The sequence below is a fragment of the Periplaneta americana genome, chromosome 11 (genome assembly GCF_040183065.1).
Source record: "Periplaneta americana isolate PAMFEO1 chromosome 11, P.americana_PAMFEO1_priV1, whole genome shotgun sequence".
Lineage (NCBI taxonomy): Eukaryota > Metazoa > Arthropoda > Insecta > Blattodea > Blattidae > Periplaneta > Periplaneta americana.
The window spans coordinates 161,878,721-161,945,855 of record NC_091127.1 but is presented as its reverse complement, the minus strand read 5'-3'; the positions used below and the strand labels follow the sequence as shown (position 1 = coordinate 161,945,855).

The 67,135-nt window shown below is 35.3% G+C and overlaps 1 protein-coding gene across 2 annotated transcripts; it reads left to right on the top strand.

Moving 5' to 3' along the window:
* The first annotated feature begins 11,630 nt into the window (after positions 1 to 11,630).
* LOC138709522 (esterase FE4-like) lies at positions 11,631 to 58,111 on the top strand. 2 transcript variants are annotated; one of them, XM_069840346.1, is made up of 10 exons: positions 11,633 to 11,980; positions 18,872 to 19,015; positions 25,528 to 25,684; positions 31,124 to 31,309; positions 37,440 to 37,636; positions 40,596 to 40,773; positions 41,937 to 42,121; positions 47,327 to 47,471; positions 50,991 to 51,126; positions 57,792 to 58,111. In XM_069840346.1, exons 1-10 carry the CDS (start codon positions 11,792 to 11,794, stop codon positions 57,970 to 57,972), a joined length of 1,698 nt encoding a protein of 565 aa, XP_069696447.1. In that variant the 5' UTR covers positions 11,633 to 11,791; the 3' UTR covers positions 57,973 to 58,111. The 2 variants fall into 2 exon arrangements, with proteins under 2 accessions (XP_069696448.1, XP_069696447.1); XM_069840347.1 differs by lacking the exon at positions 50,991 to 51,126 and having other exon boundaries at positions 11,631 to 11,980; positions 57,792 to 57,968.
* Positions 58,112 to 67,135: the final 9,024 nt, after the last annotated feature.

Sequence of the window (67,135 nt, the reverse complement as noted above, 5' to 3'; positions counted from 1 at the left end):
ATCTGGCTTTTAATGCAAATACCTACAAGTTCATCGGCCTGTGACATGCAGAAACCGCCAAGTATATGGGAGCCAATAGCAGTTCAATATTTGTCTGATGTGACTTTCCGCACCATATTCCCTAACGTTGCTCCACAGGGTCGTCTGAGATGATGGTTGGCTCCCACTGCGCTCCTCATGCACTACAGCGTGTTCATAACGCGTGCGTCCGCTTCATTTGTACTGTTCGATACTACGATCATATCTCACCTTCTTTCGAGAAGTTATCATGGCTTAGGTTACATGAGAGGAGAAATCTGCACTCACTTTCTCTCTTATATCGAATTATGCACCCTTCATTCCCCTATTATTTATTCGCTCGTTTTCATACTCTCTCTCGCTATCATAATATTAATACTCGATCACAACGCGATAACACGCTAGAAATTCCACTTCACACATCACCTCTGTATTCCTCATCTTTCACTGTTGCTACCTCTCGTCACTGGAATTCTCTGCCGCCTGAAGTCAAGGGCTGCCGAACATTGAAATCTTTCAAATCCAAGTTAGAAAATTATCTTATGACGAGTTGCCAAACTAACTTACTATGATGACAAGTGTTGTATTGCATGTTGCCACGTATTCACATTTTTTTATGTTCTAGTGATATTTAACTTATTTTATATTTTTGTTTTCATATTTTCCGATAATGGTATATCTATAATGTGATAAGTTGAGCTATAATTAATCATAATTTTCCTTACTGTGTGTACTTAAAAATATTGAATTCATTGTATGCTTTGTACTGCACTATTTTATTACTATTATTATTATTATTATTATTGTTACTATTCTTATTTTTTATCATTATTATTATTATTATTATCATCATGAATAATTGTCTTATTTTTTTATACTTTGTATGCCTCATTTATTTTGACCTGCTGTTCACATTTTATTATGCTTTTTTCTTTCTTTCTGTATGTTATATATTATGTCTGATTTCTACTTACTTGTTGTTTACATTTTATTATTATTATTAATATTATTATTATTATTATTATTATTATCTTATTCAGTTTTGTGTGTAAAATTGTAGTGTACTTTGTAAATTTGTAGTGTTTATTGTAACGCAGTTTTACTCCTGGTTGAGTGTTAGAGAAGGCCGTATGGCCTTAACTCTGCCAGGTTAAATAAATTATTATTATTATTATTATTATAATTATTATTATTTTGGCGTCCTGCTGAAAATTGTCTACAGCAGCAACGCACCATCTGCTTGTCCATAGACCTGGCACAGCTGACGATCAATTTCAATCGGCGCTATGCCCTGTGCATTCAAAAACTTTATCACTGATTGCACTTCACACTCGGCGGGAGCTGGAGTAGGAACGTCCATCTTCAACCAATGCTTCGAAGCTACTGAGAGCACTCGGGAAGTTCCGCTAGCGCATGCGCCATGCCAGGACATTACTCTATCACGTACACGCAGCGCTTCGCGCAACATATGGTTTGCTAGCTGTGGGACGAGTGGGAAAGTTACTTTATGGACGCGCCTCGTATAACACCACAATCTAGTATATACAGCCACGAAGCTTGAGTTGTTGAGGACACTAGGGACAATAGACTGTGCCGGTACTATTTCGCATTGTCTGTAATGAGGCGATAGTAGCGTTCCTAGTGGTTAGCAACTATCTATGGACGCATATTCCCTACGTATTGAGCTTCGTGACTGTATGTACTAGACTGTGATAATGCGTTAATTACATGTGACGTAATTGTACCTTAATGGCATACGTTAAAATACAGTATTCATTATGTCATTGCAACTATCGATTTCCAACAAAGCATATGCGATATTAATACCGTACGTGCAAGAACCCACAAATCTTGAAAGAGCAATCCAAAATGGCAGTACAAATTACGAGAAGAACATGTATTTAAAATAAAAGAAATTTTGTTCATGTTATTTTTAATATTCTAATAAATTGAGTTAATTTTTTGTGCTTTAATGAATGTTGCTTTGTGGTTAAAGTCTTCAAACCAAAGCCCTGCAAAAAATAATAAATACGGCGTCGAAACAAAAGTACTCCGTGCCTGCCATCTATTGCACTACTCGGGAACACGCTGAAAGTACATTCATGGTCCGTGTGTGCCATCTGTTGTAATAGTCGAAAACACGCTGAAAATACACTTATTGTCACCCTTTCATTACTAGTAAAGTAACAAGGTAAAATATTATTTGTAAAAACTCAAAACTGAGACATTTAATTATGGTAAAACAAAAACAGTCGTCGACCTGGTTGGCGAGTTGGTATAGCGTTGGCCTTCTATTCCCAAGGTTGCGGGTTCGATCCCGGGCCAGGTCGATGGCATTTAAGTGTGCTTAAATGCGACGGGCTCATGTCAGTAGATTCACTGGCGTGTAAAAGAACTTCTGCGGGACAAAATTCCGGCGACGCTGATATAACCTCGGCAGTTGCGAGCGTCGTTAAATAAAACATAACATTTTTAACTTTTAACAAAAACAGTCGTATACATCTTGCCTATAATGGCAATTAGGAAGCTCGCATGAAAATTATGACACTCGCTTACGCTCGTTTCATAAACACACTCGCGTCTTAATTACTATTCTTTTATTGACGATATGTGGTATTGTTTTCATAATTAAAAATAAAGGTCATAATAATAAAATAACAAAAATAACAAGACAGACTGCAAACACCAGAAATTTTGAAAAACAAATCTAAGCATTGTAGTGTATTAAATGGATAACCCCAAAATGTTTTTGAGACGAAATACGATCTTAAATTTGGGAGGCCCTATTGCACAATTGTTTTAGTTTGCTGGGCTATTAAACAATCCATAAAAGCAGAACATAAGTGATGCACTTTTTCAGAATATTATTTTGTTAAAAAGGAAATGGACGCCATCTTCGTAACTTGCACAATTCGAAGGAAAAATGATTATCCTTTAAACTTCTTATTCGAAAGTACATTTTCTATTTTCAAATGTATTTTAGTGTACTATTTTGTATTTTGTATCTGCAAGAATTTTGTATTCATAAGTATTCATGTAAGTATTTTGTATCTTGTACTACGAAAACTCTGTCTGATTGCAGGTACCACTACTCACCAAGTTACAGCTTTATGTATTCCCATTCTGTCTCTTATGTATATATAACTATGACGTAAATAAAGTCCTACAAAACATAGTCGTAAAGTACAAAGCATATCTCAGAATGCACACAAGCAATTCGCAATAAAATAGGATAAAATATATACAGTCTTATAATAGCCAGCACCTCCAATGCTGGAAAAATTTCTTTCCGTATCGTGTCTGATATTATCAAAGTTATGGTGATACTACGTCTCTAATAGTAGGGAACAGTCTTGATCAAAGGAGTCAAGTGTGTAATACAGTACACCCTCGTTAAGACCAACCTCAAGGGACCGAAATGTCACCTGTTCGTATTAAAAATCGATTAGAATTCGGATAAGACGAACTTGTACATAGTACGGAATATAGGGTAAACATTGGTAGTTTCGTGATAATTTCATGAAAATTAATTTAAAATGCAAATATGTAAATATATCATTCAGTTTTTTTTATCTAAAAGACGATAATTTGCTGTACAAATCTGGACACATAAAAGATTGGACACGTTCTTGAACAAGTGCCAAAAACCACTTTTACAACTTAAGCTAAAAGGTTGGTTATTTCGTGATAACCTCGGTAATTTCGTGAGAGGTAGAAGAATTGTGGAAAAATTCATTAAAGTCAAATGAAATTCTCATTTATTGTTACAAGACTTCAAACATAGTAATTCCGTCTAATATTCATAGCAAGAAAACATAGAAATACATATCAACACATAATAAGAACGAAATCAAAGTAAAAATTGAAATTGAAAAGGGATATTCTTTGCCTTGAAAGGGTGAATACTTTTACTACTGACTTTACTATAGCCTATATTACTATAGTAACTCCGAAACTAATGCATATCATTTGTTTAAAAATTATATTTTTATCCTACATTTTTGCTGTTTTCACAGAATGTAGATACATCCTTTAGGAACAAAATGTCACTTTTCCACATAATCCCCATCCCTTTCAACTGCCTTACGTAACCTAGGAACGAGGGCCTGTAGACCAGCACGGTAAAAGTCTGGACCAACACGTCTGAGCCACTCTTTAGCAGCGTGCACAAGGGAGTCATCTTCTAACCTCGTTCCGCGAAGGGATCCTTCAATTTACCAAAAAGATGGTAATCGCACGGTGCCAGTTCAGGACTGTAATGCGGGTGTTTTAGTGTTGTCTATCCGAATTTTCTGATCTGGTCTGTGGTCTTGTGACTGACATATGGCTGTGCGTTGTCGTGCAATAGCAGAAAATCCTGCTTCTCCCGATGTCGTCGAACACGACTCAGTCGAGCTTGAAGTTTCTTGAGAGTTGCCACATACGCATCAGAATTTATGGTGGTTCCGTGTGGCATGATGTCCACAAGCAAGAGTCCTTCTGAATCGAAAAACACAGTAGCCATAACTTTTCCTGTCGAAGGTGCACTTTTGAATTTCTATTTCTTTCGTGAATTCGCATGATGCCATTCCATTGTCTGCCTCTATCTCCGGCCCAAAATGGTGGAGCCATGTTTCATCTTCTGTCATAATTCTTGCAAGTAAGTCATCTAGCACTTATCATTGGCACTTAGCATGATAACAAATCAAACAGAAGCTACACTGAACCCATTGCGTCCCCCTTTTCTTTTTTGATGTTACATCTTATCTTCAGATTTCTAAAATTCGTATTGCAATATAATTTTTAAAATTGTATAAAATGTAACGCTTAATGCTCAACAAAATTTCTCCTAAAACAGCTAAGATTTCTGTCAGTAAAGCTAAGCCTATATGGCGACTACAGCTGTATCTAAAATTCCAAAACCATTTCCTAAAATTTCATTAAGATATAATAAATCATTGTACCAAATATCATATGCTTACCTTTAGTAATAAGCATGTAATGTAATTACAAAAATCTACAAAATTTGTACGCCTGAGAAGTCGACGCTAACTTGGTCTCTCCAAACATAAAAGCTCACTGAAGCAGCTACAATAGTCACACAAAGCTTAGCTGTATGTTTCTGGAATCCGGACAACATATGTAATCCCTTGGCAGAAATTTGAATCTCGTAACACCATTGGTTAATGAATTTAAATACTATTATAGTCACAATCATGCCATGGTATGAAAGAAAAATTTCACAACCTCCAGCGGGAATCGAACCTGTGACTTCCTGTTCTCCGGTCAGGCGCTCTACCACTAAGCTATCGAGATCGTCTCACGCCAAAGGCTTGGAATTATCCTTTCATACTGGCGACTCTGTTATAGAGTACTGTAAAAGTTTCTTTCAACCCGTAAGCAGTGCTGACTACTGGGTGTTCAGTTCAAAATGTGTCATGGCTCGCTGTATGTCGTCATGTGGCTAGCCGATGAGCCTAGAGAATTCAATCTTCCTACACTTCCGCAGGGGCGTATTACCTAAATGCGAGAGAAGTTGCCTAGCAAGTGCGGCGTTCATTCTGAAGATTACTTACCGATACGTACGGTAACGCCAGTAGTGGCAAGAATGTGAACTGTTTGGAAACACGTACTGAAGTGAGTTTTTTTTCTTACTGTCGGGATATGGGGAGGGGGTTGAGATGATTACTTACGTATTTGTTGACATTAACTTGGACGGTCAACATGGACACGGAGCATTTGATTTGTGTTGTGGAATGTTGCCGTACGCAATCGATGATAACAAATACCTTGCGTACGACTTGCCCGAGCAAAACACAGTTCGAAAGAGGTTATGGTAGCACACAGACAGTACAGATCGCCATCTGTTGCTACGACATTCAAGTTATACCGTACACGTTCTCAAGTTCAGATTGAACGTCTTGATTTATAGGCAACTTCTCTGACATAAAAGCTGAAACTCGCTTCAAATCGCTGACTCACAACAGTGACGTCATGACACACTTTGAAATGAACACCCAGTAGATCAGACGCTATGGACAGTACTCTATAACAGAGTCGCCAGTATGAAAGGATAATTCCAAGCCTTTGGTGTGAGACGAACTCGATAGCTTAGTGGTAGAGCGCCTGACCGGAGAACAGGAAGTCGCAGATTCGATTCCCGCTGGAGGTTGTGAAATTTTTCTTTCATACCATGGCATGATTGTGACTATAATAGTATTTAAATTCATTAATATGTCACATCAACGGACGTGTATACGTCACCAAACATCGTAATGATGAAGATTGCATTTGTAAAAGTTTCTTTCAACCATTGGTTAGTTCACGAAAGAGCAAAGAAAAAGTATCATGAAATAACCACTGCCACGAAATTACCAATGTTTACCCTATAAGTTAGTAACAGTTATTACAAGCAAAATGTAGTTAAGGATGGCTTCCTGGGAAACAAATGCAACAGGACTACCATTAACGAATGATTTACAAAATGAAAATAATTTTAATGACGGAAAATACTGCATTAAAAGTTTGCTATTTTACTATACTCTTGTGACAATGCAGAATGTCAGAAATTACGGTTCTTTACATGGTAATATTCATGATATGAGATAAATATCAGCTCTGTATTCAAATAAGTGGATTATATTTCACACGCCAGTAAATTAGTAAATGTTAAAGGAGGGGGAAATATCGTATACTGATTTTTTCCGAAGTTTTACGGACGTTAACATGTCACCAACTACGTCATTTCTGACGTCAACATAGCGTTAACGTTTGACGTATGGGTGAGAAAATCTCGATTGTGTTCTCGAGAACAGCTGAATAATAATAATTCTAATTATCTAAAACAGTCGATCTTCTTTGTTTTGTCTCTCTACTTTACAGAGACATTCCGCAAACAAGGTCTTTAAGTCAGTGAGTTAAACAATTCTAACATAGAGCGTATTTCGAATCTCACCGGTGAGCAATCCGATGGCATCACGGTGTTCCGAATTCCACCGATGACGTCATTGATGCTCCACCGATGTATCATCAACTTGCCATCAACTTGCAGAAGTGGTGGCAGTCTCCATCAGCCGACATCAGTGAATCTGATTGGTTCTTGTATAGGGCGGGAATTAGCAGACGAATGACATCGTGCACTGTTGTGTCATGGCGGTGTGTTCTGCTATAGTTCTGCTGTATGAGCATAACGTAAAAATAATGTGTTAATGGCTTATGACCGAACATGTCAACGGACCAGTTATTACTACTGGTTCAAGAAATAAATTGTTTATGCTATCTTTTCTTTGAACGAGATGGGAGAACGAAAATTTCGCAAAATTTTGCTAGCGTAGCACAGAAAATAGCTTGTACAGTCGCCATGACAGCATCGATCCTTCCAGCAGTTTTGTTTCTTATTTCGCTGCAACGTGACGTCATTGATGCCACCGGACCGGTGACATTCGGAATACGCTGATAGTTCTTTCGTGCACTACATTACTTTGAATAACTTGCAGCCAACACCAAGGATCGTATAAAAATGATGAAAAGGTGTTCCTAGTTACGCGCCACAAAATCGGAAGTTATCTGTTGCCATGGAAACTGTACGAACTTTTCCGAACTGTACCGACGTCGCACGAACAATTGAATTGACTTAACTGTTAACATGTTCTCCATTGCTGCTGGAAAACACGTCAACATTTTAAAAGTATTAAGTTCAACATACTCAGTCAACATGTTAAGTCAATTGAAACGTGAAATGTCCGTATACATGTAAAATTCAACATGTTATCAATATTGAACATGTTGTGGAGATGTTATCACAGTCTACTATATACAGTAACGAAGCTTGAGTTTTGAGGGTGCTAGAAACAATAGACAGTGACGGTACTACTTTGCATTGCCTGTAATGAGGCGATATTAGCGATCCTAGTGGTGAGCAACTATCTAATGTTTGCATATTTACTACGTATTCAGCTTCACGACTGTATATACTATACTGTGATGTTATCATTTCTGGAATATGGACTGTCGTGTCACCTGTAAGCGAATCCGAGAACTAAATCCTTAGGTTGCAACATTCATAAATCATAAGCAACAATTTATACTGCTGTGTTTTAGAAGTTGCCTATGCAGCAAGGAATTCTTATTTGATATTATCACAAACACACTTGTACATCAAACATTAAGGATTTCCTGTACTTAAAATAAAAAACAATTATTTTTGGAGATTTATAATACTACAATTTATAATTCCAGATTCTCAATCGAGAAGGTTATGAAATATTAATAATCATAAAAGTAACAATGATAAGTTTCCGTAGCTGCTTGATCTCGAAACTGATTAAAAGGAATACAATAGACGGTGGTAGGACGGAAATTAAACTCCGATATACAGAGTGTTTCCGTGGTGGTGTTACAAACTTTCAGGGATGATGGCGAAGGGCACATGTATCAATTTGAGATAAGGAACCCGCTAAAATGTACCGTGTTCCATACCATTAAACGCACAAAGAAGCTGTCATTTTATTTTACTTCACTAATACTGAAATCAGAAGTAAACACTGAAATAATGAAACAATTGTCTTTAGAGACAATTAATATTAAGTACGCTCCACAAAACTGGCTTCATTTATACACCGACGGATCCTTGATCTCCAGAGAACAAGGTGCCGGTGCAGGTGTTGCGTGCTGTCTCTTCTCACTTTATAGATCTCTTGGATATGGAACAACACGTTTTGATGGAGAAATCATTGCAATACGTGCTCAGGAATCTTCTATGCCACATCAATAAATTTAAGAATGCAGTTATATTGTCAGACTCCAAAGCAGCTATTCTATCAATAGTCTCTACACACACACCTTCATCTCAAACAGCAGAAATAACTAAAATGCTCTCTCAATTAATATCACTCAATAAAATAATTGTATTCCAATGGATACCATCCCATTGTGGAATCCCGGGAAACGAGAATGCGGATGCATTAGCAAAGAAGGGCAGCATTGCTACTTACAGACCTGTTACTAAATCTACGCATTACTCTGTGAAAAGATTTATTAAATCTACATACTCAGACTTCAACAAACAAAATTTGATAACACAATCTCAAGGGAGAAAATGGAACTCTCTGCATCATAATCCACAGTTAATTCCCGATTTACCACGAAAATCGTCTGTAGCTGCATTTAGATTGGCAACAGGCCATGATTGTTTGGCCAAACACCTGCATAGAATTGGTATATATCAGTCCCCTAAATGCCCATTGTGCAACTCAAACCAAGAAATAGATTCGGAACACCTCAAAATCTGTACTTCAGTGGCTGGCCATGATAATATCTTTGAAAAATATTGGAGTGCAAGAGGTCAAATAACTTTATTGTCAAACGCCTGGCATTACAAAACATCAACAACATTATGTTCTCGGTACGGTCCGAAAACTTTAATGTAATCAGAAATGTGTCAGAGGAAGAACACACCTTCCAACAGAAAAAAATATACCTACAGATTTCCAGTTCAGCTTGAAGTTCTGATTAAGAGAAAGAGGATTTAAAAAGACTATCTTCTTTTTGCTACCTATCACTTTTCAATATGACGTCGCGCTTTTTGTCTTAATGCTGCCAAAACCTTAGCATTATCTATATTTCTCCGTTATTCAATTTACCCCTCTTTACCCTAAATCTGGAGAAACAACATCCTTACGATCCTTGTTGTGTATACATCTCACACAATACAACATAGGGAACTGGAAACGATTGGGTTGCTTTTTGGTGCAAGAGGAACAATTATTATTACATGATTTTCTTTTGAAGTTTTCTAGTGTTTCTGCCTACACAGTTACCATTCGAGGACATCGCGCTGCAAATCTTAAGAAGCTCCTTAACTATAGTACATAACCATTTAAATTCTTAAAAATTAAAATTGAATAACTTCTTGAAAGTGATAGCTGCCCACTCAAAGTTACATAAACAAAACAAAAACAGTTATTAGGGGAGAGTCGGGTAGTATCGGACATCGGGTAATATCGGACAGTGAATTTCTTCCATCTACCACACAATGATAGTACCTGATTGACATGGTTACGTTTCTGTGATGTCGCATAGAGAAACGTAACCATGTCATTCAGGTACTACGATATGGCGGTAGATGAAAGAAACGCACTGTCCGATATTACCCGATGTCCGATACTACTCGACTCTCCCCTATACTATTGCATTAAAATTATTACTTACTTACTTGCTTTTAAGGAACCCGGAGGTTCATTGCCGCCCTCACATAAGCCCGCCATTGGTCCCTATCCTGAGCAAGATTAATCCATTCTCTATCACCACATCCCACCTTCCTCAAATCCATTTTAATATTATCTTCCCATCTACTTCTCGGCCTCCCTAAAGGTCTTTTTCCCTCCGGCCTCCCAACTAACACTCTATATGCATTTCTGGATTCGCCCATACGTGCTACATGCCCTGCCCATCTCAAACGTCTGGATTTAATGTTCCTAATTATGTCAGATGAAGAATACAATGCGTGCAGTTCTGTGTTGTGTAACTTTCTCCATTCTCCTGTAACTTCATCCCGCTTAGCCCCAAATATTTTCCTAAGCACCTTATTCTCAAACCCCTTAACCTATGTTCCTCTCTCAGAGTGAGAGTCCAAGTTTCACAACCATAAAGAACAACCGGTAATATAACTGTTTTATAAATTCTAATTTTCAGATTTTTTGACAGCAGACTGGATGATAAAAGCTTCTCAACCGAATAATAACAGGAATTTCCCATATTTATTCCGTGTTTAATTTCCTCCCGAGTATAATTTATATTTGTTACTGTTGCTCCAAAATATTTGAACTTCTCCACCTCTTCAAAAGATAAATTTCCAATTTTTATATTTCCATTTCGAATAATAATCTCGTCACGAGACATAATCATATACTTTGTCTTTTCGGGATTTACTTCCAAACCGATCGCTTTACTTGCTTCCAGTAAAATTCCCGTGTTTTCCCTAATCGTTTGTGGATTTTCTCCTAACATATTCACGTCATCCGCATAGACAAGCAGCTGATGTAACCCGTTCAATTCCAAACCCTCTCTGTTATCCTGAACTTTCCTAATGGCATACTCTAGAGCAAAGTTAAAAAGTAAAGGTGATAGTGCATCTCCTTGCTTTAGCCCACAGTGAATTGGAAACGCGTCTGACAGAGACTGACCTATACGGACTCTGCTGTACGTTTCACTGAGACACATTTTAATTAATCGAACTAGTTTCTTGGGAATACCAAATTCAATAAGAATATCATATAAAACTTATCTCTTAACCGATTCATTTCCCTTAGTTGCCTTATGGCAACTCTTAGAAAGGGCAGCTATAACTTTCTGTTATCTCTCATGAAATGTTTTTATTACCCGTACTTTAAATACTCCTGTCACCATACAAAACGTCACAAATTACAGTTTTTGTGTGACAGTATTCAAGATAATACGAAATAAATACGAATTATGCGTTCAGGAACGTGATACGTTATATTTCAATAAATCAAAAGCTCAAGTGAAAGAAAAAATAGTGTTTTTTTGCATTTCCCTGCAGTATATTCTAAACTATAGAAGCTGTACACTTTAATGGCTACATAAAGCGATTTGTATACACTTTTTACGTGGCAGTTCACATCTCAGGACGGCATATTCTTCTTAAAATGTTCTCCATTAGTTTAGTAATTTATATCATGGATCGTGGCAAATATATTTTCTTGAATATCCTATATAATTGTACTTAAAGTGTTTGCAAGTTAAAGTCATATTCAAAAGTCAGTGTCGAGCCACAATGATAAGAACTTTGTTCTTCCTGTTATTTCTTTCAGAAGTTTATGGAGGAAGAAATAATCCACTGGAAATCACACTAAAACAAGGAACACTCAGAGGTCACACCCTAACGTCGAGAAAGGGAAGAGACATTTTTGCATTTCAATCAATTCCTTACGCCAAACCACCACTGAAGGAACTAAGGTTTCAGGTAAGCAAATCATATACTGTTCAATCGAAAAGTAACTACAAATATCGTACTTGCTGCATGACAATATTTTTCTAAAACAGTTTTTAAACAGACAGTGCCATGTGAAGGAATTAAAATAATCATTATCTACATAAAGTTATATCCAATAAATTATCTACATTCAACAGTACGGGACATAATACACTGATCGCCAGTAGTGTACATTAGTTGGTGATTTCTCTTTTGAATGGAGCGTCACGAAGTCTCGAGTTCCTCAAGGGTAGGTGCCAGGTCCTCTACTATTTATGATATACACTACCTACCAAAAAGTAATTGGGCACTGTTTTTTGCCCCTTTAGAACCTCGTGGAACTACATCTTGTTACTATAACAGCAGCGACCCTGTCAGACATGCTCTCCACTAGTTTGTGTAGGATATACACTGGAATGCGTCGCCATTCCTCTTGCAACATGGCACTCAGTTGGACAATGGAAGTTGGCTCCATGTTTCGGCGGCTACTATGCAGTGGTATGCAGACAATAATGTTCACCTGTTGGACTGGCCTGCACAGAGTCCTGATCTCAATCCCATTGAGCACCTTTGGGACGAATTGGACCGCCGATTGAGGTCTCGGGAGATGCAGCCATTTTGATTCTTGCGAGTCTCTCTTTACAAATATAACTGTCAATTTAATTGAAGGACTACAACGTGTTCATAATGTGTGTCCGCTTCATCTGCAATGCTCATAAATTTGACCACATAACGTCAGTTTTAAAGTTCTTTCATGGGTCCGCCTAAAGGAGCGGAGAACAGCACATTCTTTATCTGTTCTGTTTAGAATATTACACACTTCTACTCCAAACTATTTGTGAACTTGCTTTGAATATCTTACAACGTTACGGAATCAACATCAGGCCTTATTATCCATTCCTCATCACCGCACCTCTTTCTATTCATCCTCTTTCACCGTGTCAGTTTGTAGCCTATGGAACTCCTTACCTCGTCATTTCAGGGATTGCCGAACGGCTTATCAACTTAAATTACATACAGTACTTTTACATGAAATTAATTTGTGAGCGTCAGCCGATTTTTATAGGTTATTCTGTGTGTTTGTATAAATTGTCATTTAGACCTATCATAAAATAGAATTAGGGTATGAATTGTAAATGATTTAATTACGTATCACGTTTAGTGAATATTTCAATATAGCCCATGTAAGCTTGTTAATGTGCATGATAATGTTTTTTTATATTTAAGTATGACTATTAATATTACTATTTTTGTCATTGTTTCATTGTGTATTTCTTTGGTAGTGTGGAAGAGAAGGCCTCATGGTCTTAACTCTTACTTACTTACTTACTGGCTTTTAAGGAACCCGGAGGTTCATTGCCGCCCTAATATAAGCCCGCCATTGGTCCCGATCCTGAGCAAGATTAATCCATTCTCTATCATCATATCCCACCTCCCTCAAGTCCATTTTAATATTATCTTCCCATCTACGTCTCGGCCTCCCTAAAGGCCTTAACTCTATCAGAATAAATCTATACTAATAACAAATCTGTAGCCGAAATTTTTCTGGTAATTCTCGCTTTTCCAAAAATAATTGGTCCTAACATATATAATTAACCACCCTGAAACCGAAAATCGCATTTTTGAAATTTTTGTTTGTATGTCTGTCTGTCTGTCTCTCTGGATGTTTGTTATCTTTTCACGCGATAATGGCTGAACGGATTTCGATGAAAATTGGAACATAAATTAAATTTGTTGTAACTTAGATTTTAGGCTATATGGCATTCAAAATACTCTATTTAACAGGGGGGTTATAAGGGGGCCTGAATTAAATAAACCGAAATATCTCGCTTATTATCGATTTTTGTAAAAAAAAATGTTACATAACAAAAGTTTATTTAAAAATTATTTCCGATAAGTTTTGTTCCAGACAAAATTTTTATGGGACTGATATTTAAGTCTGTCTCTCTGTCTGGATGTTTGTTACCTTTTCACGCGATAATGGCTGAACGGATTTCGATGAAAATTGGAATATAAATTAAGTTCGTTATGACTTAGATTTTAGGCTATATAGCATTCAAAATAGTTTATTTAAAAAGGGGGTTATAAGGGGGCCTGAATTAAATAAACCGAAATATCTCGCTTATTATTGATTTTTGTGAAAAATGTTACATAACAAAAGTTTCTTTAAAAATGATTTCCGATACGTTTTATCCCAAGCAAAAGTTTGATAGGACTGATATTTAAGGATATACAAGAGTTTTAAAATAACAATACAATACATTTCCACCGGCGCCTCAGATTATAGTGTCGTTGTTCCGTTACTTCTGTGTGCAAAATATTAAATTTTTTAGTAGGAAGAAAAACAAATTTATTCATTCTATGGCAGTAGTGAATAGGAGATCGTGAATTCTTACATTTTCGAAAGAAATACGAGTAAATATAATTAAGTTATATATAGTAGGTTGTATTATTTGCTGCATCACTATTTAAGTTATTTAATAGAGCAAAAATCTGAAAATCGATATGTGACATAGGAGTTATTGCAGGAACGACGACGATGGCTACAATGAAATCAAAACAAATGACTTCGTCTATTTAAGGCGGCCTTGACGTTTATCAATATTAATATACAGAGAATATTTTGTGTGTTTGTATGAAGTAATCTCAGAAGCTAATTAACCTTCACTATTTGAAATTTGTAGTTTCTCTAGATGAATGTAATGCTACAAATGAGGACTGAGGTAAGATGAAAAGAAATCTGTACGCACAGAAAACTTGATATTCTGCGAAATATTGTATAACTTGATTATTGCAACTTTATTTGGTCCACATAAAATACTCTAATTTTATACATCATTTTACCATAGAGATCACTGGAGCTGAGGTATTTTAAAAGGTGTCATGAAATGGCGTTCCTGCGCTCATAATTTACCCATATTCGTTTCCCGTGTTTCTTAAAATAATATTTATGTAGGGTATCTCATTTTTTATTTGCATAAACAATGATATACAACCGAGCGAGATGGCTCAGGCGGTAGCATTTGAGACACGCATTCGGGGGTCCCGGGTTCAAACCCCGTGGCCGACCAATCTGAGGTTTTTCATGATTTCCTTTAGTCATAAAGGCAAATGCCGGATTGGAAAGATACATGCCATTATTCATCACCGCCTCAATTACCAATACCAAAAACATTAAACAAAGTCTATACTCAGTTACATGAACACAAGCCATCTACAACACACAATAGAAACAGGAACTCAAAAGGAGTAAAAACGGCCTACTGATATACCCACACATTCTAAACACGCAACATGACCACAGGTGTTAAGGCGTGAATAAAATAAACTTAACAAAAAAAAAAAAAGATGCACAGTAAGGTTAACATAAAAATGATCTTCGTACACAATCAACTCTATTAATTTGGAGTGATTTATTAAATGATGCATTCAAGACTAATTTAGAAAAATGTTAAACGAATTATATTTGCACCAAATGAGTAGTCTCTGGACCAAAATGATAGCATTTTAATTATTTAAATACAATTTAAATTAAGTAGCATATTAAACGATTTATTCTTCTGTCAAACACGAATGTTCCCTCGACCCAATGTTCTATTTTAATTATGTAATTACTTTATATTTATTTCTAATAAGTGCAGCGGAGCGCACGGGTAGCTAGTAAATAAATAAATTAATTAATTAATAATGTTTCTGGAACTCGTACAGATCCTGAAGTTTGCCGAGTTTTCGTGTTTTAAGGGTTTCTATAGAAAAAAACATATTATAGCTTAAACTATATAAATTAATTATAATTAAAAAATGTGAGGATGTGATCAAAAAGTGCAAGTAAAGTGGAATTGCAAACGATCGAGAAGTATAGGGGAGAGAAGAAGTGTATAATCAGATGTGTAGAGATAAAATATAAGTATTTATAGGAAGTGAGAAAAGTGAGAAAGGATTAGGTGTAAGTGGAATAGTGAGAAAGTGAAAGTGAGCGCAAATAAGAAAGAGTGAAAATAGTGAAAAAGGGTTAAGAGAAGTGAACAACTGACTGCATAAACGTTGGAAGAGTAAATGAATATAAGAGAAAGATAGGAGAAAAGGTCAAAGAGCAAATAGGACAAATAATTCAATAAGATAATTTATAGAGAAAAGTGAAATTGAGATTTTAGTGAATAGTAGTTAGAGAGAGGAAAATGGGGTTTGAAAGTAGTATATAATATTAGATATATTAGGATTAATGAACTAATAGAGAATAGCAAATGAAATGTAGGAGAAATAATGAAAGGAAGATTACACCAAGTAATAAAAAAGTACATAGTGTAAGTGGGAGTATTTGTGTAGACGTGTACTGCAAATAATGTGTTACTGTAATAATATGTTAATGGTGACACCGGATACAGAGAAGTGTGAGGTACACCATTACATGTAAAGAAGTGCTGTGACGAAATATATCATATCATATAAATTAATCTTCAATTTCATTAAATTATAAATTAGATATCAACGTTAAAGACATAAATAGTTAGAAACTAAGCTTCGGGTTGTCACAATGTTACAGTGGGTTTTATTTTATTTTCATTGTCAACCATATAATTCGATTTAATGTTCAAATTAACATTATTATAATTTTGAATTTATATTCTCGTTGATTTACTTACATTTTTTAAGTAATACCTTAAGTGTTCAATTGCCACTATATTATTGTAATCGATATGCAATAGGCTATTTGCATCTGACTTACTTCTTGTTGATGATTTCTGTATTGTACAGTTCCCATATTTCAGACCTAGGATGCATTCTGACACTTTACTACGAATGCTCCTGTCTACAGAAATCCTTTATATAGCTCTAAATTTTTACTAGTGAAAGTATTAAATATTCTCATTAAGGATAAATTTCCATTCTTATGACGAGAATCGAACCCGGGAACTCATAATTTGTAGTCACGAATGCTGACCGCTAGATCATGAAGCCGTTATGTTAAGGCTGGTTCACAATAAACCGGGAACGAGAACCAGAATGAAAACGAGAACCAGGGGACGTGAATATGAAAATTTTTATTCACAATAAACCGAGAACGTAGACGACTATGCATATCGATATGTATGTCAATAACGATATGTAAAGTCGATATTACGCATTCTGATGTTATTTGTCTATAATTGACCAATGGCGTTCTCTCATGAGTACAAGGCAGCCAACATAAACACAGGTTAACCAACTTCGAAATTTCAACAGAAACATTTCATTAGGTACGGTACTATAAATATGCCCATGCATCTTTATTATCACAACCTATTTTAAGTCTACCATAACGTAAAATAATTAGAGAAGAAACATTTGTAATAGAACAAAAATGAACACAACAGTAGTTATTGAATTGAAGCATGAATATGTAGTGTGTAATACAACCAATACAGTAATAAAATATGATTCGCTTCCGATCGGTGTTCAAAGATGCAGCTATTGAAAGCCACGTATTCTCCTTCATCTTCTCATCTTTATACAAGGAGCGCCGCTTATCGTAAACGTGAGGATTTTCCTCAACACTCAATATTAGAATCTCATCAAATAAAATTTGCTCCATGATGCACAGCACAGAACAAAATAATGCATAGCTTATGTCACGGTCTTCTTGCTACAAAATATACGACGACAAAATAGCTTTTAGATGGCAATAGAATGAATCTAGTGGGCTGTGATCGGAAACGTAAACGCCAAAGTTGAAACTTGGCCAACTCTCCGTTTCCGATCTCGGGCTCCGGCAAGCTTTTCGTTAATTTGATATTTGATATTTGATATATTTGGTCACAGCACTTCTTTACATGTAATGGTGTACCTCACATTTCTGTATCCGGTGCCACCATTAACACTTACATTAACACATATTTGCAGTACATGTCTACACAACTTCTACCAATTAAACTATGTACTTTTTTATTATTATTATTATTATTACTTGTTCAATCTCCCTTTCAGTATTTCTCCTACATTTCGTTTGGTATTCTCTATTTGATCATTAATCGTAATATATCTAAATTTATATATGCCTTTCAAACCCCCTTTTTCCTCTAACTACTATTCACTAAGATTTCAATTTCACTTATTCTCTACAAATTATCATATTGAATTATTTGCCTTACTTGTTCTTTGACCTTTTCTCCTATCTGTCTCTTATATTCATTTACTGTTCCAACGGTCAAATGTCAGTACTAATTTTAAGCTGTCACTTGTTCATTTCTTTTAACCCTTTTTCACTTTTCACTCATTCATATTTGCGCTCACTTTCAACTTTCTCACTATTCCACTTACACCTAAACCTTTCACAATACTCTCACTTCCTATAAATCTTTATTTCTCTCTACACATCAGCTTATACACTTTCTCGCTCCCCTATACTTCTCTATCATTTACAATTACAATTACCCTTTACTAGCACTTTTTGATCATCTCCCCACATTTTTTAATCGTATCTACTAACATTGATATATCCTCAGCTGTCGCAGGTTCTGACCTTTCTTTACTGCTTGTCTCTGCTTTATTTCTATCTCTGTCTTTCTTTCTATTTCCTTCTTCTTCTTCTTCTTCTTCTTTTTTCGTTAATTGTGAATGCTCACATTTAAATGTATACATTTTAAAAATTTTACCGTTTTCGTTTTCGTTCCGATTCTCGTTTCCGGTTTATTGTGAACCAGCCTTTACAGCATCCGCTTATTATACTGTGATTTTTAATAGCACTGACAGATAACATCGCCTGTTACTTATGCAACTAGCAGAGGCTTGATGTATGTAAGGCTGCATTATATTCTACGAATGCTACCAGGAAAACTATCGTATTGTACACTGCCTTCTTCGTATTCTATGCAGCTTTTAAACTCTACTTCTCGTATGCTGCAGCCACCTCAACCACCCGATCCGTGGAAAGGAGTGCTCGACGCCACGGTTCACAGCCCAATCTGCATCCAGTTCTGGAGTCTATTGAACCCCATAAACCTAACGGGAACGGAAGATTGCCTCTATCTGGATGTTTTCACGCCACGGGTGAGGTGTTCTGCTCTTTAATTAGACTTTACACATTCTATGAGAACATGATGTTTATTATAATTAATTTTAATTAAGTGCAGTTGCAAAAGATAGTCAATAATAGACTTTTCTTTCCGTGCGGGTTCTTCCCGTTTATAGGTCTACTTATGTATTGCTTTGTGAGAAAACTTCGTATTAAATAGTCTATAAGTAACGAAAATAAGTCAACAGGAGAAAAAAAAAACTATATTTGGTCGCCTCGAACCAAACAGCACTTTCTCCAAATTATGAAATATGGGATTAATTGATGTTTCGGTGCAGAACTTTGCAGGGAAAGTAATAAACTGCTCGTCTGAAGTCAGCTGCCTTAACTTTAGTAGTAAAATTAACGTTTATAGTCTAACTACATTAGTTTTTCGTCTTTTCTGACAAATCAGATTTTTGGATGAATTGCAGTCTGATTGTAGGTGACTCATTTCGTATAAGACAACATATTGTAACAATATCTTGATTCATGAACACTGCTTGTATGGCGTATGAGAGTCATTCCATGTCAAATCGAACATCTAGGAAACATGACAACTTAGTATTTGCTCCAATTTTTTATATATATTCCATTGATTAAATTAAATAACCCATGTGTAATTTTTTTGGGCTGACACAATTATTTAGTCATTTTTTAAATGTTACTTTTTCCGTAAATTAGGATGCAACGTATTATGAAAATGGATATATTGAAGATTCTATAAACCGTAGAAATTTCGTATTTATATCATTTTAAAATGCAATAATTGCAGTATTATATACTAATTTTTAGTGTTCAATCAAAATATAAAATGGGTCCCTTTTAGGGGGTTATATTTTTAAAATACGTTTTTATATATCAGGGACTTACTTCTAAAAAGGGAAAAAATATCATTATATTCTTTGAAATGTTGTACGTAGAACTGCGTTGGTTTTAGAATGCTATTCGAATAAGACGTCGCTGTGCAAACAATTTACTGACGATGTGTTCGGGTCGGATTGAGTGAGACCGCGCGCCGGAGCATACACCTGCGATAGCCGCAGCGAGAGTGAGTAATACATTATCAGTGGTGCGGTGTTACTTTACGTAAATAAACAGATAACCTCTATAAAAGCACGTAATGTCCCTTCAACACTTAGCAGTTTCTCTTTAATTTATCTAACAATAATTCCTAAGTCTTTCAGAGTAGGTATCGTGTTGTGTTATGTGCATGTGAAATCAAACACCTGTATACAAAACGTGACCATTTAGTATTTGGTTAAATCTTCTAAAATATGTTCTGCAGATCAAAATAAGAGGTCTGTAATTTTTTCTGGGATCATACTTTAATATTTTACTATTTATACTTTTTTAATTATATGACAAATTCATGCACGACGCAGTATGAAAATGCTCATTGTTAAGATTCTATGCATCATAGACGTTGAGTGTTGGTGACATTTGAAATGGAACAAATGGAATATTATATTAATTGATTTGTTGATGGGGTTATTTAGAGGGTCACTTTTTAAACAATTATTTTTATAACAGCTTATCGTTACTTTAAAAATGCAAAAAGAAAGTATAATCTATTATATTTTACATAGAACTACGCTGATTTCAGGTTGCTGTCGAGTAAGAAATAACTTTAAAAATAATATATTGAAGATGTGTCAGAGCTTAGTGATGATTAAGAATCTCCAAATAAAGAAGACAAAATTATCTAACAAAATATCCAAAACAAAAAATGCTGAAAGTTACAGATACACTTAAACATGAAATATTTCATATCACAGAAGACACAACTTCAGTTGAAAATTCAAATAATTCCGATATAATACAGAAATTGATAAACTTCTTTCACGAAACAGACGACAGAAATCTCAAAATACATATATTTACAATTTTTGAAAGTTGGTCCTACAGTAAAATTCAACGACATTTTAATATCACCACTCACATGATATGAATTTCTAAACAAGTAGGAGCAGAAAAGAGGATTTTGGCTACTCCTAATCCTAAATCGGGAAAAAGTTTGGGAACATTTATAGTAGAGAAGGTTGTTCAATTTTATAATTCTGATGATGTGAGGAAGGTTATGGCTGGCAAAAAGAACTGTGTTTCAGTTAAAGAAGATGGAAAGAGAGTTCACAAACACAAAAGATTAATATTATGTAATCTTAAGAAAACTTACCATTCTTTGAAAGAGCAATATCCGTATATATCAAAATAGGATTTTCAAAAATTTTCAAACTCAGACCAAAGGAATGTGTACTCCCTGGAACAAGTGGCACGCACTCAGTTTGTGTCTATGTTCATCATGAAAATGTTAAATTAATGCTTGATGGAATTAATAATATTATTTATAGGCCTAATATTCCTTTTAATTTTTTTTACCATTAGTGAATACAAATAACATAGCCATATTTTCTACTCAAGGTACCAACAAGCAAAAGTGGTACGAGGTATCTTACAACTTCATTCTTTTGTTCCACTGACACAATCTCAGGCCATAATAAAGAACTATTCACTTCAAAGTGAGAGTAAAGTGGTGGACATTAAATAGAATTGGTTGTAGGTGATTAGTTTTAATAGTGCTGTGTGTGTAAACTGTAGTTATCATTCTTACAAGTGTATATTTTACAAAAACAATATTTAAATACAGTACTATATTACATAAATTACGTGAACAGTGTAAAGTGGTCACACGATTCTCATTCAGAGCTGCACCTGCACTATATCTTGCAACAGTACTTACGCAACCCGCGCAGCTTGGTGTATCATTTAATTATTCTTCAACGGCTCAGAATAGCATTCTGATTTTTTTAAGGGTGGCTAAAATAATTTCAAGGTTTTTAAGGATTTTTTTTCTGTAATTTTAAAATAAGTCGCTGCCATTAAAACATATTTTTATGTGTTTAAATGTTTTTTAAAACAAAGTTAACAAACTTATATTTTTATATTATTATGCGAAGAAGAAAGTATGTACTGTCACCTTCAAATTGAGACAAAGAGCAAATCTCTGTGGTGATTATTAGTGGAGATAATCACGTTTAACATAATGATGCGCGACCTATTTCAGAATCTTTGAGAACACATATCTACTACAATAATCGATATAGACAACAATAATAAAACACGTATTTATTTTTTCAATCCATAGAATGTGCAAAATTTGTTTTATCTAAATCAGAGACATGAAAGTCAATTCGAGGTTAAATTTGTGCGATTTGACGTGGAATGACTCATGATTGTGCTAAGCATGTTGATTCTCATTGTTTACCAATTTTTTATCTTAACATAAAAATAAGCATATTCATGCTGTTAAGCCTAGGCATTGTAATACGTCCTCTTATTGTTGTTACTGAGTAATGTATTTAATTCGTAAATTTTAAGTCATCTCTTAGTATAGCTATTTATTGCTTCTAAAATAATGTGTTTAATATCTATTTTATATATATATATATATATATATATATATATATTTCTTCCTATAATCATTACAAATTGTCATTGACAAAGAGTACCATGATACAATAAATATAGAGAAATGCCTTGAGACTTTATGAAACATATTTTTGTAGTTACAGTGAAAAATAACAAATTTAAATACATTGAAACACAAAATAATATACGAAGTAACGTCAAGAAGATGTCAATTAAAGTCATGGTCCATGTATAAAATGCCTGAAAATAGCTATTGATCCTTTGCGCGTTTGTTTTTAAAATAATGCGTTTAATCTGTAACTACAGCCAGTGTATTGTTATTAGTATCTCTTTGTTGTTACCTATTGCTTTAAAAAGAATGTGTTTAACTTGTAATTTTAAGTCAATTTTTCTACTATTCCTCTACTGTTTACATTTGTTTTTAAACCTTTTGTATTGCCCCCACTACTATATATTGCCCTTCAAGAATTTCGCTATTCGTTACTTGTAAGTCATTACTTGTCTTATTATTTTAATTATTGTACTTGTTCCTGAATCACGTATGTAACTTGTAACCGTAAATCATTGCTTGTAATATCCCTTTATTACTCTTAACTGTTCCATTGTTCATGAATTAAGTATTAATTTGAAAGTGAAAGTCACACTTTGTTATATTAATCTACTATTGATTATATTTTTAAGGTCGCGTATTTACTCTGAAACGGTTAGACATTCTTGTATATCTTTTGCATTGATTACTCCTCAAACATTTCATTAATCTTTAACAGGATCCATTTTTTATTAAGGTGCATTCTTCTACATAATTCATGTGAATTGTAACTGTGACCACTATTTTATCCTACTATTACTTTACTATTGTTTATTGGTTATAAAATATGTATTTTGATGCCAACTATAATCCTAATACACCTCAGGGTGAAATAGGGTTTATTAAATTGGATAATAAAAGAAAGCCTAGAAATTTAGAATTATGTTTCAGCTGATACTACAATGCTCATCTATTTCACCTTGTGCAAAATTAAGCACCTAAAATTCAGTTTCTAGAATTTACTTTGATATTAAAATTCAGTGAAGGTAATTGTATTTAAAAAGTATAAAATGTAAAAGGCTATAGTATGACGAATATGACGGGATGGCCATCGGCGTGGCTCAGTCGGTTAAGGCGCTTGCCTGCCGGTCTGAAGTTGCGTTCGGGCGCGGGTTCGATTCCCGCTTGGGCTGATTACCTGGTTGGGTTTTTTCCGAGGATTTCCTCAACCGTAATGTGAATGCAACGTAATCTATGGCGGATCCTCGGCCTCATTTCGCCAAATATCATTTCGCTATCACCAATCTCATCGACGCTAAATAACGTAGTAGTTGATACAGCGTCGTTAAATAACCAACTAAAAAAATGATGGAATGTAATTAGAAATAAATTTATGTTAGCAAGAATAGAAAGCAGGAAGGAACGTCAGTAAACTTTGATCTGGGAGGTGAACTAACAGATGGTGGACATTTAAGATTAGTAAGGAGAAACGGACTGTTTGGACTTAAGTTAATAGCGGAATTAGCGAAGTTCTAATTAAGGGGAGGCAGAGGTGAAATTTTGAACAAAACTGAAGAAAATTTGTTTTTTTTTTCCATTTTCATTATCTTTATACAATATATTTTCATATTCCGATGTTAGTTTTTGATTTTGTGCCCTTAAAGGTATGAAATTAAAACCAAGATAACTGTATTACTATATTATTTCCATAATAAACTAATACTTATCATTATTTATATACCTTCTCTGAACATATAAATAAAAAGAAATATTGAAGATTTCTTACAATATGATGCATGGAGCATCTTATATCAAACGATATAAAGTTTTATAAAATTATTAATATTTACAGAACTATTGTACTTAGAAAGTTGAAACTTGGTATGTCCATTACTAATAACATACTTAGTATCCATGATCAATTTCAAACAAACCGGATAAATTTGGTGGATTTTGAAATATTCACCTCTGCCTCCCCTTAAACACATTGTCGAGATTGCATATTAATTGTAGGAAAATGTAATAGAAAGTATGGTGAAAACCGTGTACAGAAATGTGGTAGCACACCATAACTGACATACCGGGTGGAAGTTAAATAACCTTGCAGATTGAAAGGGACGATAGGGTAAACGTAAATGAATAGAAAACCTATAGGTATTATGTTTTGTGATTAAATGCACGGTTAATTAGGAAATTAAGTTTAAAGTTTCAGCAGTCTGGCAACATCGCCGCTAACACACGCTACTCGCGATACAGATGTAAGAGGTCAACGAACTCGGTGTGTCTCGGTAGGTGAGCTGCTCTCTGCCAAGACGTTGCCAATTGCTCGAATCGTGCAATGGCTTGAATTTAGAGAATTTAAAATTAAATTTACACGAAAACGGTTCACGCTATTGAAATAAGCCAGAAAGATAAATAATTCTTTATTAGATTTCCTATCGATATGGACAAAAATCACGATCCTACTCGCAATAGTTAGCGATTAAGAGATTGTTAAACATTTGTTTTCTCTGAACACACTATGAACTTTCGACCAATATTATATTCTAGTTTCTTGTTATACACAACTGAGCTATTCGCTCTGGAAATCTGCAAGGCTATTTCACTTCCACCCTGTATATGTTGATGAGCATAAAAATAAAGAGATAAAATAAATAAAGGTAATTATTGGTTTATAACTTATTTAACTTTTTACATTTTACTTTTTACTCTTTACATTTTATTGTGTATTGCTTATCATTTTAACTGTGTATTGTTAATATTGTATATACCACTGCCACCGGGTGCTTGCCCACTTGCAGTGTAAATAAATACATACATACAACTCGTCCATTAGTCAAATATAGACTTACAGGAAATGTGGAGAAATGTTATTATAGAAAGATAATGACATGAGAAGAAAAATATTATGAAGAAATGTACCATAAATTGCTTTGTCCACCAAAGATCTCGCAAGACATACCTGAAATCTTACTCCTGTTCCTACAGCAAAACCCGAAATACAGCTTTTCTTGATTGTTATCGATATGTGAATATGTTACTATTCATTAGCTTCCAGATAACAGCGAGGAATTTAAATCACTAGACGTGATATTCTGCGTACCTGGGGGAGCATATGAATTCGGAAATTCTTTCCTGTTTGGATCTGAATATCTTCTGGACAAGGATGTTATTCTTGTCACGATCAATTATCGGCTTGGACCCCTTGGTAAGTACTTAGGTATATAAACAGCATGCGTTCTTCTTTTATAGAGACGACAGAGAGTTGTAAACGCACTTTTCTTAAATGTAGCACTAAGCTTATATAACTTCTTATACAAAGAATGCAATTATATAAATCTTGAGAAATAAATCATTACCTTCAATAGAAACAAAAATTCTAATAGCTGACTTGTAAGTTAACGATCCCATCGAAAAAAAACAACTATTGATTTTATTCAAACTGAATTGTAAACTGACAAAGGCAGAATACGGTGAAACCTGTAAAATTATAGCATATTATGCAATGAGCCTATAATGGTAGTAATTAAAACGCGAGTATGTTTATGAAACGAGCGCAAGCGACTTTCATAATTTTCATACAAGCGTCTTAATTACCATTATAGTCAAGTTTCATACGACTTTTTATGCTCGACCATATTTCTAACTTGAAATTATTCATAAGCAGGGAAAGGATTTATATGTAAATACATATTTACTTATAAAGCTAATATAATTTATATTTTGCATTATCTTTATGTTTCACAATGTGTAGGGTTGAAAAATCCTACTTTTATTTTCCATATTTTTCCATATTTTAGAGTTTAGTACATATTTTCGTTAATTTCCATATATTTTCCATATTTCATATAAAACAGTCCATATTATATTAGGTTTAACAATAAAACAAAACAAAATTCCATTAACTTTTAAAAATACATTTCAACAATAGAGATTTAAACACATGTTCAGTAATCCCTTTAACATCAGAGTTATTTGAAAATTAGCAGTCCTATCAACAATGGGAAAGTAAGTTACAAAACTGTATTAATTTAATTTAAAATTTTTAACAGACTTCAGTTGTGCAGCTCAACAGTTAAATGCCAGTCAGAGTACACATAGGTTCAGTTTTGTAAATCATACTATAAAGACGGTAAATATGCCAAAAGTACGTCATTCAGTCAATTTAAAATCAAAACTAACAAGTTACATTTCAGAATTTAAAGAAGATGGTTTATCAACTGACAATAAAATATTATTTTGTAATTTGTGTCAGTGTGCAGTATCATCTACACAAAAGTTCCTGGTGCAACAACACATTACAACTAGTAAACATCAGGCCAACAAACAACTAAATTCCAAGCAGAGACAATTGTTTTTAACACAACCAACAACATCGAATGTAAGATCTGAGTTTAACATCGACCTGTGCCGTTCTCTCATCTCTGCTGATATTCCTCTCTACAAACTAAAGAATAAGGTCTTCAGGGAATTCCTTGAAAAATATACTCAACATACAATCCCGGATGAGTCAACACTTAGGAAGACGTATGCTCCATCCATCTACGATGAGACAATACAGAAGATAAGAGATGAAATTAAAGATAGTTCAATTTGGGTTTCCATTGATGAGACTCCCGACAAAGAAGGTAGACTTGTTGGTAATGTAGTTATCGGTTTGTTAAGTGAACAATATTCTGAACGAATTCTTTTACATTGTGATGTTCTAGAAAAGTGCAATAACAAAACTATAGTTAAACTGTTCAACGAAGCTATGGGTATCCTGTGGCCAAAGGGTATTATGTACGATAATGTGTTATTCTTTATTAGCGATGCTGCCCCTTATATGGTCAAAGCTGGACAAGCATTATCTGTTGTATATCCTAAATTGACTCATTTTACTTGTGTGGCGCATGCATTTCATCGTGTGGCAGAAGTGGTCAGAGACAATTTCCCTAAAGTAGATTTGTTGATTTCATCAGTGAAAAAAGTATTTCTCAAAGCTCCCAGTAGAGTTAACGTGTTGAAAGAAATGTACCCTGAAATTCCATTGCCACCAAAGCCAATTTTAACTAGATGGGGTACATGGCTAGAAGCAGTTGAATATTATGCCGAACATATAGACTCTATTAACAATGTTCTCCTTGCATTGGACTCTGAAGATGCAGTCTCAATTGATACTGCGAAAACAGTTACCTGTGACATAAGTGTGAAGAATGACTTAGCTCACATTCAGCATACATTTTCATGCATCATAAAAACGCTCAAAAGTCTCCAAAATAGGCACCTTTCACTATCTGAAAGTTTTGAAATTATAAATAGTACTGTGGAACAACTGAATCGTGGTAGAGGTAAAGTTGCAGATGCAGTAAGAGCTAAGGTGGACACTGTACTTTCAAAAAACCCTGGATATGAAGAACTACAAAAGGTTGTTGCTGTGATGAGTGGTGAATCAACAGTGAAGATTAACTTGGACTTATCCCCAGCAGACATTGTGAAATTGAATTATGTACCAGTTACTTCTTGTGACGTCGAACGCTCTTTTAGTCAGTATAAATCTATCCTCAGAGACAATAGAAGAAGATTCACTTTTCAGCACTTGAAAGAAATGTTTGTAACCTATTGTTATGGTAACAGACAATAAAAATTGTGTTTTGTTGAAACTACATTGGAAGATAAGGTACGTCCATTATATTTTTTGTTTAGTTTGATTAAAATGTACCAATATTTAACGTACATAGTCATTTTTTTATAATTTTAAGTCCATATTTAATTCCATATTTTGGTAAAAATCCATATTTAATTCCATATTTTGGTAAAAATAACTACATATATATTTACATATTTCATATATTTTTAGTCCATATAAATCCGTTCCCTGTTCATAAGTATTCATGTTATTCTTATCTGACTGAGGAGCGAAACTGACCTTGTGCAATACATCGTAAATTGTGAGAAGTGCGCAGACGCGAAAGTATTGATTTTTTCCGAGAAACAGATGTCGACATTGATCTTGACATTGAAAAACGAGATGACAAATTGAATTTATTTGAATATTATTTACAATTAACGATAATTATTATAGTAACAGAACTGACTTTATTTCAAATATAGGTGAATTATTGATTTATTGTTGTCTTTCGATTGCATATCCGAGAATAATCGATACTTGCGCTTTCATATTGCTACAATGGTATTTTCTGATTGGTGGAACACCTGAACTTTAATGAATAGGTGTACTTTAATGAAGTCCATTAAAGGGCTGCTACCAGATGTATAACTACTACATTTCGGCATGGTCGAGCATAAAAAAATTTACGAGACTAATTTACGAAGATATCATAAATTTATGTATAATTTTTAAGGCGCTTTGTGTAAAAAAGTTGACATGAATGAGGGAACGGTTTACACATACATACATACATACATACATACATACATACATACATACATACATACATACATACAGGGTGATTCAGGACCTCTGCAACAAACTCTGGGGATAGATAGATCTCGCAATGAGGATCATTTTGCGTAAAACAACCCATGTTCTCCGATGCCTCATTTAGGAGCTAAGCGATCAACTCCAATCAACTGAAAACTGTGTTAAATCTTGGTTGCTAAAAGGCCGTCATGCTACAACAGACGCCACAAGGAAAAAATCATAACAGGATGGAAGAAAATACTGAAGAAATAGCTACAATAAGACTAGAAAAGTCTTCCAATACTTTGAGTACCGCTATGTAGTGTAGTAGCCCCAAAATAATGCCTTTGCTGCATTCAATTTATCATCTTGTTAACCCAAACTGAGTTAGTTTATACAACATGGATTTCATTTGTATTTCTTCTTAAAGATTCGAAAATAAATGTGAGTTAAATACGTTTTAACATGAATTTTTCTAATCTCCGTTTAGGCCTTAAATTCCTGGTGTACTGGACAGTAAAGGCTGGTTCACAATAAACCGGGAACTGAAACGACAAAGAGAACGAGAACGGAAATATTGTTAAAAAGAATGTATTTAAATGTGAGCATTCAGAATTAAGTATTGTGAATGCTCACATTTAAATACATTTATTTTAACATTATTTCCGTTCTCGTTCTTGTTGTCGTTTCCGTTCCCGGTTTATTGTGAACCAGCCTTAATCATCTCCCTGTCCGCTCCAATAATTTTCACACACAGTTACAAAAACTTTATTTCTAAAAAAAAAAAAGCACTGCATGTGCTAAAATACGGCAGTTTCATTGAATGTTATTTTCCTTAGCCTATAGCGAGCACTTCTCCATATATTGTGGGTCCTTATCACCATGCCATGGCGCGTCCTCAGGTTGCGGATTGAGGAGACGGCCTCCAGATATGGAGGGTAGCTGTGAATATATTGAATAAGCAGTCGCGGACAGCCGATGAGGGGTGGTCCTCCAGCTTGGGGGTTGGGCGAAGGGCTAACAACCCTAAATATACATAGGCCAAATAGAAATGATCGGGACGAAATTGAAATACAAACTGCTGAGCCATTTATACCCGAACCCACACTTTCTGAAGTCGAAATTGCGATAGAAAATCTGAAAAATTATGTCTCCAGGTCTCGATCAAATTCCAGCAGAATTAATACTAGAGGGTGGAAGCGCATTATCTAATGAAATTTATAAGCTTGTACTTGCTATTTGGGAAAAGGAAATTGTACCAGAACAATGCATCGTAGTCTTCACCTGACATAATTAGGAACATTAAATCCAGACGTTTGAGATGGGCAGGACATGTAGCACGTATGGGCGAATCCAGAAATGCATATAGAGTGTTAGTTGGGAGGCCGGAGGGAAAAAGACCTTTAGGGAGGCCGAGACGTAGATGGGAAGATAATATTAAAATGGATTTGAGGGAGGTGGGATGTGATGATAGAGAATGGATTCATTTTGCTCAGGATAGGGACCAATGGCGGGCTTATGTGAGGGCGGCAATGAACCTCCGGGTTCCTTAAAAGCCAGTAAGTAAGTAAGTAAGCGGGCATTTCTCAATATCGGACATTTTAATTTCCGGAAGGTGTTCGCGATTGGAAATTTTCACTCTACAATACAATTTCAGTATTCAAATTCCGCTTATGCTGTCGTTCTTAATTTAAATGCGACAGTGTTTGATTTCAAGTTGTTATTATGAAGATGTGTTATCAGAATGGGCTGTCAAATTCATTAGACTTCGGCCATACAATGCTAAAACGCACATCTATAGTCCCGTCGCTCTAATTTCCGGCAGCCAATCACGTTGCAGGTCGGCTACATTTAAACGTGTGCGTCTTGTGATTCGCTGATGAAGATGTTAAGCATTTTCTAAGGCTGGCTAAATACTTAATATATAATCGTACGCCATTTTGGCTCTTTCGTTGGCGTTCGCAGAAAGCACACGAGGACGTTATTTGCCGCTCAATTATTTTCTGAATTACAGTGCGTTTGATTTATTATTATACCAACTAGGAAATGATAATGTTTAACGGTGTGGCAAATAGATCCCTCGTCTGGTAGCTCGGCAACGAAAGAATAAAAATGGCGAACGATACTACCTATCTAGCCTTTAGAGAGCCTTGACTTCCTAAGACGTAAGCAAAGAGGAGGAGTCACGCCGGGAATAACAGCGCCGCGACTTTAGTAGTGAATTGAATCAAATATTTGTAACAGGTTTCCTGAGCACCAATGATGCAGTTTGTCCCGGTAACAACGGTCTCAAAGACCAAGTAGCAGCACTGAAGTGGGTACGAGAAAACATCGCAGAGTTCGGAGGGAATCCGGACCATGTCACAATCATTGGCCATAGTTCAGGTGCAGCAATTGCTCACAATCACATGTTATCTCCAGCTAGCAAAGGTAAGAGAAACGTCAATGCTAAGATCATCATCAGTTAATCGTGACATCCTTCTTTCAAAATAAGAAAACATTGGTATTAGAGGAGTTGTACTCAAACTTTTTGTTCATATTTAGAAAATAGGTATCAAAAAGTCAAAATTGACAATTATAATAGCAATTATAAATTGATCGATAGCGGAATTCCACAAGGTACAATATTAGGACCATTCTTATTTATAACTAGCCGTACCCGTGCGCTCCGCTGCACCAGTTAGAAATAAATATAAAGTAATTCCATAATGAAAATAGGACATTTGATCCAGGGAACATTCGTATTTGATAGAAGGATAAATCGTTTATTATGTTACTTAATTTAAATTGTATTTAAAAAATTAAAATGCGATCATTTTGATCCAGAGACCACTCATTTGGTCATAAAAATTATTTTCGGAAATACAGGAAACGAATACCTATCAAGTTTTCTGTGCATAAGAAGCTATTTTAATCTTACCTGTTCTCGATTCACTCAGAAGTTACTGTAATAACATTATAGCATTATGTCCATCTAGAGAAACTAAATTTTCTAATGGTGAATTAATAATTAATTATACAAATCGGTTAATTCAGATTCCGATAGTACTTCACACAAACACAGAAACATTATCTGTAGGCTATGTTTCATAGCCTTCGATTGTTGTTGTCCAAGGCCCCTTATAGACGAAGTCATTTGTTTTTTATTTCATTACACCGCCTTAGATGGCGTTGTTATTGTAATTTTTAAACTCATTTATCTCATTAAATATCAGTCCTATCAAAATTTTGCATGGAATAAAACTTATCGGAAATTATTTTTAAAGAAACTTTTGTTATGCAATATTTTTCATGAAAATTAATAATAAGGGAGATATTTCGATTTATTTAATTCAAGCACCCTTATAACCCCCCTTTTAAATAAAATATTTTGAATGCCATATAGCCTAAATTCTAAGTTACAACCAACTTAATTTATATTCCAATTTTCATATAAATCGGTTCAGCCATTATCACGTGAAAAGGTAACAAACATCCAGACAGACAGACAGACAGACATACAAACAAAAATTAAAAAAAAGCGATTTTCGGTTTCAGGGCGGTTAATTATATATATTAGGATCAATTATTTTTGGAAAATCGAAAATTACCAGAAAAATTTCGGCTACAGATTTATTATTAGTATATATATATATATATATATATATATATATATATATATATATAATAATTAGTTGAAAATTGATCTAAAAAAATATGGTGGTAATATATTTTCTTTTGCAGACGATACTGCACTAACATTTAATGGGGAAAATTGAGATAACACTTATTTAAATGCTAGCAATGGAATTAAAGTAGTGAAAAATTGGATTGACTCTAATCTCCTGTCCTAAAATACTAACAAAACTACCTATATTCCATTTTCTTTAACAACGAAAGGTTTACCTCCATCTAACAATAATTATCACTTAGTAATATATAAAATTTCATGTAATGAATTAACAAATAATTATTGTAATTGTCCACATCTAACACCTTCCACACAAGTCAAATATTTAGCAATTACTATAGACCAGCATTTACGTTGGGATAAACAAATTGATTTCATGTGTACAAGTATAAGAAATACAATTTACAAATTCATAATACTTCGAAATGTTATCACTAAGGAGGCATTGAGAATTATATTTTTAGCTTTGGTACAATCATTAATACAATATGGTATAATAAATTGGGGTGGAGTAGCATCATCTGTACTTAATCCATTAATTTTATTACACAGAAGATTAATAAAAATTTGTCTGACCAAAAATATGGATTACCGAACAAATTTAAATTTAATTTATGTATTGCCTATTGAAGAAATTTATAAATATAGTTTACTAACTTACTACCACAGAAATCAAATAAAACATAAATCTAATCGACATGAATATCGTACTCGAAGACAGAAGTCTACTTTCCCATTAATTGAGCGTAAATGTCATATAAGTGCAGTTCTTAAACATGGTGCTAGTTTTGGCCCAAGACTTTATAATAAACTTACGAACCATTTTCCAAATTTGAAATATTTTAAAATTGAAGCTTTTAAAAAAGATATCTGTAAAATTATCCATGATATACAGTATTAACAAATATATTTTTTTACCTTTTATTTCTGTCGACTATATTCATGTCTTTATTGAATATCACTGGCTTCTGTCGGATTGTCAATTTATACTAAATGTGTATTTTTCTCTCTTTTTCTCTTTCTTCTTTATTCTCGCTCTTGTGTTATATTTATTGGTTTGAATTAAGTTACTTACTGTATTTAGTAAACTGTCCTTGTAAATTTTATGTTATATTATTGACTAAGACCACACCGTACACGAGCCTGGCTCTTACGGTAGTGGCTAGAAACATTTTTGTTTTATAAATGTAATTTGTACTCAATAGCTAGCTAGTTAAATAAATATAAATAAATAAAGAATAATAAAAAATAAAAAAGATGATGTAACATCTGATCTGTGTCACTGGTCCTGCAACTTTTACATCGTTGTTTACAACAATGTAAAACTACTCCAGGAACATGGGCGTTTATGTTGTTTTGTAAGTTCTTCGTGTAAAATAGCTTTTGAACACAAATAAGTAATACGCACTGAATAAGAAAATAGTTTCACTTCATTCATAATCAAAAATAAAATATTTCAAATTACATTCTATACGTTTGCATATTATTCCACATTAGGGACCGGATTTTTATGTACGCTAATTACATATTATATTCCCTTCAATCTAACCGTATATAAATAACAAATCTTTGCGAATCTTGTAATTACCATTAATATATTAAAATTTTATACTACATATTTTTACATATTTACCCCACATTACATATTATGGCTTGGTATTACATAAATCTATGTATTTAGGGGTTTTATTCATTTTTACTTCTCTGAAAGGGAAAACAAAATAATTCTGCTGGGGAAGTTTATAATTTGAAATACACAGATTTAAAAAGTCGTTTTAGCTACCCACGAAATTATATATTTCGGGATGCAACATAACGTCCTTAGTTCCAGGAAGTAATAGAGGCACTCACCCCATACCACCCACTGTAAATGAATGAACAAAAGGCAACCTTTCTCATACAACTACCTTGTATAGTAAAAATCACTCAGAAATTAGCGTTGCCTTCATGCGGTGGATGGGACGAGGACGACATGATTTGTCTCGAACTGTAATTGTTCTGCACACGTCTTAACAAGCCGTTCCCATGCAATTTGTAACCCACCCTCTTCCTAATCCTTCCAGGGCAAACCCGTGTCAAGTCTGACATGAGACTTTCAGGTTATTGCTTGACCTCTTTATTTTAAATTTAGTAGACCTATACGGAAATGGAATTTTCCGAGCAATTAGAAAGTATGGTTCTCGGCTGGAATAATCCTATCCTTCTGAATGAGACAGGAATGTCACTTTTCGAACAACAGTTTGTAAATGCCCATAGTTTGAGGTTTTAGTAGATACTTGTTTCTTACAGGAAGCAGCTAAAATGCATGTGTCCCACATCTCCTCTTATTTTCTCCTAATCCAGTAAGGCGAAACAGTGCTTGCAGTACTGTTGTGTCATTCATTTCACTCAGTTCTCTAGTTTTAGTACTTACAATACCTATAAAGTGCAAGTGAGTTTTATCTACTGCTTTTAACTAACTAAAATGGCCTCTGTGTCTTCAACCCTAACGACAAAAATAAAATCATGGATTGCGATGGACGAAGCTTTCACTATAGATGGAAAAATACTGTGTCAAGTGTGCGGTAAAAACGTCGGGTGCTCTATGAAATCACAACTGGAGAGTCTTACCTATCCTATACCTGCCAGGTATTGATATTAAATATTTTGATGATTTTTACATATTTTGGTACATATTCAGCTTATTTTTCTTACATAAATATGTACATATTTCACACCTTGACATTACATAAAAATCCGGTCTCTAATTACCATCAATCAAATCTCTCATACCATTACATTTAAATAACAGTTTATTTTTCTTCTAACATAGTTTAAATTCAGTCAGGATAGGAGAAGAAATGTCAGAAGGAAGTGAAATAGGGAGAGGATTACGACAAGCATGCTCTTTGTCACCTACCCTGTTCAACATCTATTTGGAGGATTTAGTGAAGAACGGTTTTCAGAACATGGGAGGAGTGATAGTAGGAGGAAGAAGAATAAAATGTGTAAGATTTGCTGATGATATGGCGTTGTTAGCAGAAGAGGAGATGATACTAAGGGATATGCTACTGGGGCTAAATGACAGCTGTGAGCAGTATGGAATTAAGATAAATGCAAACAAGACGAAGACCATGGTCAAAGGAAGAAAAGTAAAGAAGGTAAACTTGAGAATTCTTAATGACGCAGTAGAGAAAGTTCACAGGTTCAAATACTTGGGTGTACTATATGCATTAACATGAGCTGCTGCCAGGAAGTCAAAAGGAGAATAGCAATGGCAAAGGAGCATCTCCTGTGGATCTCTAGAAAAAGAACTAAAGAAGAGCCTAGTGAAGTGCTTTGTGTGGAGTGTAGAATTGTATAGGGCAGAAATTTTGACATTACGACGAAGTGAAGAGAAACGAATAGAAGCATTTGAAATGTGGATATGGAGAAGAATGGAGCATGTGAAATGGACAGACAGAGTAAGAAACGAAGCTGTGTTGAAATGAGTAAAGAAATTATTATAAATTTACAAAATGTAATGTTATGACTAGACCTCAGATTTTAAGGCTCGAATAGGATAGACTGAAAAACTGTTATGTAAAATCCCTAAATGTATGCAACACGATAAACTCTCGAGCGATGTTATTGCCTAAAACCAGAAGCATTAAAGAACGTATGTTTCAGCCTATGCTAAATAAGCCTAAAAATCCGTGGTCTAGTTATGACGTAATAGAGACATAGTACTGTATATGTCGTAATATATGTTGCTAAGTAACCGTTTCTAATAAAATGTTATTTTGTAGTTGTTTTGATGCTTTTTCTTACAGGTACGTTGTATAAAATTGTGTTCTAAAGGCGGTGACGTTGTCATGGAATACTAGTTGCTATATAACCTTTTCAGGCACCAGTGCCAGAATTAGACCAATTGTGCACGATTTATAGCGTCATAACAAGCGTATTTTAATGCTAATAAACTTGAAGTACGTACGTAGAAATAGATGTAGAAATAAGTTGATACAATTAATAACCTCGGTTATAATGGCTAGCATTAAAAAGAATTCCACTTTCAAAGACAATTTGTAGTATGAGTTACGTATTATTCATGAAATTCGGAAACTTGTTATTTTTTCTTTAATATGTCTAAACTACGTAACTAATAATTGTATTCAATTAGTATCAGAGTCTGGCTGGGTGGAAGAGAAGGCCTACTGGCTTAGCTCTGTCAGATTAAATCAATAAATTATTATTATTATTATTATTATTATTATTATTATTATTATTATTATCATTATTATTATTATTATTATTATTATTATTACTTACTTACAAATGGCTTTTAAGGAACCCGAAGGTTCATTGCCGCCCTCACATAAGCCCGCCAATAGTCCCTATCCTGAGCAAGATTAATCCCGTCTCTATCATCATATCCCACTTCCCTCAAATCTATTGTAATATTATTCTCCCATCTACGTCACGGCCTCCCTAAAGGTCTTTTTCCCTCCGGTCTCCCAACTAACACTCTATATGCATTTCTGGATTCGCCCATACGTGCTACATGCCCTGCCCATCTCAAACGCCTGGATTTAATGTTCCTAATTATGTCAGGTGAAGAATACAATGCGTGCAGTTCTGCGTTGTGTAACTTTCTCCATACTCCTGTAACTTCATCCCTCTTAGCCCCAAATATTTTCCTAAGCACTTTATTCTCAAACACCTTTAACCTATGTTCCTCTCTCAGAGTGAGAGTCCAAGTTTCACAACCATACAGAACAACCGGTAATATAACTGTTTTATAAATTCTAACTTTCAGATTTTTTGACAGCAACTGGATGATAAAAGCTTCTCAACCGAATTATTATTATTATTATTATTATTATTATTATTATTATTATTATTAAAAAGTAAACGTTACTCCATGCTCACCAGGTCTATTTCATCGCGCTATATCTTTGAGTGGGACTGCGTTAAACGTCTGGGCGCTTGCCCCTCCAGAAGTCTCTAAGAAAAATGCCAAAAAACTGGCAACTGCGCTCCATTGTCCTACCGAATCTAGCAGAGAACTCATCTCGTGTTTAAAGGAAAAGGAAGCATACGACATAACTAAGACTTTGGAGATTTTTCAAGTAAGTGAAAGTTATCCACGATATACCTGTACAGTATATAAATAAATAAATATATATATATATACATATATATAGACACACACACAGGGTGATTCACGAGGAAAGGTAAAAAATTTAGGATGTGAATCCTGAAGTTATTCTGAGCCAAAAAGTTCATATGGGCATAGGTTCGTTTTCGAACGGTTACGGAGATATGACTCTTTGATTTCACAAAAACTTCTGGGATTCCATTGTACTAACTCGTATTTAGAGACAGATAAAGGACAAATTTAAAGTTTACTAGTGGCTTGTGCAGCAAATGCTGCTGCAAACTAAGTTCGTTAGACGTTCAAATAAAAATTTTTCACGTTTATTTTCAATGAAGAATACTTGTCTTTTCGATAGTTATTTACTTCCATGATGATGAATCATACTCCCTCTAAATGGATTTTTTTTTAGGCCAAATACTTTTTCTTGAACCTATCCAAATTCACTTTTTGAGTTTCAACGCGAAAACGCAACTATCAATGTCAGGACGATAGCAGTAGCTATTTCAGGTCATTGTGGATTGTAGGTAAAAGTTAAAAAAAATGTCAGGTTTGCTAGGCTTTCGAACAATAGAATTTTCGTATAGCTGCTGCATGTAGAACTTGAAATGCAGAGCGTAGAATCATTTTATCCTACTAAGAGATCTTGCTGAAATGATCTGGATACTACAAAATTTCCTAGGCCTCTTATTTTATCAGTAAGTAATTCCTTTTGATCTTTCCTTAGGAACTGTAATTTTTTGCGCTCTCTCGAGCCAATACTGAAGACAATGACACATATCAATATCTACACTACACCGCCATTAAGTATATGAAAAAGACCCAACCCCACTGGGTTAATAAGTATAAAAATATTTGATTTTTAAAAACAATATTATTATCTTACGTACGTTTTGTAGTTATATATAGCCGCCACTCAGTAAATTATAGAAATGAAGATCTAAATTAAGATATTCTCTACATTTACTTACATAACCTCAAAACGTTTCACTTTCATATAATCACTATAGCATCAATATTATGTACAATTAATGAAAAATAGACGCATCATGATATTAACTATAATGATATTTAATTTGTAATGGTAATAATATCATCAAACCACCTCAAGTTTCGTAGATTTGAATATCCAATACACAGCTGTACTCAGAAAATTATACACTGCAGAATCAGTTTTTAATAACAAATTGAATTGAGCTCTAAATATGTCGGCAATCGTGCCTATTGTTTATTGTAGTGTGTGTTTTGTTCTGAAATTCAATCAAGTCGGCCGTGATTCAAACAAATTAGTTCTCAAAACTGACAACAGATGGATTTTGGAAAATAGGAAAATTATGTAGGAAAATTGACATTTCACTGAAAACTACTACTTTTCCGAAAAACTTTGGGTTCCAAGCTTCAAAATGAGGGGCCATTTATTAAAATCCGTTCAGCCGTTTTCCCGTAATTTCCATTACCAGTTCAAATTATATATATAGATATTCATGTAAGCATACATACCTAATATTCTAAAAGTCGGGGTCGATGTTTTCGCAAATTTTGAAAGGTACCTCCTTCTGCTTCAATGCACTGTTGCGCTCGGGCGTGAATCGCGCTCATTGCTTGAGGAGAGTTGCACGGGGTTGTCTTTATGCCGCATCCAAAATACGGTCGATTAGCGCCTCTCTCGTTTTCACCTTCCTTTGCTATACCAAGTCATTCATCCAACTCCATAGACAGTAATACTCTTCGATATGGTACCCTTCTGTTCGGAATGCGTCGTTCATATTCAGCGACGGCACGCAAGATACTTCCATCGCACAAACCATAAACATACACAATATGGGCATATTCTACAGTCGAAAATTTATAAGGCATCTTGAAAAACACAACTTAACACTTCCGATAACTGTACCTGCATAACTACTGTAGTCCACACTTGTGGAGTAACGGTCAGCGCGTCTGGCTGCGAAACCAGGTGGCCCGGGTTCGAATCCCGGTCGGGGCAAGTTACCTGGTTGAGGTTTTTTCCGGGGTTTTTCCTCAACCCAATACGAGCAAATGCTGGGTAACTTTCGGTGCTGGACCCCGGACTCATTTCACCGGCATTATCACCTTCATATCATTCAGACGCTAAATAACCTAGATGTTGATACAGCGTCGTAAAATAACCCAATAAAAAAATAACTACTGTACTGTAGGTAGCTGACTGAACTGTTGTGAACCGATAAGTGATAGCGTATTTGTTGTGACATTTGTAATGCGCCACCACCCGGTTTGTTTCTCTTCTCTTATCTACATCGCTCACAATGCAAATTCCAACGTTACGTCATTCATTCCGATCGGTGACCTTGTCTCATCTCAGCAGCATATGGTAACGTCTGATTCAGATTGGGGCGAGACGTTTTACCAAAAAATGCATCTAGCTCCGCCATCATTCGAAAACGGACCTATGTTCATATGAACTTTTTCACTCAAATTGGCCTAAGATATCTTACCCTAAATGTTTGACCTTTCCTCGTGACTCACCCTGTATATTCACCTGCAAATTAACAGATACGAGGTAACACATCTTAGCCATCGACATGATTCCTAACATGAGCTTTATCAGATATACGAGTACATTACGTTCCTAATCTCATACCTACTGTCTGCTTCGATCCTATCCACGTACAGCACAAATCCCTGGAGTTTGATCATAATCACAGAAAAATCCCATCTAATGTTATGTCAAATGTTTAAACATATAGCTACACCATAAGCGTAGGTTATTTATTATTGAATTGAGTTTAAATAAAATGTTACATAATGAATAGCATGTATTCTGTTTTAAATATTTAGGGTACCTTAACTTAAATATCTTTTGTTATATTCGCAGAAACTTTGACTAGATGAGACTCCACATTAATATTGTTGCGTGACATTTTTTTATTAAAAACAATTATCCTTTTCAGACATGGGGTACATTTCCAACTTTTGCATTTCTACCAGTAGTAGAGAAGGACGTCGGAGAGGGTGATGAGGCTTTCATACCTGTGGAGCCCTTGAAGTACCTACTGACGACCAAGGATGTGGATCTCGTACCTTGGATCGTGGGCATGACCTCGGGGGAAGGAGCTTTTTATATAGCAAGTACTGAGCACCAGTCTTAAAAATTAAACTTTATGTTGCCTGCAAGACGGCTGAACGTTAGTTATTCCATAATGTCACAGATTTAATGGAACTTGTACGCGAACGCATGAAAAAAGTAATATACGTTACAAGAGCGGTATGTTGACTTTTTCATGGTCGAGGAAAAAACTGAAAAAGCGAAACGTAGTTGAGCTTTTTTAATTTCCGAGAACATGAAAACAAACATACCGCTCGTGTATCGTACATTATTTTGTGCGAAGATCGTTTATTACATACCTGAAAGACGAATTTCTAATTAGTTGCAATGAAATCTCCATGTTGGTTTCTGTTTAATGACGCCAACTTCGGAAAACCAAAATATCTTGTTGCTATAAAATGTTTTCTGTGTTTACTATACTCCAGCAGGCCGTGATATACGTCTGTCTTTTTTTCCCCCAGTCTATAAATGCGAACTTAAAACAAACGGTAAGGTTATGTAATGATTTATTTTTCATTTTAATATTTTAACAATATTATTTACGTATATAACATATTGCAGTAATAACATCGGCATCTGGAATCTCGTTGATTTTTTCACGACTTCCTTAATGTTACTTGTATCAGGAATGCAATAAGTTTCGTGGAGTAGTAGATTTTACTTAATTTTTGCAAATATTTAAAAACAATAATTAACATTGCAATTTAGGTGAAATTGCAGTGGTAAGTTTCCAATTTATAATTATTACTATGTTAAACGTCTCTAAAAATAATATGTTAAAAGCCTAAAGCAGCAAAATGAATGTCGCGCTTAAGCGGTAAGAAGAGGGAAATTGTTGTGTGTTAGGTTGGGAATACTGAATGTGGTATTTCACACTTACCGCGTATTGGTTTTGTGCGGAAAACAAGCAAATACGCACGATCTCGCACAAAAATCATTACAACTCAGCTAGTATTTATGCTGTAGAAGCACAAAAAGTTGCAGCCATAATTTGATGCAATTTTTACAGCGTCATACTTTTTACGAGCTGGAAAACCGATGCACTAGTTGTCGGTTAAATTGCTAAAATTCCTTAACTAACCTACTGCAAGTAAACACTATTCTCTTTTATAACTATCAAATACACATCATACGGTTAATTTAATAGTTTATCATTATAGAAGAGTGACAATCTGCTTTGTTCCAGATATATTTAACAAGCGTGTGCTAATAGAAGAACTGAATGATCGTTTTGATGAAATCATGCCGATGTTCTTTATGTATGCTGACACTTCAACGCCTTCAGCTGTGAAAAACATAACTCGACAGATCCGGGAATTTTATTTTGGAAATAAGACCATCTCGTACGACACCATTCAGGCAGCAATTGATGTAAGTATTACTTACTTACTTACTTACAAATGGCTTTTAAGGAACCCGAAGGTTCATTGCCGCCCTCACATAAGCCCGCCAGCGGTCCCTATCCTGAGCAAGATTAATCCAGTCTCTATCATCATACCCCACCTCCCTCAAATCCATTTTAATATTATCCTCCCATCTACGTCTCGGCCTCCCTAAAGGTCTTTTTCCCTCCGGTCTCCCAACTAACACTCTATATGCATTTCTGGATTCGCCCATACGTGCTACATGCCCTGCCCATCTCAAACGTCTGGATTTAATGTTCCTAATTATGTCAGGTGAAGAATACAATGCGTGCAGTTCTGTGTTGTGTAACTTTCTCCATTCTCCTGTAACTTCATCCCGCTTAGCCCCAAATATTTTCCTAAGCACCTTATTCTCAAACACCCTGAACCTATGTTCCTCTCTCAGAGTGAGAGTCCAAGTTTCACAACCATACAGAAGAACAGGTAATATAACTGTTTTATAAATTCTAACTTTCAGATTTTTGGACAGCAGACTGGATGATAAGAGCTTCTCAACCGAATAATAACACGCATTTCCCATATTTATTCTGCGTTTAATTTCCTCCCGAGTGTCATTTATATTTGTTACTGTTGCTCCAAGATATTTGAATTTTTCCACCTCTTCGAAGGATAAATCTCCAATTTTTATATTTCCATTTCGTACAATATTCTGGTCACGAGACATAATCATATACTTTGTCTTTTCGGGATTTACTTCCAAACCGATCGCTCTACTTGCTTCAAATAAAATTTACGTGTTTTCCCTAATCGTTTGTGTATTTTCTCCTAATATATTCACGTCATCCGCATAGACAAGAAGCTGATGTAACCCGTTCAATTCCAAACCCTGCCTACGAAAGTAATCATAATAATAATAATAATAATAATAATAATAATAATAATAATAATAATAATAATAATAATAATTCGTGAACAAATCAACAAAATCTTACCGTACTTTTATGTTGAAGAACATAATTGGGAATACTGTGGAATTGATTAGCTTAATAACAACGAAGACGACTGGCTAGAAAAACGAGGAGTGTGATAGCAGCCATTTTGTCATCGGCTTATATCAGAATTATGGAGCGGTTTCTGATTTAACGCTGCGTTCAAGAGTGTATTCGAATAATGCATGGGCTGATTATTTCGTTAGATTTTACCGAGGTTTTCCCCAACTATAAGCCAAATGTCAGTTAATTCACGGCGAATCCTCTGTCTAACCTCGCCAAAATACCACCTCACAATCGCTAAAATACGACGTCACTGTCACTTACTTACTTATTGGCTTTTAATGAACCCAGAGGTTCATTGCCGCCCTCACATAAGCCCGCTATTGGTCCCTATCCTGAGCAAGATTAATCCAGTATTTATCATCATATCCTACCTCCCTCAAATCCATTTTAATATTATCTTCCCATCTACGTCTCGGCCTCCCCAAAGGTCCTTTTCCCTCCGGCCTCCAAACTAACACTCTATATGCATTTCTTGATTCGCCCATACGTGCTACATGCCCTGCCCATTTCAAACGTCTAGATTTAATGTTCCTAATTATGTCAGGTGAAGAATACAATGCGTGTAGTTCTGTGTTGTGTAACTTTCTCCATTCTCCTGTAACTTCATCCCTCTTAGCCCCAAATATTTTCCTAAGCACCTTATAACCAGACCATAATAGTAGATTATACATGGTGTTTTCTTTACGGTCCGCAACTGAAGCGACAATCGACCACCTGGAAATCGCGATTATCGCCACGACGGAAAAAACCGCGCCAACACAGTTCAAAAAGCAATGTGATGGTTGAACATTTTTTTAATCATTGGGAATTGTTCACATGGAATTTATACCAGACGGAGTAACTAAACAAGATCTGCCACAAGGAGATCCTTCGCCAGCTATAACAACGTTGGCAGACGTGCATAGAGGCCAACGGCGACTATTTTGACGGAAGACATGGATCTGAGTAAGTGAACGCCGTGTTGCGCGGCAACTGACATGACACCTGGATTCTGCGTTTCGCCTATGCTCCAGGCGCAAGTCCACGAACTTCATGATTCTACTACGTGTATGTGAAAGTGTTGTAGTAATACTTCTTGTACAATGCCATTTTGTCACTGTACTCATGTTTTGAATATCACACCCGGAGATGACGTCCTTGATTTTATACACACTCTTCCAAGCGTCTCTGCAAGTTTCCATACGCACCTTGCACCAAATTTAGCGGCACAGCTGCAATCTTTAAGTTCGTGGACCATTACCATTTTGTATGGACGAAAGTTAAGATTCTGTTGCAAAATTCTCCTGAGGTTGTGATGACTTAATTGCAAAGGTGCTGCATGTTTTCTCGCTGAACTTTGTGGGTTCTTTACGAATGCTTGACGCACAATTACAATATTTTGTGAGATCGCACTGAACTTGGTCGCCCTGTTTTAGTGCTGAAGCCTACTCCGAAATGACGCAATCCACAATTGGATTTGTTTGTCTGAACGCCAAAGATTGCACAAATATTGCTTCAGTCACATGCGCACGAAAACAATGAATTAATATGCATGCAAGAAACAATTGAATTGGGGAACTGAACTGAAGGATAAAATACTGTACCATAAGGAATAAATTTACATTATTGTTTGATAATTGACTTCAATATTTTCCATTTTATGTGCAGTTAAAAATGGGGAGATATTTCTGCCCCACCTCGTATTTACATTGTTAATACCGGAATAGCTCAAGGTTCAAATATTCAAAATGTTCACTTTATGCTGATGATCTAAAGATTTTTAAATTGCTTAATACAAAGTAAAAAAATGCATCAAATTTTAGAAACAATATTAAATTTATCAATGGCTTTTAAATGATGTGTTAAATGTTAATATAAAAATATTCTTATATGACTTACACAAGGAGCACTCTTATCTAAGAGGTAATTATACGATGAATTATGAACCATTGTTGTTGTTAGGCAACTGTCCGTAGACAGGTCTGAACCTCATAAGTGATTCCAACAAGGCACCACTTATGAGGCAACAAGGCCAGAAGATAATGGCCAGTTCCTTTCCCCCTCCATTTCATACATCGCCGATTAGCCACATAGGGTAAATTAGTGTCTGTTGGACAGTCGGGCATGTTGGACACTCTGTACTTTAACGTGTTACCTCGCCACTTGTGGGCACCACATTCTGCTAGAAGTCAATGACGGAAGTAGCCACGAGTGGGGCTACTTCCGTCATTGACTTCTAGCAGAATGCGATGCCCACAAGTGGCAAGGTAACACGTTAAAGTACAAAGCGTCCAACATGCCCGACTGCCCAACAGAATCTAATTTACCCTATTACACTAATCAGACTTCAGATGCATACAAACAATTGTTCTTCCTCTGATGCAAATCGTCAAGTGAGATGTACTGCCTGATAATAGATGTACATATCAGCCAGAACCTCAATCAGAGGCGATCATTAGAACGAATATATTGTGTAAAAGATCTCCGTGTAACTACTAATCATAATTTGACTTGTCCACACCTGATAGATAGATAGATAGATAGATAGATAGATAGATAGATAGATAGATAGCTTTATTGATATTGTTCGCAAAAGTACAAAACTTAATAATTTAACAAAAAGATCTATATACAAATGTAGTTCTACATAATAAATATACAATTTCCTAAACTAATTAATCTATCGCAAATCTCAATACTTTATTGGTTCAAACTTGCACTTACGTCTTGTTTTAGTGCATGTTTAAACCAATCGTGATAACCCTTAAGACTTTAAACCTTAATTATTTGCTCCTTTTCAAAAATCTAATTGTAATATTTAGGTCTTATTTTACATAATAATTTATTATTCCAATTAGATGATCAGATGTCGACATACTGTAAGTTATGAACCTGAAATAGCTGAATCGGTACATTCCATATGTAGGTTAATCTTTCTTTCTTACAATATTTTCATGTCAGCAGAAACGTTTGCGTAACTTCTACGAAGACTACCGCATGCCTGCCAAAAACAAGCTTGACAAATTGCTTACATAATCAACCTCAATTTAGTTTCATCATTATGTCGCATGTAATCATTATCGATTCATTTCTATTATGATTTCTATTATGATCTAATAAATTTATTATAATTGCATTCTTATTGAAATTAAAATATATTAGTTAACCAATTTATAAAGTCAAATTTTCTTCTGAACTTTTACTAATTAATATAACTATCGGAATACCTTAATAACTACCTTAGCTCTCTATTTTCAATTTTTTTTTATTATTATTTAAAAAAAAAGCCTTGACGTAATTCTATCTTATTTTCAAAACCTGTCTTCTTACCTTATTTAATTAATAATAAGTTTTTCTGATTTTAGGAAAATTTAATCTTTGCTAATGCCTATCTCTTAGTAGGTAGTTTCGTTCAGTATCTATAGTTTTGATTGAATCTACTTTATTTCTGTTAGAGTTTCTATTTGTCATTTTACCTCTTATTAACTGTTCGTCACCTGCTTCTACTTCATCGGTCGGTATCGCACAGCTCCTCCAAATTGTAGCACTTCCTCTCGCGCACCCCGGACTACCATTGTCCACACCTGTGAAGAAACGGTTATCGCGTCTGGCCGCGAAACCAGGTGGCCCGGGTTCGATTCCCGGTCGGGTCAAGTTACCTGGTTGAGGTTTTTCCCGGGATTTTCCCTCAACCCAATATGAGTAACTTTCAGTGCTGGACCACGGACTCATTTCACCGGCATTATCACCTTCATCTCATTCAGGCGCTAAATAACGTAAGATGTTGATGAAGCGTCGTAAAATAACCTACTAAAATAAAATATATCTTCTCGTCTTGAATCTTCGTTCAGTATTTTATTTACTCATTTATTATTCGGTCTTTCAAGATATTGTTCCGAGTTTCTTCCGCTGGTAGATCACTTCACGTACTTAACAGATTAAGAGAAATAATGAAAGCTGAAGAATTTAATTATTTAATACGTATTTTGTGCTGCACATAACGCCATTGAAGAGTATTTTTTATACAAAGATGTTTAACAGTTGCAATACGACAGAATTTATCGTATATAAGTAAATATGAAAATTTTTGTATTTTCACTGCAGCATAGTCCGAGAAAATAGCACTTGTGTTTTGTTACAATGCTACACAATAACCTACTTTCTGCTGTTCCTTTCAGATGTATGGGGATGCAGGGTTTAAGCATGGTTTTTATTTAGCGGCGAAACTGCATGCTATGAGGGGGGCACAAGTGTTTTACTATGAATTCGACTACCGTGGTACCAACAGTTACTCCACCAATTTCGGAATCTGCAGGGATATTGGTGAGTGGTGAATGTATTGCAATTATAGGGACATCATTGTAAATAATACTACTATTCCATACAGTACGACTGTGAAGAACCTTGGTATTTATATGGATTGTCACCAGGAATGGAATGAACAAGTAAATCACACTTCCAAAAAAAATATTTTCCATTATTCACTCATTAAAGCGACTGAAGCACTTTCTTCCTGATAAATTAAAATTAATCCTTGTACAAACACTCGTGATGCCACACTTTGACTACTGCGATATTATATTAAGTAACCTAAATGCAAATTTGAGCAGCAGGCTACAACGTGTGCATAACGCGTGCGTCCGTTATATTTGCAATATTCGTAAGTATGATCATGTTTCCCCGTCTTTCCAAACGCTGTCTTGGCTAAGGCTAAGCGATCGACGAGCCCTGCATTCTCTTGTTCTCTTATTTCAAATTCTGCGCACCGCTACCCCAATCTATTTGGCTTCTCGTTTTCAAAAATTATCCGCATATCATCAGCTAAGTACAAGATCTCATCATAACAATTTACTCATTATACCCTACCACAAGACATCTTTATATTCTTCATCCTATACAGTTTCAGTTGCTAGAAATTAGAACTCGCTTCCGAGTGATATAAGGGGTTGTTGGACAATAACTTCATTTAGGTCAAAATTACATAAATTCTTACTTAACAGATGAATTGCTGATTAATATTTGTTACTTATAATGAAACTAACATCTGTCCATTCTTATTATTATTATCATTAATTTCTCTAAATAGATTTACAAAACCTCTAATGGCAATTACATTAATATTCTCATTATAGAAATAGAAATATATATATTCTCCCTGTAACATAGTCCTAGTAAGCTTATATTAAATTAATTTTCATCATTTTACTAGCTATCTCAAATATTAAATTAATTATAATTCATTGAATTAAATTAGCTCATAAATTAAGTTACTACTTTACCTTATAGATTTATCTAAATTTAAATAAATGTGTAGTGAAGAATATTGCTGGAGAACCTTTTAAGTGCAGTGTAAATATTTGTAATTTAAATTTATGTATTGTATTGATTAAGGCTGGTTGAGTGGAAGAGAAGGCCTTATGGCCTTAACTCTGCCAGCGAAAATAAAACATTATCAAAATCATTTTGTTTTTACTAACATTTTTAATATTAATCTGACTATACCTTTGGATTAACGGCTGAGAACCGGAAACACTATTTATTACCCCCTTCCACGACCGGAGTTTGATGATACTGGTGTAAAACACAAATAAATCACTTTACTAGTTTTAGGAGGGAAGAAAATTAGTGCATCCACTTACGTACCTAAACTTGGAAATATTAAGATTTTGAGTTTGATGATTTTCGTTAGGTTTTTATTTAATAAAAATACAATACAGTATTAACAATACGTGTTTTTACTCACGAACTGAGTTATCCATGCGAACGTATTCATTATGCAGTGTATATTATACTGTCTACAGCACATTAGCGTACATTATAGAGAATGAAGTTAAATTGAAAAATAATGAAAATCTGGATATTTAAACAAATTGTTGAAAATGGTGGCTGCTCATTTCGATACAGGTTTCAGTTCTTTTGTGTCTATTATCGCAGTATAGTCTATTGCATCTAATGCCAATAAATGTCCGGTTTCGTCCTTCGTACCAGTAATTCATGTTGTAATGATTTTGTACGTACTGTATAAAAGAGTACCTTACGTACTGTAAATTTAATCTTCACTTCTGCCCGATCCGCGCAGATAAATTTACTCAGACATGCTATCTACTGTCCGTCCATGTGGTTATGTCGCAGGATCGTAGAAAGGGGGAATTGATATTGATATTTATTACACGTATATTATAGTTCACAGACAAAGTACATAAAAGTAATCATTTAAACTCTTACATTACACACTTTATAATTTAACACACACACTCATACACACACACACACACACACACACACACACACATATATATATATATATATATATATATATATATATATACTATTATTTCAACACAATTTCTACAATTTAAATATTTAATATACAAAAAAAGTTATGTTTTATCTTGCACTTGCGTTTAGTTTTGTGCAAAACTCAACTCATTACTTGCTACTTTCTTCTATGCATAATTTTACATCTATAACACAAAAAACAAGCGTTAAACATATTTGTTTAATAATCATTATTCTTATTATTTCTTTACTTATTTATTTATTTTTTTTTCATTAAATTCTAGCTATTTCATTTATTCTTTCCATTCTAATTTTTTAGTGAAAAAAGATATAAACCTATTTGCTTTTGTAACTTTGTGTTATAATTATTCATAAGTTTTCTTATAGCTATTTCTTTTTTATTTGTAGGAACATTTTTTTTTATAAATTTCATCCGTATATCTTTTGTATTTTGACATTCAAGAACAATGTGAATGTCATCTTCTCTCCGTCCACATAATGGGCACGTGCCTTGAGGTATATTGCCTCTATTACTCCTTAATTTCCAAATTCCTAATCTGAACCAGGCCAGTCCAAATCTCTCTTTCATATTCATATTATCTATATATGTACTCAAAAGGGGGAATTGACGTGACAGTTAATTACTTAACGAGGCCATTTTATTTAAGTTATTTTAAACAGTTGTATAATATTACGTAGGCGTCCAATTCCTAACAGAAAATATTTTCAAAATAGAGCTAGGACAGCCCAGCAGAAGCGAGTTGGAAAAATTAGGATGCGATGTAATCAAAAGGACGCATAGTACCTGTACGAAAATATGATTAAATAATGAATGCTCGTTTTTCAATGGAAAACGCGACCATATTTCTGGAACGTACTATACTCAATCACTCGGTACTGTTCACTGTGACCGTAAGACAACTTTGCATACGCGGCCTTGGTTCTGTGCGGAAGATGAGTGGAAGTTCACTAGTAGAGGGGATGGGAGTGAAGTACATTAAAAACTCAGGTACAATAAAAATTGAAGTAAAAATAAAATGATGTCCGTGTACTATTTGAATAGAGGCAAGATACACACAATCGTGGGTTGAAAATTCGTATAGAATTTGGACCTATGTACTGTGTACCTATCATCCAATAGGCTACTACCTTTGTAAACTACGAGTAAGCAGAAAATAGTAAAATATCCCCTGTTCTTTATTCCCTGCTCCACCGCTAGATGGTAGTATTTCTGTACGTTTCTTACACAATTTCTAACAGGTTTACCATGTTATTGGTGATGTAGGCTAACATGGTATTTAATTTCACTATACTATATTTCCATATTTCATATCTATTATATTTATTTTGTTTTTAATGTTCTTTAATTTATATAGCTATGTGTAAAAATTATGACAAATAAGGATTCCAATATTGAATTTTATGTAGAGAATGTCTTGGGTTTACATTTATTACAATAAAATTAATAAAAATGAAGTCAAGGTTAAGATATACAGAGTTTATTTTTCATTGCTATACATTCATTGAGAAGTGCATAAGCCTTTTTTTTTTTACTTTTTGCAGGAGTAAGTCATACGGATGATGTATTGTATCTCTTCCCGCAAGACAAATATCTTTTTCCCGGATCTATTAGATCAGAGACGGACGACAGAATGATAGATATTCTAACAACTCTTTACTCAAACTTCATTCAGACAGGGTAAGTCTCCCAATACTATAAACTGGATAAAATAAAGATATAGCTAATACCCCTAATATAACCATAAAACAAATTGTCATATTTCAAAGTTAATTTATTTTCTCCAAGGCCATGACTAAATGTCGGTTTCTAGGTTACCAAAATCGGGAGAGAAATGTAAAATGTAGTACTTCTTTCCTAATATACGTTCTGTAGGCTATATGTTTCACAGCGATCTAACCTTAATTTATAATATACTAATTACCATAACCAACAAATACACGTCTTCATCTGTTTTCGACAAGAACGTTTGAACATCATACCTGGACAATACTTTAGATTGAATAATTTTGAAGAAAAATCGTTCCGGGGCCAGGTATCGAACCTGGCACCTTTGGTTAAACGTACCAACGCTCTACCAACTGAGCTACCCGGGGAATTCTACTAGACACCGATCCAAATTTTCCCTCTATATCCACAGACCTCAAAGTGGGCTGACAAACCGTCAAGCAACCACCATTGAGTGCACACTAACTCCGTGTGACTTAAATTGTGGTTTCCCGTTAACGAACAGTGACGTAAATTATGCTTATTGTTCCGGGGCCAGGTATCGAACCCGGGACCTTTGATTAAACGTCCCAACGCTCTACCAACTGAGCTACCCGGGGAATTCTACTAGACACCGATCCAAATTTTCCCTCTATATCCACAGACCTCAAAGTGTGCTGACAAACCGTCAAGCAACCACCATTGAGTGCACACTAACTCTCTGTGACTTAAATTGTGGTTTTCCGTTAACGAACAGTGACGTAAATTATGCTTATTATTCCGAGACCAGGTATCGAACCCGGGACCTTTGGTTAGACGTACCAACGCTCTACCAACTGAGCTACCCGGGAACTCTACCAGACACCGATCCAATTTTTCCCTCTATATCCACAGACCTCAAAGTGGGCTGACAAACCGTCAAGCAACCACCATTGAGTGCACACTAACTCTCTGTGACTTAAATTGTGGTTTTCCGTTAGCGAACAGTGACGTAAATTAGCTTATTATTCCGAGACCAGGTATCGAACCCGGGACCTTTGGTTAGACGTACCAACGCTCTACCAACTGAGCTACCCGGGAACTCTACCAGACACCGATCCAATTTTTCTCTCTATATCCACAGACCTCAAAGTGGGCTGACAAACCGTCAAGCAACCACCATTGAGTGCACACTAACTCTCTGTGACTTAAATTGTGGTTTTCCGTTAACGAACAGTGACGTAAATTATGGTTATTATTCCGGGACCAGGTATCGAACCCGGGACCTTTGGTTAGACGTACCAACGCTCTACCAACTGAGCTACCCAGGAACTCTACCAAATACCGATCCAATTTTTCCCTCTATATCCACAGACCTCAAAGTGGGCTGACAAACCGTCAAGCAACCACCATTGAGTGCACACTAACTCTGTGTGACTTAAATTGTGGTTTTCCGTTAACGAACAGTGACGTAAATTATTCTTATTATTCCGGAGCCAGGTATCGAACCCGGGACCATTGGTTAAACGTACCAACGCTCTACCAACTGAGCTACCAGGGAACTGTAACAGACACCGATCCAATTTTTCTCTTTATATCCACAGACCTCAAAGTGGGCTGACAAACCGTCAAGCAACCACCATTGAGTGCACACTAACTCCGTGTGACTTAAATTGCGGTTTTCCATTAACGAACAGTGACGTAAATTATGCAAATCAAGCCTTCAGGTATAACTCCCTGTAAAGTTGATTTGAATAATTTTGAGGGACAAATTATTCCGGGGCCAGGTATCGAACCCGGGACCTTTGGTTAAACGTACCAACGCTCTACTAATTGAGCTATCCGGGAACTCTACCAGACACCAGTGTGTCGTTATATCGTTTTCTGCGAGCAAAAGTGGCGTTGCGCTGGCTGTTGCTGCGTGTAGGAGTGGCATTACTCCACATTCCTACCAGGGCTGATCTCGTGAGCTTCCCATAGTTGCTATAGTAGGGAGCAAAGATATTGGCGGGTCGTACTTAGCACATTTTTGCACGTACCACCCCCTCTCTTCTGACCTGTCCATTGGGATGACTGACTGGCAGTGTGTCGATGCGTTCGGGTGTAGTTGCTTGCAAGCCAATCGTTGGGTATTGAGAGAGTAGTCATCGTAGCTGTTGTCTGTACATATTCAAACAGTAATTTTCAATACTAACAGTGGAATTGCTTCTGTGCCTAGTTGAGCGACATGTCTAGAAAGGGAGCGGATACGCAGAGCCAAGCGAAAGGAATTATTCATAGTGTTTACGAATACTTAAAAAAACTTTAATTAATACAACAAATTAAAATTTTCGTAATGTGATTGAAATTCTGGTTATTAAGAGAATGAGGAAAACAGGAATTAGATCACTATAAGTTTAAGTGAAATATTTTAAGATCTGATAGTATATTGACAGTATAATCATTGCAGTGAAGTAAAAACCATTGTTATTATTATTATTATTATTATTATTATTATTATTATTATTATTATTATTATTATTAAATTTGCACTGACGGATTTCATTTAATATAGTATTACTAGCCATTGTTAAGTCAATTATATTATATAAAATAAAACCTGAGTACCGACACAATACTATTTACAAATTATTTACATCGTCAACACCAGTGATTTTACTCACGGGACTGGCTTCATCTTTTCTTGCAACCCTTGTTTTGTTCAAAAGGTCTCTGGTCACTGCTGTCAGTTGGTCACCTGCTGTGATTCTTCCTGCCGGAAGGTCCCTGTTGATTTTCTTTGTCACAATCCCAGGACCGCTGCCATCATTTTTGGCCTCATTTCTGAACAGCTGGAGCAATTCATCACAACTTCTACTCTTTGTGAAGCGGATGACAATAGAACGCGTCTTCCCTGGCCTGGATGGTATGCGATGTGCTACGCTTACATCATGTTGCACCAATTCACTACCGCCTATGACTTCCGATATTTGGTCAATGACTTCATAAGTTGATTGTTCATCGATCTCCGGAACTCCAAGTAGCATTATATTGTCTCTGCGTGTGTACTGCTGCAGATCACTCACTTCCTGTTTGAGATGGTCATTTTCTTGCACTAGCCTCTTCATCTCCTCCTGCGTGGAGTTGAGTTCATGTCTTGTGTGCGCCAATTTCTCTCTAAGACTGTCGAACTTGGAAGATATGAATTCAGCTGATTTCCTTAGTTCATTCACCTCAAAATACGAATGCTATTCGATATCAGTATAGTAGTTATAAAATCATGTCGCATATTGTATACCAGTAGTTTGTATGATAACAAATGACGTGTTCACATGTGATGTTGTTTAATGAAATAATTAAAATGCTGCGCACAGAAATTACACTAAATACTGACACACAGACAGTGTTTATATATAAACACTATTTCGATGTTACAGACTTTAGGTTACGTAGCGAGGAGTGAAAGATGTTTCGGAAGCGACCCTTCGAAGAACGTTTACAGCTAAAGTAGGGGTGGAACGTGGGTTGGGTTAGTATGAAGGGGTATACCTCCATCCGCCAATATTCCTGCTCCCTACTATAGTCGAAGCATGCGAGGGACGGAAGCTTCCTAGTCCGCTTCTTTCCCCTTACGCGCAGGTAGGTTTCACGAGATAATGAATGGCCTATAATACTTCCTTTGTCACTCCAAATATCACTGTGTGTTTGTCTTTCAATTTTCTCTTATTCCAAATTTTATTAAATTTACTGCTTACATTTTAAACTGCTATATTTCAGTTTCAGCTATTTCTTTCTGTTTATACGATTTCTTTGCAGTATCATCAAGCTGTTACCTGAGAAGCTATTCTTCATTTCAGAAATTCGAGTAATTTTTCGGTACAAGATCGAGTTAATAATTCCGTCATTTGCTTCTCTTTGGAGTATCCTCTCCTAGAAGACTCGTCTTCCAGCTATATCTGCCCGTTATGCATTTTTTCCCTTCCTTAACTCCGGCCATACAGCACCTTGCGTTCTCCAACTTGATGCAGGCAGTGAAATAAAAAAACAATGCTGCAATGAGAATGATAACAGAAGAAAACTGGAAAAACACTGTACTAAACTTCTTAATTCACCGCAAATTTTACAGAAGTCTGCTATAGGGTATCTGTATTTCGTTGATATGCATAATTATGTTCAACTCGCTGAGATTCTTTCCAGACCAGAGTGTTGCATTGGAGTTAAATCGCTCGCTTGAACTCGGTCGAATGTCGCATCCTCGAGTGAGATACGATCGGTCGTGATACGCTCGTAATAAATAGAAGCACACTACAAGGTCATCTCACCGACATGTCTTATCTTGTATGGAAGGCGACAGATAAGGTAAACATATGTTTTGCTCACACGGTAAAAATAAGGCTTTATTTTCTGCGTTTATGACAAACGTTTAATGGAACAGTCAATGGAACGTACCAAACAGGGACATGAAGTTATAAATAAAATAGTATGAAAAACTTCGATATACAGTTATTATTGCTAATTAATAATTATTCAATACCAGCCGTACCCGTGCGCTTCGCTGCACCTGTTAGAAATAAATATAAAGTAATTACATAATTAAAATAGGACGTTTGATCCAGGGAACAACTTTTACAACAGCGCAAGATAATATGCTTCGCTCATTACCCAATTTTTTTTTGCATTGCATTTATTGCATATATATTTTATGTATTTTAACACAATTCGTCGACCTGGTTGGCAAGTTCATATAGCGCTGGCCTTCTATGCCCAACGTTGCAGGTTCGATCCCGGGCCAGGTCGATGGCATTTGAGTGTGATTAAATGCGACAGGCTCATGTCAGTAGATTTACTGGCATGTAAAAGAACTCGTGCGGGACAGAATTCCGGCACATCCGGCGACGCTGATATAACCTGTGCAGTTGCGAGCGTCGTTAAATAAAACAAAACATAACATTTAACACGATTCAATTGAGCATAGTTAAAATTTAAATTATAAAATAATGGATTGCTAAGCTAACGTACTATTACTGCATACTAAATCAATACACTCTCGTTGTTCGTTAATTCTCTGAGATTAAAATGAGTGTACATAAATATTATTTTAAGAAATACAGAAAACGAATGTACAGAATAGCCTATCAAATTTTCTGTGCATAACAAGCTATTTTAATCTTACCTGTCCTCGATTTACTCAGACGTTACTGTAATAATATTATAGCATTATGTCCATCTAGAGAAACTACACTTTCCAATGGTGAAATAATAATTAATTATACAAATCGGTTAATTTAGCTTCTGATATTACTTCATACATACACAAACATTTCTGTAGGCTATGTTTAATAGCTTTTGATTGTTGATGTCCAAGGCCCCTGTTTCGATTGCTGTTGTCCAAGGCCCCTTATAGACGAAGTCATTTATTCTTAATTCATTGCACCGTCTTAGATGGCGTTATTTTAATTTTAAAACTCATTTATCTCATTAAATATCAGTCCTATCAAAATTTTGTAAAGAATAAAACTTATCAGAAATCATTTTTGAAAAAACTTTTGTTATGCAACATTTTTCACAAAAATCAATAATAAGCGAGATATTTCGATTTATTTAATTCAGGCCTCCTTATAACCCCCTTTTAAATAAAGTATTTTGAATGTCATATTGCCTAAAATCTAAGTTACAACGCACTTAATTTATATTCCAATTTTCATATAAATCGGTTCAGCCATTATCGCGTGAAAAGGTAACAAACATACAGACAGACATACAAACAAAAATTTCAAAAATGCGATTTTCGGTTTCAGGGTGGTTAATTATATATGTTAGGACCAATTATTTTTGGAAAATCGAAAATTACCAGAAAAATTTCGGCTACAGATTTATTATTAGTATAGATTTGATTTACCACATATATAATATGATAGGTCCATACATAGTGTTCCGCCTATATACTGCGAGAATGTAGAAACGTTTTACAAAATATTATTGATATAGCAGTAGATTAATAACAATATTAGTACAGAGATAACGTCACAGAAAATATAATAAAACGAATAATCATGCTGCGCAACTGTTACAGACGCAAAGATTGATACACTAATTATTAGAGATTATTATTATTATTATTATTATTATTATTATTATTATTATTATTATTATTATTATTATTATTACTAGAAAACTTGATACGGTTCTTGCATTATCGTGATTGTGTTCTCCGTTTATAATAATTACATTTACATCCAATAACATCTATCAGATGTGGCAAAAACAAAATCACTTCTGTGTGTGTGTGGGGGGAGGGGACATTTACCTACAACATTTATATTACATTTTAAACCAAGTTTTGTAGTTGCACTATGGAGAAGTTAGTTAAACACTACAAAGTTTTGAAATGATAAACATTTATGATGTTACTACACAGTTCATCACTGTAACAAGAACGAATGTCTAACGCTCGGCATATATCGTTCGAGGATTTATCGCTCGCGACAATTTTACCCATCATGCATTGCGCTACCTATCGGATTATGCTATGAACTACTTCGCGCTCGAGTGAAAACGTCCGATGCAGACCTCTATTCCAGACATTCTTTAAACTTAGCCGCTTTTTTTTTCCTTTCTTTCATTCATTTGCTGCTTTATTCATTACCGGTGTTACGATTCATAAACTTTCTTTTTCACAGAAACCCGACACCTCAGCCCTGCGACTTAGGAGTGTGGAAGCCAGTGTCCTCGCCGGATACTCTTGAATACGCGCGAATAGATTTGAAAGGAGTGCATATGGGAAAGAACCTACGGAAGAAGGAGTTCGCCTTCTGGGATTCCCTTCCTCTTGGACTTCAAATGGAAGCAAACACAGAATAGAGCAAAGTGTGGTTACTGCCACAGGTTTCAACTGACTATTGTTACACGTTTATACATAAAAGTTTACAATTAGGCAGTAACATTAAGTTGTAATTACTGAGTAAGATGTTCATATATCGAGAATTAAATCAATTTTGTGTGCAGAAGTAATAAATTATTAATATTTCGATGGTGTTTAGGTAAAGGAAAATAAGTCATAAAAATTAGTTTTGAGATAAATCGGAAATTTAACTTCGGGTCCTTATTGCAAATATTTTTTGCAGAAATAATACACATGAAATGCCAGTGTAGCATTGTTTTGTTTTTTGCACAACCACTTCTACATTTTAACTTGTGAATTCATCTGGGGATCAAAACTTCATTTTCACAAAAAAAATTACTTAACCCCCTTTACCCGAACACTATCGATTTGACACTTGAACTTTATTTGGATCTGAAGTCCTTCTTTTCCTGTTTCTTCTTCAAGGGAAAAATTGTTCCGCGGCCGGGTATCGAAACCAGAAAAATTTTGGTTACAGTTTTATTATTCAAATCTAGCTTTCAGGTATAGCTCCCTGGTTAAGCGCACTAACGCTCCACCGACTAAGCTACCCAGGAACTCTACCACACACCGGCTCAACTTTTCCCTGTTATGTCCACATACCTCAAAGTGGGCTGACAAACCGTCAAACATCCAACATTGAGTGCACACAAACTCTGTGTGACTTAAATTGTGGTTTTCTGTCAACAAATATTGACGAATATTATGCAAATCTAGCTTTCAGGCAGGCTATACATCATTCGGAGATTTAATAAGAATGAAGAAGAACGGGAAATTCGTTTACTGTAATCATTCCATTGGCCAAGGGGAACTAGCATCGAACGCTTTGATCGACTTACCGATAGAGTTCGAACTCACCACGCTCGAGAAAAAGGAAGCAGTGCTGAACGTTCTCAGAGAATTAATGAACAAGGAGAGTGTACTGATTTAGTATGCAGTAATAATACAGGGTGTCCACCATGAACCTGACACATTTGAAATTGCTGTATAATTCATACTGCCTGGGGTAAAAAGAAAATAATGCATGCAAAATCAAGAGTAACTCACCAAGTTTTATTTAAAAAATCAGACACCTCAACATGAGATCCTCTCGTTGCACGAAGAACATCTAGCCTGAATTCAATTTCCTGCCAGGTCTTCTGAAACATCTCGGGCGTAACGGAATTGACGGCATCTCTTATGCGGCCGCGTAACTGTTGAAGATCACGAATTTTGTGGCCTGTATACACTTTGTTCTTGACATATCCCCACAAGAAAAAGTCTAGAGGGGTAATATCCGGTGATCGAGGTGGCCATCTTGTCGGTCCATCACGCCCAATCCAGCGACCGGGAAATTGTGTGTCGAGAAATTCTCGAACGATCAGGTTCCAATGTGGTGGGGCGCCGTCCTGTTGAAAGATGACGTTCGGCTGCAAATGCATTAACTGAGGCACAACAAATTGATCCAACATGTCGAGGTAGGTATTGCGCGTAACTGTTTGTTCTGCAAAGAAAAAGGGGCCGATGATCAAATTGTGCATCAATCCTCACCACACATTTAATTTCGGGCTGTCACGAATGTGTTCCACAATGCAGCGTGGGTTTTCTGATCCCCAAATACGCGCATTATGTGTGTTTACTTTGCCCGATAAATGAAAAGTGGTCTCATCAGAAAAAGCAATGCGAGTTTAAAATGTTGGGTCTTCATCAATGTGCTGTAACATGTCGATAGCAAATGCCTGCCTCTTATTACCGTCATCTGGTTTCAGTTCATGAACCAACTGCAATTTGTATGCATGAAACCCAAGAGAGCGATGCAGTAGCTTATGTACCGTGAACTTCGGCATCTGCAGTTCTCGTCCCGCTTGTCGAACTGACTTGCGTGGACTTCGTTCATACGCCTGTCTCACTGCTGCTACACGCTCCTCTGATACGCGCACATTACCGCCACCATGCAATTTCACCACACTGCCCGTTGCTGTTTCCATGTCTTAATGGTGTTCCGTGTTGGTGGGTCCTTCTGGAACACGCGCCGAAAGTTGCGTTGCACTTGAATCACCGAATTTGTTTCAGCATACCACCAGATCGCTTGTGCTCGCTCTTGCGCTGTCGCCATTTTGACTTAAGCTACCGCAGCCCCACGTACAACCTCTCGCGCGGGTTTTTATAAATAGCCAACGAAATTTCCATAGTTTCTCTACATATTGCAATGCATGTTATCAACTTATTTCCATTCATTGATTTTTGGCAGCCAAATGAAATGTGTCAGGTTCATGGTGGACACACTGTATTTTAGCTCAGCATTCCATTATGATTCAAATATTGATTATGGTCATTTTAATTGTATTTAATTAGGTTAAATGAATAAATTATGGAAAAATTCAATGCAAAAAAATACGGGAATGAGTGAAATGAATTATGTTGCTCTGTTGGAAAATTTGTTCCCCTTGAGATTCAAGAGCGCCCCACAAACAATTAACAAGCTACTTATAGGAGTAGGCCTACATCCGTTATCGACACACTTTTTATAGTACATTATGTAACGAGCCTATAATGGTAGTAATTAAGATGCGAGTTTCATAATTTTCATACGAGCGTCTTAATTACCATTATAGGCAAGTTTCATAAGACTTTTTATGTTCGACCATATTTCTAACTTTAAATTATTCATAAGTATTCATGTTATCCTTATCTGACTGAGGAGCGGAACTGACCTTGTGCAATACCTCGTAAATTGTGAGATGTGCGCAGACGCGAAAGTATTGATTTTTTCCGAGAAACAAATGTCGACATTACCTTGATATAATCTAGAGAGTAAAATAAACATTAATCTTGATATAACCTTGAAATTGAATTAGACATTGAAAAACGAGATGACAAATTGAATTTATTTGAATATTATTTACAATTAACGCTAATTATTATAGTAACAGAATTAGTTGCCTTTCGATTGCATATCCGAGAATAATCGATACTTGCGCTTTGATATTGCTGCAATGGTATTTTCTGATTGTTGGAACACCTGAACTTTAATGAATAGGTGTACTTTAATGAGGTCCATTAAAGGACTGCTACCAGGTGTATAATTACTACATTTCGGCATGGTCGAGCATAAAGTAATATAAGACACTACAATACCTTAATCCATGTGGCATCATTTGGTGTAAAAGAAATACATCAAGTCAATTTTATGAGGTCTCGCCCACCTCATTGAATATTACACGACTACTATGAAGTAGCCAATATAATATATTATTACTATTTAATACGAGAATACGTGATGTATTAACTGTTAGCAGTTGTCACAAACTGATGTTGAATATGGCCATAAAGTCATTCAAATATGCGCTCCTGCATATATGACTTGTATCGTCTCAAATGCAGGTAGTAAGGCCGTAAAAGCATTACGAGAGGGGTTCGGCCGGCGCCGTGGATCGTGTCCCGGCATAGCTCAGTTGGAAAGAGCGCTCAGCGCGCAAAGCTGAGAGGTCCTCGGTTCGATTCCCGGTGCCGGTACGAATTTTTCTCGTATTAAATAGTAATAATTCAATCATAGGCTTATCATTTAATTGGAAATCTTCCAGCTCAGAGTGAAACCCCTCAGTTCGTACATGTATATTTTGTTTCAGACGCTGACCAAGTGCCTGTTAGGTCTAATATAGTACCAACTTTAAAAGTAGAATCGACTGAACAACTCCAGAAAGTATTGCTTGATAATAATAGTTACATTGATAATTTGAAATACAATTTTGAAAATAATTGAGCAGCAAACGACTTACAACATATAATAAGCTATAAATTACAAAACAGTATTTGAAAATATAATAGATTTAAGTAAATTATATTTATTATTAACAAGGTCAGCAAAACGCACGTGTATGGTTAGTTAACAATAATTTCGCAATGTGTAACGTAACAAAAATCGTCATTTCTGGAAACTCTATCAATGATGTGCGACATACATTACGATAAGAGTTAATTATTACACCACAATGTTGTTATCTTTAAACACAAACTAGTTTTAATGCAACCATATCTGACAGTTATAAAAGCAGGCATCCTTGAAAACATTTCGTTAAGAAAACCTCGATGTGTCAGACATGTCATCCTCGTTTGGTCAGAATAGACGCACTCGTAAATCATACTACACAGAGGTTACAAATATTAATTACCGAACTACTATGATTAACAATAATATCTCAAGCAGTGGCAGTATAAAATGCGAAAATGTATTAACGTCAGAATTCACAGGTATAACTGGTTTATTGTCTATAACAAGTTGATATCTGTCATCCGGTGTTTTCTCTAACGTCTGGATTATAAGAGACAACGATTATGAAAATATACAGAGTAATTTCGAGCACATATTTGCAGATGTCATTCAGGAGAAATTTGTAATTTTTTTCAGGTAAGAAAGTCATAGTAGAAAGAAGGAAACAGGCAAAATTGAAATTCTTACAGGATCCAGTTGAGGAGAAGAGAGATAATTATTTCAATGAAAGACGGGAAGCAAGTCGTACACTTAGGAATAAAAAAGGAGGTTACTTGAAGGAAAAACTGAATGAGGTAGAAACAAATAGTAAGAATAAAAACATTCGAGATTTACATAAGGGTATAAAGGAATTTAAGAACGGATATCAGCCAGGGGTAAACGTGATCAAGGATGAGAATGGTGACTTGCTTGCAGACTCTCCATCAATCCTAAACAGATGGAAAAACTATTTTGCGCAACTACTAAATGTACATAGGCCAAATAGAAATGATCGCGACGAAATTGAAATACAAACTGCTGAGCCATTTATACCCGAACCCACACTTTCAGAAGTCGAAATTTCGATAGAAAATCTGAAAAAGTACAAGTCTCCAGGTATCGATCAAATTCCAGCAGAATTAATACAAGAGGGTGGAAGTGCATTATATAGCGAAATTTATAAACTTGTACTTGCTATTTGGGAAAAGGAAATTGTACCGGAACAATGGAAGGAGTCCATAATTGTACCTATTTTTAAAAAGGGGGACAAAACCAACTGTGGTAACTTTCGAGGAATATCACTTTTGTTGACGTCGTACAAAATTTTGTCCAATATTCTTTTGAGAAGGTTAACTCCGTACGTAGATGAAATTATTGGGGATCATCAGTGCGGTTTTCGGCGTAATAGATCGACTATTGATCAAATTTTTTGTATTCGACAGATAATGGAGAAAAAATGGGAGTATAAGGGTACAGTACATCAGTTATTCATAGATTTCAAAAAGGCATATGACTCGGTTAAGAGGGAAGTATTATATGATATTCTTATTGAATTTGGTATTCCCAAGAAACTAGTTGGATTAATTAAAATGTGTCTCAGTGAAACATACAGCAGAGTCCGTATAGGTCAGTTTCTATCTGATGCTTTTCCAATTCACTGCGGGCTAAAGCAGGGAGATGCACTATCACCTTTACTTTTTAACTTCGCGCTAGAATATGCCATTAGGAAAGTTCAGGATAACAGGCAGGGTTTGGAATTGAACGGGTTACATCAGCTTCTTGTCTATGCGGATGACGTGAATATGTTAGGAGAAAATACACAAACGATTAGGGAAAACACGTAAATTTTACTTGAAGCAAGTAGAGCGATCGGTTTGGAAGTAAATCCCGAAAACTCAAAGTATATGATTATGTCTCGTGACCAGAATATTGTACGAAATGGAAATATAAAAATTGGAGATTTATCCTTCGAAGAGGTGGAAAAATTCAAATATCTTGGAGCAACAGTAACAAATATAAATGACACTCGGGAGGAAATTAAACGCAGAATAAATATGGGAAATGCGTGTTATTATTCGGTTGAGAATCTCTTATCATCCAGTCTGCTGTCCAAAAATCTGAAAGTTAGAATTTATAAAACAGTTATATTACCGGTTGTTCTTTATGGTTGTGAAACTTGGACTCTCACTCTGAGAGAGGAACATAGGTTCAGGGTGTTTGAGAATAAGGTGCTTACGAAAATATTTGGGGCTAAGCGGGATGAAGTTACAGGAGAATGGAGAAAGTTACGCAACACAGAACTGCACGCATTGTATTCTTCACCTGACATAATTAGGAACATTAAATCCAGACGTTTGAGATGGGCAGGGCATGTAGCACGTATGGGCGAATCCAGAAATGCATATAGAGTGTTAGTTGGGAGACCGGAGGGAAAAAGACCTTTAGGGAGGCCGAGACGTAGATGGGAGGATAATATTAAAATGGATTTGAGGGAGGTGGGGTATGATGATAGAGACTGGATTAATCTTGCACAGGATAGGGACCGCTGGCGGGCTTATATGAGGGCGGCAATGAACCTTAGGGTTCCTTAAAAGCCATTTGTAAGTAAGTAAGTAAGTAAGAAAGTCATAGATTGTGAAGCTTTCAAACTGTGTAAACGGAAATATTGTGAGGAATTTGGCTGTGTAGAAATCAATAGGATAGTGATAGATTTATTGATATTAGTTCACAAAAGTACAAATCTTAATAATTTAAAAAATGATCACTATGCAGAAGTAGTTATACATAATAAATATACAATTTCCTAAACTAATTAATTTATCGCAAATCTCAGTAATTAATTGTTCAAACTTGCACTTACGTCTAGTTTTAGTGCATGTTTAAACCAATCGTGATAACTACACTTCGTGGAATTGCCACGAGAATCGTAAGGTTTACTACGCACGCAGTATAAACTATATGAAAAGGGGGCGTGCAACGGATGGAGTAAGCTTCTAATGTAAATACTGAGCAGTATACTGCGGTTACAATAAAACCTGTATCCTGCATTCAAGAAATATAATGAATGATCATTGAAGTAGGAAATGTCTAAACATGTAAATACACAATTATTTTGTAGTGAGATATATCTACTCTTAAAATTTAATGTAATATACTCACATAATTCTTGAATATGTGCATTGCAGTGAAGAGTTACGTACATTTTGAGCGACTGCAATGTGAACCTCCTCCGATGGTCATTTAAACAGTTTTTATATTGGGAAAATGTACGTTCAACATCACACGATGTAATAGGTGCATATTTGAAGATCGGAAAGTCACTACTTTTTAGTACACCAACTTCAAACGTCCTGTCGTGACCTGATAGTACATAATTTATAATATGAAGTTGTGAATAGGCAGAATTTTTAGCAATAATGTTTCTCAACTTACATTTCACTTTTTCTGAAATTAGCGAATTGTTATTTTGGATAACGGTTTGTGATACTTTATCCACTATATTAAGGGCTTCTGAGAGTTGTAGTTTAGACGATTCTAACAGGGTGATGCTTTGGGACAGGATTTAAAAATTAGAATCAACGAACAGAATATCTTCCAATAGCTGTTCAGAAGGCAATGATTTTACAGTTGCAACAGTGGAACTGTCTGTGCTATCCAATGCATCAATTACCTCCATTATTTTGCCGTAATTTTCTGCATAATAATTAACAGCATCCAACCACGTTCCCCAACGGGTCAAAACTGGCTGCAGGGGTAAGGGTATTCCAGGGTCAATTGTTTGGAACAGCAACACTCTCATTGTAGTATGATTGAATTCTTGTCTGCACTGAACAAATGTTAAGGTTTAACTATTCCAACCACAGTAATGCAAAAACAAGTGCTTACATAGATATACATTACCCGTAGCTATAGCAGCTCTATCTATTTGGACCGGTTACAACTCTTAACATGAACTGCTTATACTACCGTACATCGGCAACCTGATTGCATGCTCGTGTGGCAATTCAACGAAGTCTAGTGATAACTATGAAAACTTTAAAACTTATTTATCTGCTCCTTTTCACAATTTTCTACCATGAACATTTTTTAAATTAATTTTTCTTCTTCTTTTTTTTACTTCAAACATCTAAATTTTTTCTATAACTTTCATATTTATTTTTAATTATAGGTTCACTCATGCCTATTAACTAATTATTCCGTGTCATCACACTGCATCCAGGTTAGCAGTTGTTGACATATAGCCAGCACACTACAACAGCTGAATCGGTATTTCTGAGTGAGTACAGTAGGTCAATCTAAATTCCTGCTACATGCTTGTCAGCAAGTTATTTGCTTATTTATACATCTTGCAGCATACATGTAAACACACTTGACATATTAATTACGTAAATCAATATCAATTACAGTTACAACATTCTTTTCCATGCTCACATTTTCGTTTAATACTATGCAGAAATCAATAAGAAATAATAAGTAAATAATTGTAATTTATTTAATTAATACAAGAAATATTACGAAATAGTTCAATTTCACTTGAACATATGGCTCGGTTTTGATAGTCCCTTGCGTATTATTATTATTATTATTATTATTATTATTATTATTATTATTACTATTAATGTTGTTATTATGACTATTATTTTTATTATTATTACCACTGTTATTGTTATTAATGTTGCTATTCCTATTATCGCTGATATTGTTATTAATGTCATTGTTGTTATTGTTCTAGTTGTTGTTATTCTTATTGTTATTATTCTTCTTATTATTGTTATTGTTTTCATTGTTATTGTTCTCACTATTCTTATTGCTATTGTTCTTATTGTTATTATTATTACTATATTATTGTCAAGATTATCATTATGGGGGCGACTGGGAAGAGGATATAAAAGTGAAAGCCTGACACATAAGACTCATTACGTCTGACGTACTATTAGTGACGTGCATATTTTTAGCATGCGAGAATGTGTCCACAAATCCTGGAATGTTTCTGTGCAACTCATCGCAATGCTTTTGGTCAACTTCTTACTGAATAACTTTCTTTCGTTCACCATTCCTTCCAGTGCATCCTTTAGTAGGTAATTTCTTCTTAGCCAATGACCCAGCCAATTTATTTTTCTCTTCCTCATCAGTTTCAACATTCTTTCTTCTCTCACTCTTCGCATGCTCCATTCTTCTCCATATCCACATTTCACACGCTTGTACATAATCGTAAGACTAACTGGGATTTCCTAGTCTCTGATCGAGTCAAAAACCTGATAGAACTGGTATTTAACCCTTGCGGTGAATTTCGGTGAAGTACGGAGGGCCTAATTAGTCAAATCTACTCTTCTCACCTTCGCGTTGGAGCCCCCTGGGCTCTTAAAATGTGAAAGAGAGATTGTGTGCGGAAA

What these genes read in the sequence shown, in the direction of transcription:
- LOC138709522 (XM_069840346.1), top strand. Translation starts at nt 11,792, where the DNA reads ATGATAAGAACTTTGTTCTTCCTGTTATTTCTTTCAGAAGTTTATGGA. An exon ending in TTATCGGCTTGGACCCCTTG is followed by an intron (nt 25,685 to 31,123) that starts GTAAGTACTTAG and finishes TATTTGTAACAG; the next exon opens with GTTTCCTGAGCACCAATGAT. An exon ending in CCATTCAGGCAGCAATTGAT is followed by an intron (nt 42,122 to 47,326) that starts GTAAGTATTACT and finishes TGTTCCTTTCAG; the next exon opens with ATGTATGGGGATGCAGGGTT.